Here is a 59,071-nt window from a genome sequence, read left to right as displayed (position 1 = left end):
GGGGAGGCGATGGACGAGACAAGGGGAAACCAGGATCTCACTCATCTCAGCTAACTTAGCCTGGCTTGCACGTGGCACAGGAAGTATTCCAGAGAACACCACCGTGGATGTTCTGCTTCTAAGCTTATCCAGACCCAGCCTGAAAGAGGTACATGGAACCGTAGCCAGGTGGGCCCACCAGCTGCAAGGGGAATGCCAGGGATTTGGCGCATTGTGGATCGGGTGCCAGCCAAGGGAGGTCTTGGCCGACTGATCCCCAGTTGACAAAACTGGCCGTAAATTCAGCTATGACAGCAAAACCAATTTGAGTGGACCCATTTAGGAAGACCTATTTTAATGCATCAGTTTGAGTTTCATATTTCACTTTAAGACTAACTATACACAGTTTTAATAACAAGCCCATGCTTCATTTATTCTATAATATAGAACTTTTATCAGAATACGTGTACCTCTGGTCATTGGTTTCTGACTCATTTCTTTGCGAGTCCTCTTCTGAGCTGGGTTCTTCCTCCTCAACTGTGGCATGTTTGAATGCTGCAATGTTACATCCATTATCATCTGTGGCAGTAAGGATTTTCTCAGCTTGGTATATGTCACTTATGCATGCATTTATCCACACATTTTTTTATGGAGCCTGAAGTGTGTGAGTGCTCGATTTCTTCAAGAGCCTACAGAATATCCATCCATCCATCCATCCATCCATCCATTTTCCAAACCGCTTATCCTATTGGGTCACGGGGGGTCCGGAGCCTATCCCTGAAGCAATGGGCACGAGGCAGGGAACAAGGATGGGGGGCCAGCCCATCGCAGGGCACATTCACACACCGTGTCTTTGGACTGTGGGGGGAAACCGGAGTACCCGGAGGAAACCCCACGACGACATGGGGAGAACATGCAAACTCCACACACATGTGACCCAGGCGGAGACTTGAACCCGGGTGTGAGGCAACAGTGCTAACCACTGCACCACCATGCCGCCCCCACTACAGAATATGTTCAGCTTTATTCTTCACAGAAGTAACGTGCATTTGCAGACAGAAATGTCACTGTCAGTCCTAGTTTTCTCCAGATATCAAGAACTATGGACACCCACCAAACTGCATTTAATTGGCTTCAGAATTTGTGGTTCTTTTGTTTACACTGTTTATCAATTAGATTATTTATTTCTGTTTTCTTGGGAACAGAACATTTCTTATCCGTTTTCTCCATCATCCAAACAAAACCATCCTCTATAGTTCTGACTGGTAGATCTGGGCTTCCAGCCCATCTGGCTATAGCCTCATTATTCTACTGCTCTTTCGAGCCACTTTTGTCACTTCAGACCACAGGACCTCTGTGATATTTTGTTGTGATGGTTTCTGTTGGACTGCACTTAGTGTTGCCGTGTCTGTCGATATATTTGCTATCTACTGAGGCACAATAACTAAGAGTAACAGCTATGTCATTTGATTATTCAAATTGATAGCTCCCTGTGTAACGTGCTAGTAGCTGGGGATGTCACGATACCAGAATGTTTGTATTCAATACCAATATCACTGAACTTTGATGAGACTTGGTAACCTGTTCAATATCATGTCAAAAACAGAAATCTCAAGAATTGGCTTTTAATTATAAGTACCACCGTTATTAAAGTGAACAATATTCTGCCTTTTCTGTAGTACAATATAAAATAAACACTAAAGATTAAAATAGTGGTGTATTTGTCAAGTAGTTGTCATTTAAGTAAACTAGCGTTAAGAATCTGTTTCTGTGTCGGCCGTGTCTCCCATGGCATATACAGTAACAGGAATCACGCCAGACCATTTCAAAAGAATTTCGCGAGTTTTTGTCATAGAAACGTTAAAAAACACCCCCGGCAATAACAAAATCCGGTGTGTCTGCTTTTTTCGTTAATGAGCACATTTCCCCACTTCCATGCTGAAATTCTTCAACACTCAACTTTGCCAGACATGACTTCTGCTGTTTTTCTTTTCATCATCTGTTGAAGCTGTGCTATATAATCACCACTGTAAGCCATATTTATATCTTACTCACGTTTTTCACACATATTAATGTGCCGTATATTAATTTGTGGTTGCGCAAGAGTGCAGTACCGACCTTACTACCGGAGTATTGACTCTTGTGACATCCCAACTAGCAGCACCTAAAATAAACCGATGCACTTGACTCAACATTAGCAGGGTGAATGAGAGCCATAGGTACGATATTGGCATTGGGCAAGTCGCCACCCAGATAACATTACATACCTTGGCATGAATCTCAAGATGGCGCCCCTCTGGATGCCTCTTCAGGTTTGTGGTTTTCTTTCCCGTGAGTTTCATTCCACATGGCTTACACTGGGTTTTATTTTCATCAGTTGGTCCGTATGTGTGATAATTTTTTTTCGCCGGAGAGTCATGTTGGCTGACATAGCGGAGCAGAGTGATGATCTCCTGATGGCGCCCAAATTAGTGTTATCCAATTACAAGCGTGCATACAAGTTTTTAAAATTGAACCACTGCATTCATGCCCGTTATTTGTTGGTGGACCATGTCATGTGTAGAGCTGTGCAAAGGACTTCACATTGCACATTGTCCAGTTGTGTGTCTGTAACATTTTTACATCTTTGTTGGTTTATTTTTTGTCATGAATGCTTATAAAAATATTCGTCTTATAGGCGTTTTTTAGTTTTTGTTCCATTTTCATCACAGAATAAAATGTCCTTGACGAGTATTTTTTTGTCTTAGTTTTAATAACAAAATTAACACTGCTGAACACCACCATTTACTCATCATACTGAGCTGCACACTGCCCCAGTGCCTGCTGCAGGTCACAGTCTGATGAGGCCAACAAGACCGCATCATCTGCAAAAAGCAATGATGTGATCCTAAGGTCACCGAACCCCCTCCACCCCATGGCTGTGCCTTGAAATTCTGTCCATAAAAGTTATAATCAGAATCAGTGGCAAAGGGCAGCCCTGGTAGAGTCTAACTTAAGTAAGTCTCACTGCTGGCATTGCGAAACAAGCTCTTACTTCAGTAATACAGGGACTGGGTGGCCTGTAACAACAAACCCCGTACCCCATAGTCCTGAAGCACCCTTCGCAGGACCCCTAGAGGGACATGGTCCACAGAAAACATGCAGATTGGTTGGGCAAACTCCTACAAATCCTCTAGTATCCTGGTGAGAGTGAAGGCTGGCCTAGCGTTCAATGACCAGGATGGAATCTGCATTGTTCCTCCTGAATCTGAAGTTCGATCAACGGATGGCCCCTCCTCTCCAGTACCCTGGCATAGACTTTCCTGAGGGGTGTAGTCCCCCTGAAGGTGGAACTCATCTTTTGGTCCATTTTCTTAAAGATTGGGACTACCACCCCAGTCTGCCAGTCCAAAGGGCAGACAAGGCATGCAGTGCTGACAAGGCATGTTAGCTAAGATAGTCCAACAACATCAAGAGCTGTCAGAAACTCGGGGGGGGGGGGATCTCATACAGTAGTTTTTTGACTACTTCAGTGACCTCAGCCCTGGTGATGGGTCAGTCCACCTCTGAGCCTTTCAGCTGTAATTCCTTCAAGTAAGGTTTTTCAGTGAGATTCAGGAGGTCCTCAAAATATTCCTTCCACTGCATCTTCCATGACCTTGCTAAATTCCTCCCACGCCATAGTGTTTGCTTTTGCAGCCATGAAAGTTGCATTCCACTTAGCCTGTCTCCTTCTTCAGCCTGACAGCTCCCTTTACCGCTGGTGTCCACCACCAGGTTTGGGAATTGCAGCTGTGACAGGCACCAACAACCTTACAACCATGGCTCCACAATGCTACCTTCCTCAGCAATAGAGGCCCAGAACATCGTCGATTCAAGCTCAATGTCTCCAGCCTCCCTTGAGATGCAAGAAAAGTTTTGCCGGAGGAGGAGGTTGAAGATCTCTGGGACAGGGGCCTCTGCCAGATGCTCCCAGAACACCCTCACTATGCGTTTGGGTCTAACCAGTCTATTCAGCATTTCCCCCGCCATCTGATCCAACTGACCACCAATGAATGAAGCAAACGTACAGTGTATTGAGTGCAGGAAACACTTATTGGTAATCATACATATGCATGGGGACCTTTGTCTAAGGAAGGCTGTTGTAGCTCATCTGCCTCAAGGCTCGATGTGTTGTGCATTCAGAGATGATTGTCTGCTTGCCACAGTTGTACAGAGAGGTTATGCGAGTTATGGTAGGCATTCTGTCAGCTCGTGTCAGTCTGCCCATTCCATTCTCCTCTGACCTCTGTCATTAACACAGCATTTCATTCTGCAGAACTGCCACTCACTGTATGTTCTTTGGTTTTTTCCAATGTTCTGAGTAAACTCTAGAGGCTTGAAAACCCCATGAGTCCAGTAGTTACAGAAAATCTCAAACCAGGCTTTCTGGCAGCAACAATCATACCGTGGTCAAAATGGTAGAGATGACACTTTTTTCCCATTCTGGTGTTTGATGTGAACATTAACAAAGCCCTGCGCTGTATTTGCATGATTTTATGCATCGTGCTGCTGCCAAATGATTAGTTGTTTAGATAAGTGCATGAATAAGCAGTGTACAGGTGCGGGCTTTGAACCACCAACACTCTGATCACAGGCACAGTAGCTTAACCTGCTGAGCCACAAACCACCCGCTGAAATAGTACACCACTCTCCATGTTAGGGAAGATGAAGCTGAAATTTCGGTCAGAAAGAACAACCTTAAGGCAAAGCCCAGAAACAATGAATTGTGCTCAGAACATTCCAGCTCTGTGGAGTACTGCAGAGCATCTGTAACTTGAGCCTCAGTTTGAAGAAGGTGCAGGTACTGTGGAAACATCTCGTGTAGTGCCTTTACTGTATGTCCCAGTGCTCCATCTGATTACAGATCAGTGGCACTGACTGCACATAACATGAAGACCTTTAAGAGACCTGGAGTTACTCTGCCCCCTGGTTATATCATCATTTCATCCACCTCAGTTCCCTAATGTGGTCCCAGATTAGTGTGGATAATGCCATCATCTGCCTGCTACATTGTATCTGCTCCCATTTGGACAGGCCAGGAGGTACTGTAAGGACTAATGTTGTTGAGGCCTTCAAAACCATTGAGCCAGTCGTGCTTGGGAGTAAACTGTCAGCCATGAAAGTGGAAGCTCCCCTGGAAGTCTGGATCACATCTGACCGGATATCTGCAGTACGTTCTTCTTCAGGATAGCGTGTCTGAGCAGCATCGGAGCTCCTCAGGGGACAGTCGTGCCTCTGGTTTTCTTCACCCTGTACAACACTGACTATGAGCTAAACACGGAGTCTTGCCATATGCAGAAATTTTCTGCAGGAGTCGGTTGTATCAGGCATGGGGACAAGATGGAGTACAGAAGGGGGGAGCACAACTTTGTTGACTGATGTGCCAGGAACCACCAACAACTGAACATTGGGAAGACGAAAGAGTTGGTAGTGAGCAGGAGGACATCAAGGTCTCCAGTTACTTCCCTGTCCATTTGGGGCGATGTGGTAGAGACTGTACAGGACTATAAATACCTGGGTGTTCACCTTAACAGCAAACTGGACTGGTCAAAAGCTGCACTGCCCTCTACAAGAAGGGCCAGAGCAGGTTATCTTTCCTACGAGGGCTCAAGTTCATCAGACTCTGCAACACAATGCTGCAGATTTTCTACGAGTCAATGGTGGCCAGCACCTTTTTCTGCACCATAGTGTCACGGGGCAGCAGGGTGAAGGTGGCAGATGCCAACAGACTCAACAAATGATAAGAAGGGCTACTGATACTTGGTGAAGAGGAGGATGCTGTCCAGACTCGATTATGGACAATTTCGTCACCTGCTTCATAGTGTTGTGGTTTGACAGAAGAGCACTTTCAGCTGCAGTCTGATCAACATAAAAAGCACTACAGAACGCCTGTAGAAATCAATCCTTCCAGCGGACACAATTGTTACATCAATCAACCAGGACATGCAATAATATCTACAGTAGTACCTTCATATTTATCAATATCTATTTATTATCCTTCAAGTTCAATATTTACCATACATACTATAATAATCACCAACCTAGTTCTTTATCATCTCTAGATGTCATGTCTATTTTTATACAAAGATTGTTGCATGTGGTTCTGTGTACTGTCTCTTTTTGTGTTGCGTGATTGTATAATGAGCAGTCTAACAAAAAAATCCATCAGGATAATAAAAGTATTCTCATTCAGTTTGATTCTGATTCATTTATTGAGATCAAAGGGGTTCTTAGCACATTGCCTTATAAGAACCAGAGTCACCTCAAGCCAATCAATTCACAGCATATAATCAGTTGATTATAAAAAAGTGGAGGGTCATATAGTGAACTTGAAGATGGTAACCATCAGAAGACTAAAGTAATGTCTTCTGTGACATATAATGTCCATCCATCCATCCATCCATCCATCCATCTTCAACTGTTTATCCAGTCCAACTCTCATAAATCACAAGGCCTCAAACCATGGTCCAAGCTAAAGGATCTTAGATGTTATATACATGAGACTAAGGCTTGCTGCAGTCATGTGGTAAAACTAAAGGGAATATTTGAAATAAAAGAATTGACAGAGGTGATGTTGTATGTATATATGTATGAAGATATGCTGTGCTGCCTATGTGGAAATCCAGAATGCTTCCTAAGATAAGCCCTGTAGTGCAATTTTGTAGAAGCAGACTAAATGCTGAGCAGAGGCAGAGGCACCATCTAGTTTAAGGTCTGTCGATTTGGTGTGTAGCTTTATGGGTGCAGGTTAATATATCGAGAGGTTCCACTGTTAAATACAGTTAAGTACCTAAATAAGAATCCTTCACTGAAATGGGGACAAATAAATAGGTCAATTTAGGAAACAGGAACTGGTGACACAATAGGAACTGGTGACCAAAAAACCAAAACAGGATTAGGATGGAGAAAATCAAGTGTTAAAGAACAGGAAAAAAATCATTTGAATATGATTACAAGCATCTAAAAGGTTCTCTTGACAAATCTTGCTTGTTGTGCCTAATACGGGAATTTGAGCTCGAGAAGGTATCTAATTCGGCACTGACTTTCCTTATAAATGAGATATTCGCTGTTGTGAAAGGAACTCTTTTTAAACTCTGGCTGGTCCCGAGGTGCACCCTGAGGAACCGTCACACTCTTGCCATCAAGGGTGATACAGATGTCCTTGGAGGCATCTGGAATGTAGAAGAATCTTCATGAAGTTCATGAACAGATTACTCATTTATTTGTAAAATGGGTCACATGTCTTATGCTAATTTGTTCTTATATAAATTAAAATGGAATGAAAAATACCCATCTGACTGTGTTTTCAGGATCTGAATATAAACAACTTCAGTTGAACTTCAGATCAGCACAAGTGCAACTATATTAGAGTAACCTAGATTTGGAAAATGTCCTCTGTGAGAACCAGAATTTGGATGCATGTGCCAATAATATGTGATGTAATTATAATACCTCAGGATCAATGATAATCTGACAATGTCTTCAGTAAAGAGAGTAGAGCTTTCACTGCAAGCCAACTGAGCTAGTGCAGTTAGAAAAAGTGATCTGAAATGCATTTTTTTTTACTTGCGATCACTTTTTTGTACACGCCAACACTTTTTTGTACATCAACTTCATCTCAATGGCTATATGACCAATTGGGCATGCAAGCTTCATTTTCAGCCTTGCACACTGCCAGAGCCATCCTGGACCACATACCTGGCTCCATTCTTCCACGAGCCACCACGCTGTCATATCTAGCGGGGGGGCATGTGAGACTGGGGTTATCTTGCTGGATGGTGTGCTCCCTCCCCAGGCACACCTCATTAAGGAACATCACTCCAGTGCCTCTGGAAGGTCGCACTTGGGCAGAAACACCACAGCTGTCAGTTACTTAAACACTTCAAAAAATGGAAAACGCACAGCAGCTTACTCTGCTCACCGTAGCACGCAGACTTTCTGTTCTCCGATGCAAAGTAGAGCCCCCTGCCGACGCGCCCCCCGGACTGGGGCATAATCCGCAGGCCGCTTTTCAGGATGGCTGCCACCACGGCCACGTTGGTGCCGTGCCATAGGAGGCGCCGGTTCCCCAGCGCATCGTGTTCTTGGAAGCGCTCCGCCTCAATAAGGCAGCACATTGCATGACATCAATAAAGACAGAATCTCTGGTCTTATACTCATATCAAGCATAATACAGACATTCTGTACCTCCTAAGGCTCATTTCCACAAAATGCCGCATTCAGTAATAATAATCTTTTTCATTACCTCCTTGTCTCTGTCTACTTTCCAGACATCAATCAGTTGTAATTGGTTTGATTCGCCTGTTGACGTCAAGTACTTTTCAATCATCTGAAAAGAATAGTACATGTCTATTAATTTTTATACAAAGTCCTTCCCGATCGGTGACAGATCCTGGCAAGGACAGCTGCCCAAGATGGCATCTTCTGAGGAGGTGCTGACTCTTCCCAATACAATTGTCCCAAAGTGCAAGAAGATTCAATTACTGATATACAATAGTGTGAGACAACAATAGTAGAAATCAACAGTGAAAGAAAAACACTGTACAGTTTGAAAGTCATTTAAAAGAAATAAAATAATGCATTTTGGTACCTTATATTCATTGCTATCTTTTCCCAGTAGACTGAGGTTGCAGTTGAGTGACAAATAATTCTGGTCAGCTGGGTGAGGGACATCCTCTACTGCCTCTTCTTTGGCTTTCTCAGTCTCAGCCTTGAGACCCTGAGCAATTTCAATATCTGCCAAAACCTACAGGATGTAAAATAAGGGATAAAATGTCTGTTTTCTGAAATAGTGACGTGATAGATATTGAAACTGTAGAAGCAGTCCTAAGAATGACTGCAGGCACACTGAATAATACATCCACCCAACAATGCTAACGTTCTATCTCACCAACAGCATTTCTTTCTTCTTCTCCAAAACGTCAGAGGTATCGATGGCAGGAGGCTTCTGTCGGCCAAAGTTGTGTGGGATGATTGTATAGAACTTTGAGGACAGCTCTTCCATGACAGTCTTCCTGCTCTTTTTCTTCAAGGCCTCTTCCAGCTCTTCCAGAACCTCAAACCCTTTGGCAATCTGTGCTTTGCTCAGCTTCCCAAGAGGCATCTTCTTTATGTCTGTGAACCAGGGCCGATCAGCGTGCTTTATCAATGCCCTTGTTAATTCACAAACACGACAAAACAGAGTATACGATATACTATGAATTCAGAACTTATATTTTTGCCAGCTCTGTTAAAATTTCAAGGACAGAAAACAAAATATTACACAGCACACAAATTCCATTTGATTATTACTAGTGATGGGGATGAAACAAGGTATATCAAGTCTAATTCAAGATCAAGACTGTGGAGATCAAGCCCAGAAAAAAACTAAGTGTGTGTGTGCCTAGCGATGGCACCCTGCCCTGGATTATTCCCTGTCTTGTGCCCAAAGCTTCCAGGATAATATCTAGACCCACTGTCATAGAAAATGGATAGAAGGATGGATGGATGGATGGATGGATGGACGGATGGACCGACGGTCACACTTCGGTATCACAGAATTACTAGTATTTACTCGCACCCCTGTGACTCCTGTGCTTCAATAATACCAGATATGGGATGGATAAAATAGCGGGAACAGAAAGCACATTAATATAAAAAAATATTATGTAGATCAGCGCCACCCTGTGTCGTCAGAGCAGCATCAGTCCTTCTCAGAGTAAGGCCATACATGTCCTAAATTGTGTGTAATGCATCTTTCTTCTATACATTCTTCTATACACTTCTATACAGTATACAAGCCTCTAGAACTATGAGGATTGAAGATGGAAATATACTTCACACTAAGTTCAAAGAAGTTTGGATCTGGTAAATGGGCAGATCATAGAAAACATCTGATTTCATCCTTGTATTAATGAAACCACTCCTGAATTTGATTTGCCATGTGTACAGAAGCATCAAGAGGAAATTGTATTGTTTGCTTATAAAGTTTGTATTTTGTACCATATAATGACCTGGTTCTGAAAAATGTTCCTTATTTATTTGTGTTGTGTGGGATCAAGTGAACTTCTTTACTTTTATTGTCTTTTATTAGGGCACTAGAATTGATAATGTTCATCTATGCATATGAATTTGGGCTGTTCATTACAGAGTCTCAGGGGCATGGAGCCTCATCTGGCATTAGAGGACTCAAGACAGAGGTACAGCCGGAATCGGATGCCAATCTATCGCAGGGCACAAAGTTTGGGGGAAAACATCTGAATGTACAATACTGCGCAAAAATTTTAGACAATCAGAAGAAATGTTTAAAGCTATTTATCTGGGTATACTTACTATAGTAAGTGTACTTTTGTTCAGAAAAAAAAATGAAAAAAAGTAGTGTAATCCCCAATCTGACCTGACTTTATAAAAACTAATAAGAGTTTCTTCTGTTCTCCAAAAGGTAAATGATATCTAGTTGGAGGGCGAGATGAACACCGCTTCAGTTCCCAAATCTCTCCTCAGGGGCATTTATTTATTAAATTTCACTGCCAACTCACTTAATTCATTAATTTAACTAGTTAAAAAAGTCAATGAGATATTGATTAGGTACATGAGGTATGCTAGGGGTCAAGTCAAAGATTCCTTGGTGTAATGCATGGTCGCTGAAAATACTGGGGTGATTTTAGCAGAAGTTTTGAAAAGGCTAAGCTAACACACTCTGAGAGGCATAACAGCATAGTTTTACACCAACATGAAGATCATTAAAATATCATTTTCTTTTGCTGCAGAAGACTTCTGTATATTACTGTATATCACATTCTGATTATTTACAGCTCAATAAAATGAGTGGCACAGACTCAACACATACAGTATGAACGGGAAGATGTCCATCTCAAGCTTAGATTCCATCGAATGAATGAAGTAATAAGTAGACATACACACCTAGGTTCATGCACTCCATAGCTTCTGTGAACATGTCATTGCTGAAGATCAGCTCAATGAGTCTCTGCGTGGACTTGTCCAAGGTACATGGTAGAATGTTCTTCTTGACCCTTCCACCGGCCTCATCCACCACGTCCATCTACAAGAGGTACATGGACAGCATCACTACACAATGCTGCACCATGTGTTTTTTGTACAGGTGTGACAGGAAGGCCTACATGTGTAAGTCACTATAAAGGGGAGTTCCACTGAAACCCACTTATCTAGCTAATCATACTTCCCTTTTTTGGATATTTAATCTGCAAGGACACGACAGAAAGACAGTCCTGTGTCTTGAACTGATATATTTATTTTTTCCTTCCCTGCATTGTATATTATAGGCAGTGCTGGAGAACTTCATAACATTTGGTAATAATATAGATATGCACTCTAAAGGTTCATGGGAAACTGTTAAAATGAAAAACCTCTAAATCATCAATATTACTATTCCCTATTTTATTACTATTTTAAACCTGCAGTACATGTTTTCAGCTACAGTCAGGTCCATAAATATTGGGACATCGACACAATTATAATCTTTTTGGCTCTATACACCACCTCAATGGATTTGAAATGGAATGAATAAGTTGTGCTTTAACTGCAGACTTTCAGCTTTAATTTGAAGGTATTTACATACAAATCAGGTGAACGGTGTAGGAATTACAGCAGTTTGTATATCTGCCACCCACTTTTTAAGGGACCAAACAATCCATTGTGGTGGTGTATAGAGCCAAAAAGATTAGAATTGTGTCGATGTCCCAATATTTATGGACCTGACTGTATAGACATCAAAGACACTCAAAAATAAATATGGTGTATTTGTTAAGAGTTATGGGGCTAATTACAGAGATGAGTTCTGGATACATGCACCCCCCAGCGGGCAGTGGTGGCTTAATGGTTAGGGAAGTGCTTTTGTAATTGGAAGGTTGCTGGTTTGAATCCCAGACTGGCAAGGTACCATCCCCATGCACTGCTCCCCGGGCGCTGAATTATTTGCCCTTTGCTATATCACATATAGGTTAAATGCAGAGGACACATTATGTTGTCGTGTGCTGTGGTCTGACAATTAACTACTTCACCCATCAGCTTGAAATTTGTAGGGCACTGTAACACAGGTAACACTGTTTGTACATGCTTGATGACATCTGGTGATGATCCAAAGGCAGCATTACATCACATTTGGGTAAAATTCACACGAGAGTAACTACAACAATATTTCTACAGTTACACTGTACATGAGAGATTTCTCACCTTCACCTCCGCATCCTGGTCTCCATCCACTTCAATAAGTGTGTATTTCCCTGGGTGAGAGACAAACGTTGCCCTATCACCCCACTTGTTTTTTGTCTTGTCTTTAAACTTCTTCTCAAACATTTCAATTGCTTTTTCAGGACTGGAGAAACCACCGAAAGCTAAGGAGGCGCCGACCTCTCCCTAAAGGGACACGAAGAGAAATCTCAAGCCACTGATCAGAATCAGTGCTCAGTCTTACAGGTTTACAAACGCGATAGCCTCCAAACACAATGCACTCCCAGGGTGTCACATTTAAAATGAGCTGAAGTGGATGAATGTTGAGTGGACTTACCACTCTGCCCCACCTTGTCCAACAATAGAATTCTCTATTTCCCGTTTGCAAAACTTGAATAACATAAAATTTGTTGTTGTTCTGGCCAATGTTGGTTTGATTGAGCATGCAGTCATAGTCTTCATAAACCTGGTGGGTGGAGAAAAATATTAAACCTAACCCACAAAAATCAAATGCAATACAGCGTGACTTCTGTTTGTCACTCTATTGCCATCATTCCATCTACCCACCCATTTTTTTAACTAATTAACTAATACAAACAAAAAGTCTCTGAACAGCATATGTAACAAAACGAGACAGTGATTCATAATACTGTACATGCTTTTTGACTGCTTTTAGTCAATGTGAAGTTGGGTGTCGATGATATAAATGAAAGATATTTAAATTTATCATCAAACTTATGTTACAAGAAACTGAGATAGGTGTGCCAGATCGTATGTCTGTAAGCAATGGACACATATCGAATACCGCACAGGTAAGGAATGTGAACCCGCAACAATGTTCCCTGTGAGCCACCAGCGTTAGTATTACGATGATGATTATGAAAGTCATCACATCATCAGATAACACACAGCTTAAACTATTATCCATAATTTATTCAGACACACTAAAACAATGTGTGGTGGATTCATTTGGACAAATCAAAGCACATATTAACATCACTTACATATATTTATTTAGATCAGGGACGGATTATGGGTTGTGTGGGCCCCTGGGCAAAACGTTTGCGAGGCCCCCTCCCGTGTATTTACTTTTATTTAGCGAAAGTTTTTTCCCAGAGCAATGGACTTGTGAGGCAAATAGCACATTACAAACATGCGTGCTTTCAAAGAGTTGAGTAGGCATAAGTGCAGCTAGGCTGAGCTTCCAATAAATTGCCTTATGTTTCTGGACTATCCTTTAATAATTTGTTTGTCATTAATCAACATGGGTTTTGGAATTAAACCACATTCTGGATTATTATTGTTTGGAGAGTGGGCTGTGTTATAAAAGGACTCAAACTCAATTCAAAGGCCTGGGGATGAATTCAAACCTACAACCACACGATGGTGGTGAGACACAAACTGTAACATGACATTCACTAACATAAATATGGAGAAATGACACTGTGAGTAAAAACTCCAATAAAATGCAATATGCCATATACACACATATTCCTCAAAAGCTACAAACATGTAGCTAAAAAGCAGTAAACAGATAGACACATCAGTTTCTTAGAGTGATAAAAAGCAATGATTGATTATTTGATTTACTGATTGATGAAATGATTGATTTTTGCAGGAATATTGTGGACCAGTGGACTAACCTGGGCAGACATGTGCTCACGTTCAAAATGCATGTCAGCCTTTCTCTGGCTCTTCTCCTGCGGTGCTGCTGCCATTAAGGCCTCTTTGGCCGTCCTAAAAGCATCCTTTGGTGCGCTGGACTCCCCCTTCACCTTCTTTCCACCAGCTTTTGTGGCTGAAGCTGCCTTTCTCTTTGGAGCCATTTTGGAGTTCTTCTCCTTGTGAAACTACACACAATATCTATTATTGTTAATATATATCCACCAGCCTTATTTCTAAAATGTTGCTTTAAAAAAGGTTCATTATAAAATAATTCCAACCAGTGTTAATTTTGACAGCAAATTTTTATTTAGTTTTAGTCTTTTGACTAAAATGTAACTTACTTTTAGTCATAATTTAGTCATCTAAATTATTTTAGCTTGTCTAGTTTTAGTTGAGTAAATATCATAAGATTACAGTCGACTAAAACTACAGTTGATTTAGTCGACTAAAATTAAAAGTGCAAAGTGTAATGTTTAAAGTTTCCCTTCGATTTCTTAAAGTCATTATGCTCACCAAGATGAAATGAAACCAATGTTAAGGAATGGTGTTAAGGTCTGACTGTGCAGTACACAAATACATAGATTTCATTCTTATTTGAAACGCAAACATATGTTTATTTATCCGGAAACTGAGTACTGTAAAATCAGTAGTGCCATTAGTGCAAAAATAAAATCACTTCAGAGAAAAAGTGCATAGGCTATAATGCCACTAGGCCTGCTCTCTTGCCCGTCTCTGGCAAACATATTCGTCTCGTTTTTATTTGTTGACGAAAGTGTCAATACACTTTGTCATAGTCTTAGGCCTCGCGAAATGATTTTTATTTAGTTATCCTCTCGCTTTAGTCTGGAAATATTAAAGGTCGTTGACGATAATTATGACGAAATTTTTTCGTTAACGAAATTAACACTGATTCTAACAAAGGTTATAGTGATCTTGTAATCAGATTAAAATCCCAGAATCAGATGATGTCTGTGTTCTTTAGAAACTTATGGAATCTTTTACTTAATTTAATACTGTATAAACTTAATTTATCATTGGAGACTGTTATATTCTATAGCGACTACTGTACCCATTATATATTTTTTTGTAGTTTCCAATATCAATTATTTACAGTGCAGATATGACGCCACAAACAATACAAGACGTTGTAGTATACGGAAGCCAATGACTACAGTAGATCTGCTCTCCTTCCGTCTTACGTCAAAACTTCCAGTCTTCTAGAAACCTTACATACAACGATATCCCTGGTGTAATACACCATTCAAACGGATTGGTAAAAGGCTATTGGTACAACAGCTTCAAAATAAACGCAGTGAAACCTATGTTTATATTTCGCTTTATTCTTCCTGATTGAAATGACAGCTAGATGAAACTGGCTAATAATGGGATTGGCTAATAATAATAATTGAAAAAAAAAACCCGACGGTAAAAAAGACATACAAGCAACAAATCAAAGGTAATATTCTTGAGAAGAGATTGATAATGCATTTAATTACCTTAAGTCCGTAGAATCAATGACTTCAGAAAACTGCCACTGTAGCAGTGCGCAATTACTAAGTTGAAATCATGTGTGTGTTGTCATCGCTGTCACTGTCCCTACCCCGTTTGCAGCGCGCATGTGCAGCATTTTCGCGCATGCACCACAATGTATTTCATGTCCCAGTACCATTTACTTTGATTGGGGATAAGCGTCTGTTTCCATTTCGGTTAGTGGGACGTCCTTAAGTTAATTCACAACTAACTAAGCAAACCACAAACTGTAAATGCCGCCACATTCAGGGTTGCTAGCTTTGGTCAGCTGGCCGGAGTGAGATTTTTAATTCGAGACGAGTCTGCACACACATTTACAAGTACGTAACAGTTTTATAATTGTAAATAGCGTGTAGGGTGTGTAAACTACCCCAACGCTTTTAATGTAACCAATTTGGGCTTTATAATGGAATAATATAGATTTGCCGTAAGATTCCTTGCGTGGGAGTCTGAAATACACTGTATACACAGAATCTCTGCCTGCGTTTTTTATTCATTCATTTATCCCCCCGCCCCATCTATCATAACCGCTTGTCCCGTTCGCAGTTCAGTTCTTACGCAACATAACTGACACAGTTTATTGATACAGACGATATATTTTATAGGTAGGCATTTACACTGTAGCAAATAAAATAAACAAATACACAGTAAAATTGCACATGGAGGAGAGTATAACTGTTATTTGAAGATTTGATGCCCCAGCCTACTCCAGCATTTAACTTCGATTAGCTGTTGTTGTCTTATTAGTTATCTTACACTTTTCGTGTTTTTTATGATAATTAATTAACTGAGCATTTAGCAAGACATACTAGTTTATGTATTATAATACACCATAATAATAACAACGATAACAAAAATAATAAAGTAGTTATGCAAAATGGATGGAAGTGTAATTAAGTCATTCTCTGTGGAACTTAAATTTCCGCCGTATGTTTCTCCGTTTTAACTCTTGAAACACACACTTCCGGTTTAGAGTCGTCTCACCCAATCATATTCCAACAATTATAGTTTCCGGCTGAGCGTTCAATAGAAATATTCCATTCGTTAAGAAGGTGGGCTTCCAGTGCCTACGCATACATTTTTACAGCGTATTAGAATCATTTATCCCGTGTGGGCGTGGATAGAACTTCGCACGTGGGAACGGTTGCTTATGAGAGAAGCACATCCTGATTCAGTTAGTGTAATGAGAATTCGGTAGGAATACTAAACCGAGATATCTAAATATTATTTGAAGTGGTATAATACAGTATGTCGTCTTTCTTTATTAAAAAAAAAGGTAACACCAAAGTTTCTCGAACAGATGAAGAGTCTGGCAGGAAAAGAAAGGTGGGTTCGAATGTTCAACGTTGCATGTTGCTTTGGTGAATGTCGTGTTTTTCATGTAGCTTTTCGCCGCATGTCGAACCACGTTTAGATATGAAGTTTGACAGGAACATCTTTAGATTTTTAACTAATTGTCAGCCGAAGTTCACAGTGCTGGTGCTTTCAGGGTGATGGCGATGCTAAAATTAAAGGAACCCTGAGGAAAGTTAAATCCAGAAGGCTGAACGAAGAAATCTCAAGTGATTCGGAAACAGAAAGGTAAGCTGATACCAAACAGCTTTCTTCCTTTATCAAAGAAGGCATTTTTTTCTTAAATGTAGTCTTTATCGCGTGTTAATTTTATTGTTTTTTTTAGTCCACAAGTCAGTAGGAAAAAAGACGTTGAGGAGGAACGGTTCGATGAGACCGCTCAGGAAAAGAAGCTCCGTCTGGCCAAACTTTACCTCGACCAACTACGGGAAGAGGGTGAGCAAACATGTGGAATGACTTTGCATTTCTGCCATACAGTATGTTTATTTGGTGTGGTATCGCGAAAATTAAGACAGCAATTTATGCACAGCAACAACACGTGACTTTCAGGTGGAAAGTCTCATATTAAAGGTTACTTTGCAGAAGTAATACAAAAATAGTCTGTTTCCATTTATTAAACTAAACCTGTTCTCGAACAGCCCTATAACAAAACATTTTATTTTTCAGAGGACAAGGCAGCTGAAGACAAGTCTTATGAGGCAGCTGTGATTGCTGGAAGACTTCAGGAGGAAGTGGTAATTTCCATCACTATGCAGTCCTTACGAGAGAAACATCTATCACTTTTAAATTGCTCATGCACAACATAAGTTATGTCATTCCTTTCCTTTAGCTTGAACAGAAAGGAAAACTTCAGCGGTTCGTTGCAAGAAATGTAAGTCCTACGAAGTTTGCTTATATGTATATGGTTTTTTTGATGTTCTTGTAGGGAAGACCGTTAATTGCTTTTTGTGATGTTTTGCAGTACCTGGTTCCAGATCCTGCTGACTTTCGTCTTTTGAGAGGCCATAAGCTTCCGGTTACCTGCCTGGTTATTTCACCAGATGACAAGTTCATCTTCTCTGCAGCCAAGGACTGTTCAATTATCAAATGTCAGTGACTGTCAAGCAAAGTGCTTTCTTTTCTGCCTTGATTTTGGAGATGTAGTTACAGACACTTTAATATCCCTGAATATTCCTAGGTGCTTTATTATAGAGGCTTGTAGAGTATTGTACTTGAGTGCTTGTTGCTTAGTTAAAATGGCCTCTGTTTAGAATTAGAATTCTTGGCTATTCAATTTGTGCTTTTGTTAATACAGGGGATGTAGTGAGTGGTCAGAAATTACACACCATACCTGGAGGAAGGAAGGGGACTGAGGATCGCCATGTGGGCCATACTGCTCACATCCTCTGCATGGCAATATCGTCCGATGGCAAATACCTGGTGAGGCTGCACACTTACCTCAGTGTTAGACTCCTCTAGACAAGATGGCAGACACTAATAAAAACACTTCAAACTGCAGCTGAAACCAGTAAATGCACTGGCACATTTGTAATACTTTGCCTGCAAGTTTGAAATCTGCACAGGAAGTTGGAGTGTAATACAGTACATATTAAAAAAATTAAGAAATTTTGCAAGGAATTCAATTCAGTCATTTCATATGTAAATATTTTTGCAGGCTACTGGTGACATGAATAAGCTGATCATGATTTGGGATGGAGCGACATGTAAACACCTCCAGAAGTTAACAGGGCACAGAGATGCTGTTTCGGTGAGCTTTCAGACTGGTCTTTTGTTTGCGATCTAGAGTTTAGCAGCCTGTTTGATGGCTTTTGCCTGTGTTTTATGTCCAGGGACTCTCCTTCAGGAAGGGCACTCATGACTTGTATAGTGCATCTAAGGACCGAGCAATCAAGGTGTGGAATGTGGATGAAAATGCATATGTAGAAACGCTGTAAGTATCATCATGTTAGAAAAGTCCTTGAAGCAGCGTGTTTACCATTCTAATTCGATTGTCTGACCCCCATACTATATAAAAAAAACTGGCTGTGAGTCTGCATCAGCAAAGAGTGATCTAAGTTTCCCTCTTCAGTTTTGGTCACCAGGATGCGATCATGGGCTTGGACAGCCTGAGCCGGGAGCGGTGCGTTACGGCGGGGGGCCGAGATGGCACTGTCCGGGTGTGGAAGATCACAGAGGAGTCGCAGCTCGTGTTCCACGGCCATGAGTGCGTGAGAGTGTCAGTCTGAGAGTTACAGCCGCTTCTTCTATGTGAAGAGTGAAGCAAAGGGCTGGTGTCGTCACACCTGGACTAAAAGCGCTGTCTGATAAACAGTAACATTCCTTCTGTTGCTAAACATACCTTAACACTGTGGCTGTTTACTTCTTGTATATTAATGTAGATGCATTATATAATAACACTGCATTATGTAATAACTCTACAAAATGTAACAAATTTATAGGCTATTAATTTTATATTGCAACCTTACTGATGATGTTATCACTCAATTTGTTACATAATGCTGCGTTGTTACATAATGCTGCGTTATTACACAATGTATTGTTACAAGATGCTAGATGAAGGCTGGGAGTCAGACTCTTTCTGAGGTCTGGCCTCGCCAGCTGTGCAATCTAAAGGTGCAGGTCTGGTACTTAACACGTAACCATTAGTATGAAGTCCTTTTGTTATAGAGTCTGTCTTTATGTGGATTTGGGATTTTTTTATTTTTTGCAAAATCTGTGTCCATCTCTGATTCTCTTGTATTGTGCATGATTAACCGTTTCAAATTACAGTCACAGTGAAAGGATTTTCCCTTGATCTTTATCACATATATGCATTCCATTACCGCTCAACCGTAGGCTGAGCTGCAACATGTTTTAATAAATCCCCTTGGTTATTTAGTCCTGCTACAGGAAACTGCCTCTCAGCATTGTCTCTGTTGAGGGAGCTCATTTATGGACATTGGCTGGCCTCAGGTTGAAATCCACGTACTCTGGTTTCTGCTTAATCACACTTCTTCTGTGGTCTGTGTGCTATTATTGTTAACATTTTAAAATAATAATTTAAAACCTTTTTTATGCTTTAGAGGTTCCATTGACTGCATCCAACTCGTAAATGAAGAACATATGATAACAGGAGCAGATGATGGGTAAGCACGATCACTGAGTGCATGTGGTGGTGGTGGTAATTATGGTTGTGCTGGGGATGATGGGTAAGCTGCATGCGCACATGCTCCCTGCCTTTCATTCATGATGATGATCAGCTGCACTGGGACTGATGGCTGGCCTCCTTCCCCAGGTCTTTGGCCTTATGGAGCGTCAACAAGAAAAAGCCACTATGTACAGTGAAGCAGGTGCATGGTGTGCATGGAGACAGTGGCCTGGAGCAGCCCCATTGGATCTGTGCTGTGGCTGCTCTACACAACACGGATTTGGTGGCCTCGGGTACGAGCCGGACTACTGCTCTTGGAGTGGCACGCTGTTCCACTTGTTCGTTTATTAATTTCTGCACCGTCATGGTTTTTAAATCCATAAAATCTGTAGTGATTGGATCTGGAAGTGAGGCCAGCCCAGTAAGCGTTTCCAGTACATCTGAGGGCAGCCTGGATATTTAGGGTCAGACAGGAGGATTTAGGTATTAAATCTAATCTCACCGAGGTGAGGCTGTGCTGCAGTCCAGCACAAAATAGCTGCATTCAGACTCCTTTGAGTCTCACTGATACTGATTTGTGAACAGTAATCTGTAATTGGTTTAGTATTTTTTCTGAATGACTCTTCTACATGAAACATGGTCTTATTTGCTGGATCATGAGGATATCACTGTATGCATGTTGCTGTCTGATCTGGAGACGTGTCAGACTGGCTGCAGATCAGTTTCTGCCGCTGTGGGCTTGAGCGTGGTGGCTAACCATGCTGTAATTGCGCAGGTTCCCATGATTCCCAGGTGCGACTGTGGCAGTGTGGCGACGGCTACCGTAGCCTGCAGGCTCTCTTCAGCGTCCCTGTGGTAGGCCTCTCACTCACTCACTCACTCACTCATCAGCCCTGCTATCTGGTACGAGAGGCTTTCTCCATGGAATAGATCAGGTGTTGTCCTTCCAATTAGGTGCTGTTAAGGTGTGATAAGAACACTTTATCATCATCCAGTACAGTGACAGAGGTGCCTGGATCCTCGCCAGAGAGCATAAGACCTAACTTAGGGGGTCTGTCTTAGGCAGGATGCTAGTCTATCACTGGGAACATAAATTCATGTGCTGTAGGCGATTTAGAGATCAAATTTGATTGTCCAGAGAGGGGACAGGTGCATGGGGGAAACAAACAGCAGAGCAGCAGGATAAATTAATAATATATGAGGAATAAGTAGGTCATGTAATATGGGGACGAGGAGGTAACGCTTGAACTAAGTGGAATACAGGAGGTAATCTATACGACTGAAAAAGAAGCCAAACTCCCCACGCACAGCAGGTTTGTTGCCGACTCGAAGCCTCAACCCTGCGGATGTGCTGTGATAGGGCTGCCCACTGAGCCTCAAGATACATAAATGCGCTAAATGCCAAGCCTTTGCAGTACAATGCCAGGCTGTGTGAGATCCCAGCAGAGCCCTGCTGAGAACAGAACAGGGGGGAGTAAATGTTTGCACACGATGTTCAGTCTGCCGTCTTTCATCTGGCAGGAAGGTTTCGTGAACAGTCTGAAATTTTCAAACTCTGGAAATTTCCTGGTGGCTGGAGTTGGGCAGGAACACAGGTAAATATGTGACTTTCTATTTACTGTGTGCGAGAAATACCAGCATTAAGTTACTACAATGGAGGGAAGGCAGAGGTGGCAGTGAGTGAATGATTTTCTTTGTCATTATCAAATAGATTAAATGACATGTTAGGATGGATGGATGAATTTTTTTTTCCATGCATCTAGTTGCTCTGAGTATCAGTAATTTGGGCCTGAATGGTGGAGACATGCAAAAAATTTTTTAAATATGCACTTCAGAAGACATTTTGACAGAGAAGAGATTTGCTGTTATCCATCTCTGACAAACCTGTACACAGTATAATAATTTGTTGTATGAAATTAGCAGTAGATCTGTAAGTAATTCTTGCTGCATTGTGGTCGATAGCTTACTGATATTTTACATTGTAATACCACCCATCCCACAGAGATTTAACATTTATAATGCCCTTCTTTGAGAAACATGTGGCACTTGTAGTCAATTGTATGCTACTGGAAGATTGGACAGTAGGTGGCAGTGTCACCTGAGCTTTTTCTCTGGAGGGAAACGGCAGCCTACACAAAATGGATTTAAGGAATGGTTTGTATTTTTCTACTTTCTTTCGGAGACTGTTAACAAGCTCTCTGTGTGACAGGCTGGGCAGATGGTGGAGAATTAAGGAAGCGAAGAATGGAATCTATATTATTCCACTGAAGAAACAAGACTCAGGCAAATGATGGGAAAAACATGTATGAATATAAAAGCTTCAGCAGGCTGACATGTTAACTGTATACTTTTTATTGATTAAATAACTTGAATCGCTATAATTTGTGCTGTGCATCTGTTTCATATACACACTGATGCTGATGAGGAAAAACATTATGACCACCCCCACTTGAAGCAAAGAATGTTGTCTAGCTAGTGAAAAGGTGGCCTATCGAGATTTGGGATATATTAGACAGTTGGCTAACCTTCGGTACGCTTAGTCGATATGTTGAATACAGAAATAGGCAGAGATGAAGATCTAAGTGACTTTGACAAGGGTCAAATCATAGATGGATGACAGGGTCAGGCTTGTGAGGTTCTCATGGTCAGCCATGGTGGTCCGAGGAAAAGGAAAACCTCGATCCGCAGACAGGGTCTTGGGCAGCCAGGATTAATCGATGTGGGATGTGAACGAAGGCTGTCCCATGTGGTACAAACCATAAATTTGATGATGATTATGGGATAATCTGTCAAGCCGCAGGACATTGATCCCTGTTGTGTATGGGACTGTAGCCGTAGCCCAGTCAGAGTCTCCATGTTCCGACACAAAAGCATCAGGACTGAACCTTTGACTAATTAAGGTCACCTGGACCGATAACTGACGAGTTCAATTGACGGCCATATAGTGTCATACACGGCAAGGGTTCATCCATCCATTTTCCAAACCACTTATCCTTCTGGGTCACGGGGAGTCTGGAGCCTATGGGTACGAGGCAGGGAACAACCCAAGATGGGGGACCAGCCCATCACTGGGCACACTCACGCACCATTCTCCCACCGTTTAGTAACTCCAATTAGCCTCAGCATGTCTTTGGACTGTGGGGGGAAACCAGAGGAACATGCAAACTCCACACACATATAACTCAGGCGGAGACTCGAACCCAGGTCCCAGAGGTGTGAGGCAACAGTGCTAACCACTGCGCAAGAGTGGTTATTTATAATAACATCCACCCTATGACACAGGCTTAGCCATGTTTGCAGTGACCATAAAATATTACCAAAGGAGGTTCATCCCAGCCCATCTACAGACTTGTGAGCAAGGCTTTATGACCTGCCTTAATCCTGTGATCGAGATTATCTGCTATTTGGCAACAGGAGCCCCCCTGTTGGTTGGTACCACACAGGATAGCCCTAATAAATTGATTTCTAGAAATAAATAGCGGCTGTTAAGGAAACATGATGTAAATTTTTTATTATATGTTTATTTAGTGAAATGTAATGACAAAATGTCTTTGTGTACTGCGATAAGTATAGGTACTTGCTCGTTAAAGAAAACTCTAGTTTCCAGTGCAACATAAACTGATTCTAATTTATTTTAAACCAAGATAGTATAAATATTAAAAGGTCAGACAGCTGTAATTTTAATATAATTAAAAACACATTTTATTTACATAAGAAAGCACAAACTAGTTCACCAAAATCTACATTAAAACATTTTCCTTGATACATTGTAAAGCTTTACTGACTCAAATAAAATGGTTTCTATGTAGAAGTAGGTGTATATTGAAATTTGTTTTGTTATAGCTACTGGTCAGAGAATGGGACAATAGAGCATTGTATTCACAGCACTTGAAGACAACAAAATGAGACTTCCTATACCTGCGACACTTGGCATTATCCTAATTATTGTTATCTAACTATCAAGTGTAAGTAATCAGTGTATTTGGGAGGTGGGACAGGTGCCCGTTTCTCACAAGGAGGATGTTGTGGAGTCCAGCACCTCTCGACCGTTACACACCGTCGGCACGAAGTTGGAGCCAGAGGCTGCAAATGGAGGATTTTTGGTTAAACATCCTGAGTGACTCCTATAGCTGCTGCCATTGCATTTACATTTGTTTCATGTAGCAGATGCGTTTGTCGAAAGTGACGTACAAATGAAGCCAACAGCGCATTACAAACACACATGCTGTCAGGGAGTCAACTAGGCATAAATGCGGCTTGGCTGAGCTTCCAACGAATGCCCAGGTGCAAGTGCAAGAAGCTTTGGAAGAAGAGCTACAAAATGTCTTCCAATCAAAGCAAGAATCTATTAAAACAGCTATTCAATGACCAGAAAGTGCAACATTAGAATGTTCAGATTCAGTTCACTTTTATGGAAAATAAATACCTGATGTCAGTATTTATGTTTCAAATCTAAAAGAAAGTAATGCTGTAATTTGTGTACATAGGGCCCTGAGTCAGCATTGCTGGGCTGGTCGCACAGTGTTATGGGATGAAATGGATTGAGGTGAAATTAATATATTACAATTCTAAAGCAGAATACACATCATTTAATTCCAAAGAGGTGAATTCTTCCTTTATGAAAAAAACACTTTATTTGCAATTCTGCACTGGATTATTATTCCAGAAGCCAGTATCCAGCCAATTAATAAACTTGAATGAATGATCTCATTTTAATAGCCTTAGAATTTGCAAACTGTGTTTGAAAATCCAGAATTATGCCACTGATCTTTAAAAGTTAGTAGTGGCTCGTGTAACTATGAGCCTATATTGCATAAAGTCATGGAAAATGGATGTTGGTGGATGTTGCCTCTTGCTGATGAGTGAACAGGACCATAGCACAGTAACCCTGCTGACGAGGAACTACGTACTTTGGGAGTGGCTGGACGGGGGGCCTGTGGTTACGCTGAAGCGAGCGGTCGGTGCTCTCAGCGTGGTCACGTTCTTCTGAGGCTGGAAGAGGATGATGTGTGTCTTGGGGGCGAAGAGGCAGCCCAGGACCACAGAACCGCTGAGGCTAACTGAGATGCACATTGTGGTGGTCTGTACCTGGGGGGGAGGGGGGGCACCAAAAAGGGGATGTGTCACAAACTCATTCTAAACTACAGACAAGGAAACATACAACTGCAGCAAAAAGTAGGAATGACCTGAGATGAGCTGGACTACAACATCATTACTTTCCCAAAAACTGAACAGGTCGTTCATGCCAGAAATGATCAGTAATGAATGATCGATTGAATGAATGACCATTAATGAAGCGGAGTTGCTTGTGCTGCAGCTATGCGATGCCGGCACTTGTGCCTTTGTGTGGCATGTGTTTGCGGTGTACTGTGACTGCTACACCTTCGAAAAGTCAAAAAACTAATAACTATTACTGGTCAACAAACACTTGAGGACAAATTATGCTCATTAAACTGTAGTTAAAAGCAGGCATATTACATATTCTTGTTGCAGCTCTGAAATATGTTGCTCTTAATGGGTAAACAACTCAGCTGACCTTGACAGCACAGATGTCAGCGCTGTACCTTTCATGTTCAAGAATATTTTGGGCTTTAACAATTGTTAATATGCAAAATGATGGTTAATAATTAATGCATCCGGTTTATATGATTTGATTCTGTTTCATAATACCATCCAGACCTGTGGGAATAAAATAATTTTGATTGTATCATATTTGATAGAAGGAAAATGCAAATGCTACTACCATTCACAACAGAGAAATTGAATTCAGAACTGATTGTGGTAATTCCTATAGTGCACGAGCTGATTTTAATACGTGTTTAATTATTTAGCCTGTGATACAAGTATCTGAGTGAAAACAGGAAGAAGCAGGACTTCTAAGGTGATAATGTGAGGCCCTTCCTTCAAAAGAAGAGGAAGGAAATGGTGACAAATGTGATTTTTGAGTTCAATAGCTACTTTGCATAGTCATAAATGTTGAATACAGACGCTCATCCACTTACGAGTGAGATACGTTCCGAATGGCTGTTCGTAACTTGAAATGTTCGTAAGTCGTTATTCGACATCATTTTAAGGGTAAACGGAAGTACAAAGAGCTAGGATGCTGGGAGTTCGCACGCTACGCTGCTGCGCGGCGGGAGTAGCGGTCAGAAGCCATACTATGTGGAATTGGTGCGCGGAATTTTTTTTTTGATGTTGCGGACAGGAAACGGGAGGCCAAGGAACACAATTTGGACTTTCCTCTTTGTTCGTATGTCTGAAAGTTCGTAAATAGAGGAGCGTTTGTAATGTGTTCTTTGTTTAGCGAAGACAACGTAAGCCTGTAACGCTATACTGTAGATGGATGGATTCATTATGTGTGCTGATATACATTTATAAAGATTGATCATTACTAACGTAATATTAAGCATTTCATTAATCTGTACAGCAAGTCTCCCTTGTGAGTTTTAAACATGATTCTTCCAATAGCGCCACCCCATACAATCATTAAAAACAGATTTTATTGCATAGGTAACTGCTTGCCCCAGGACACTAAAATATGTTTTGAAATTTCAAAGCGATTTTGTGACAACCTTAGGTTGACAGACAAAATGCTAAAGGCTGCAGCGTGAGTAACATCATTGCTATTATGAAGGCCTCAGGCGGCCGGACACAAAGCATCATCTGGCACATGTAGGCCGAGTCCGTCATCGTCGTCGCCACTGGGACACAGCTGCCTTTCAGCCTCTGACATTAGTTTACACTCCGTTCCACACAGCAGCACATTCCTATAGTCTTGATCAAGGCCCAAGGTGGGCCACAGCCCATTTGGTGCCCCTAGGCAAGCTTCCCAGCCAGGGCAATTGCCCTTTATTCCACTTATCTGTATGTCTCGTCTGGATCCAGAGGATTAGGGTTATGGTTAGGGTTACTGTTAGGGGGTTATGGTTATGGTTAGGGTTACTGTTAGGGGGCTATGGTTATGGTTAGGGTTACTGTTAGGGGTTTTTGGTTATGGTTACTGTTAGGGGGCTATGGTTAGGGTTACTGTTAGGGGGTTATGGTTAGGGTTACTGTTAGGGGGTTATGGTTATGGTTAGGGTTACTGTTAGGGGGTTATGGTTAGGGTTACTGTTAGGGGGTTATGGTTAGGGTTACTGTTAGGGGGTTATGGTTAGAGTTACTGTTAGGGGGTTATGGTTAGGGTTACTGTTAGGGGGTTATGGTTAGAGTTACTGTTAGGGGGTTATGGTTAGGGTTACTGTTAGGGGGTTATGGTTAGGGTTACTGTTAAGGGGTTATGGTTAGGGTTACTGTTAAGCGGTTATGGTTATGGTTAGGGTTACTGTTAGGCGGTTATGGTTATGGTTAGGGTTACTGTTAGGGTTACACACTTTACTCTGCAGTTTACTCTCCACTCCTTATGAATGTTTTTCCCCAGAGCCAAGCTTAACATGTCACAATAAGAAGATTATTACATTAAGTATTGAGTCTGTCACAGGTACATCGTTGGTATGAGTGTTATACCACCTACATGAAAGTATTGTTTTTATGTGTATTTTTAATTTTATATAAGCTGTCAGTCGATCGAATAGTCTTCCTACTAAATAATTACCATGCATCTTAAAAATCTGGTCTTGAGATCTAGTCACAAGTAACCCAAAAGGATGTCAATAAAAGATGCATTTCAATGTGATCCTTTGGTCTGAATCATCTCTTTGTTCTTCAGTGCAGCAGATTTTTCACTGACATAAAAGCGAGTTGCTCCTTTTATCTGCCTTAAAGAAAGATGATGCAAAAAGTTTGCTTTTATCTGTCAGATTTGCATGTAAAACCGAGATCTGCCAAAAAGCCAAACGACTTCAGTATCACTTCTTTGTCAGAACAGTTCATGCTGATATGGAGAAACAGAAGTGGCAGGCAGGTTTCTACAGTACATACGTCTTTTAATGAAGTATGTCTTCAGTGCTGAGATATTCCATACAGATCAGGGCTGCCAACTCTCACACATCTGACGTGACACTCACGCTTTCAAACTCTCACACTCATGCAAGAAATCTTGCAGCAAATTATTGTATTATAAACCTAGTTTGGGTAGTTTGCAAATCCTACAGACTACTTACAAGGTAATAAAACTGTTACATATATGTATACGTGTGCATGTGTGTGCAGAATTGAAAATCTCATTCTACTCATCTGACCGAAGTTGGCAACCCTGGTACAGACGTAGGCGTAAGTTGCTCACCCTGTAGTCACTGGCGGTGACATAGAATATGGGCTGGAAGGCCAGCCAGATGATGCAGGTGGTGTACATGGTGAAGCCGATGAACTTGGCCTCATTGAAGTTCTCTGGGCACTTCCTGGTCTTGAAGGCGTAGACGGTGCAGAGCACGATGAGCAGGCAGTCGTAGGTGAGGGACAGAAGCATGCTGGAGTCCTTGCTGTTGCACTTCAGGATGACGATGTCCCGCCGATCCGGCTTCACCTCCTTGCGAACATCCGGCACCTCCACCAGCAGCCAGAGCAGCAGCGCCACCAGCTGGCAGGAGATGAGTGCCGAGCAGATGGCCACCTGCGAGGCGGGGCTGATGAAGCGCGGCCTCTGGGCGCCGTCCCGCACGCCGCCGAAGATGCGAGCGATGCGGTTGGTCTTGGTGAGCAGGGCGGAGTAGCAGATGGCGAATGAGGTGCCCAGGCCCAAGCGGCGGAGGGCGCACACGGTGGCGGACGGCTTGGCCACGTACACGAAGGTCACGCTGTAGCACATGAGCACGCCCAGCAGCAGGATGTAGGAGAGCTCGCGGCCGCTCGCCTTCACCAACGGCGTGTCGATATGCTTTGCAAATACGCCGATCACAAAGAGCGTGCAGATTATGCCGAGACAAGCGATGGTGACGGGCCCCACGGCCCAGGCGTCCCCCCACTGGATGTACTCCTCCGGCAGCTCATAGCAGCCTGTCAGGTTCTCCAGGGGCCACTGGCCTAACATGCAGTCCGTGCAGTGGAACTCGTCCAGTAGGTACTGGTGTGCCTGGCAAGGAATGCAGATCCAGCAGCACACGTCCCCTGGCTGCATGCTCTTTACCTCATTCTTCCTGCAGGGGTCGCTGCACTGTGATGTTGGAGGTGCCTGTTGGTCCCACAGGATGTGACTTGTATTCAGCACCAGGTCCTGTGCCCAGTGACCCACTTTGGTGTAGACGTATTTTCCGTCGTCCCCGTGATAATGGAATATGTTGTAGCGGCCAAGGCTGTCCCCGTTGGCATCGAAGCTGACAACATTCTCTGTGTCTGCTGGACGGAACGGCGCTTCAGAGAGTGAGAAAGCAAGAGAATGGTCAGGTCATAAAAATGTACTAGATATCACTGTTACACCAAGTTCAAAATGTATGCCAGGTGTTTTATAAGTCTCTTTTTAGAATCACCATCCTCTGCCAAAGATTTTTTCCCCCTTTGGATCAATGAATTTATGTCTCATCTTATCTGTTATCTTTTATTTCATAGTCTATTAGTATCTGAATAAGACTGAAGGTAGTATAGGGAACAGGTGCAAAAAATGTATTCTTCTTGGGTTTAGACCTCCTGCGTTACAGGGTTCTCCCTTTGAAACACAGCACCACTCTTGCATGTCTCTCTCTCTCATCTCAGGCTGCTGTGCAATGCATCCTGTTTGTGATGGGCTTATGAAATATATTATAAAATGAATGAGCATAAGAGAAGATGTTGATCTCCCCCTTAAAGGTGTGATTCCCATTAATGCCACATAACACATTTGCAAGAATACCCTCTCCTTATATTTCTCCATTTATTTATTGAATATTTATAAATTATCTTATATAGATAATTGTGTATCTGATACTGCAGGGCTTACAATTGCAAATATCACCATCACTACTCATTTGCAAAATATAACAACAGAAAAGAACCTCAGCTAAATAATTCATACTGAAATAATTTGCCAATCATGGGCTTTCCTTTTTCAAAATAATCTGTTCTAATAGAGAACACAGATGCTTCGTAAAGTGTCAGGAGAATATTGGAACAACTTTAACCCTGCTATTCCTCCCATTACAGCTGTCGACACATTCTGGGAACATGACGTTTTTTTGCTCACCATCAAACCTGGTTTTCAAGACATAGTCCTTGTACAGTCTCTTTCCTGTGCCTGGCTTCATGGCATCACAGATCTTGGTGGAGTTGGGACACGCTGCCAGCCTCATGTTGTGCAGAGCGTGGGCCATGGCATAAACAGCATTAATCACGAACATAATTTTGGACTCTTGCTCAAAACTGCCATCGCTCAGGGAATACTGCCCGCAGCTGACCTCCTGAAGACTGCACTGGAAGCGATGTTCCCAGAATTCTCGGAACCAGGGGTTGCGTGTATTGTTGTATGGGTCCAGCTTGGTGAAGTACTGGGTGAACTCCTTGATGGGGTAAGAGGCCAGCTCGATAGTGAAGGCCCCGTTGGCCACCGGCTCGCTCCCCCGCACCACGCTCTCCTGCGCCCCCCAGCCGTCACTGGCCACCCAGATGAAGGTGGCGTTCATGCGGGCGGCTGCCACCAGCAGCTCCCGCGCGTCCTCGCTCCGTGTGAACAGGATCACCACCTTGGCGTTGGATTTCTGCTGCAGGGAGCGGATGACTGCATCGTAGCTCCAGCGGCTCATCGAGCGGCTGACCTTGGCGGACGTGGCGATGCAGATGTGGCGAACCCGGGCCTCCTGCTGGAAGGCATCGATGCCGGTCTCTCCATAATCCCCCTCCGAGGCTACGGTGGATACGTAGGTCCAGTTGAAGTAGCGGAGAATCTCTGCCATGGCCTTTGCCTGGTAGAAGTCTGGTGGGACGGTGCGGGCAAAGTAGTCATAACGTGTCTTATCGCTCAGCTTGGCGCTGGTGGAGGCATAGCTGATCTGAGGGATTTGGAACAGACGGAGTAGATTGGCTACCTGTAATATAAGGATTTGGGTCAGGAGCCAGGAGAGATAAGCTAGAGCAGATGTGTGCAATAACAGCAATAAAATGCAGCAATATCATTATAGGAAGCACCAATTAAATTAAAAGCTATGAGGGTGGAGAAACATCACAGCTTCTGTTTATACTTTTGTGGTTTGGAAAGACGTATATTCACAGTTCTACTGGAGGCATTTCATTACATTCAGTGAATACCATTCACCTGCCATCACTAATACAACCTGCGGCATCTGAGGAGATTTAGGGTCACTCCAGTGATCCTAAAGACCTTCTACTCAGCTGCTGTGGAGAGCATCATGACCATGAATATTACGGTATGGTTTGGGAACTGTTCTCTAAAGGACCGCAAAGCCCTGCAGAGGTTGATCAGAGCATTGTGTCAGATCTCCTCTGCCCTCCCTGCAAGACACCTACAAAAAACACTGCAGATCCAGAGGAACTAAGATAATTAAGGACTCCTTACACCCCGCAAACTGTCTGTTCCGCAGGCTGAGCTCAGGCAGACGGTTCTGCTGCCTACTGTCCAGGACAGAGAGGCTCAGGAAGAGTTTTTCCCCCCAGGCCACAAGGCTTCTCAATTCAAACTAATTCTGGTCCTTCTGTACGCTTATTTATACTGGAATTCACTGCACATATTCACATTACTGCACAAATACCTTTAGTTTGCACATCATCTCGCCAGTGCACTATATTTTAGATTGTATATTTTGATTGTTTATTTGATTTGATAGATTGTATTTATATATTGTGTTTTTTACTTTACTTTTTACCTTTTTTTTATTTTATTTTTGCAAAGCCAAATAGGGTGATGCAGGAATTCATTTCACTGCAAGTCGTCACTGTATGTGACGAATAAACATCTTCAATCAAACAGATACTTTGTTTTGGAAGCGTAAGCTATTGGCATGGCCTCCCAGGTTCTTAAGCCAAGCCATAATTGGTGAAGCCATCAGCCTCTGACCTTTGACCACTGACCCTCACCACTTCCACTTTGTAATAGTAAATGTTGTCATAAATCATAAACCCAATATTTGCCCTACCTTAACAATCACAGTTCAGGTACTGATGCATCGCAAACCCGCAAAATAATAGCATGTTTCTTCTGAGCTGCTTCTTCCTGCTTTCAGAGAAGCACAACATCAGCATTCACAGGATGACTCAGAATGGTCTCCAAACCTTTAAAATCAGTTTTTTTTGTTATTCCTGGGAAATAATGATCCCTTCCTGCAGAAGTGCTGGTATACTTTTAATGTCACCCACATGTGGTTAGTTTGGGTAGATTAGTTCACTATGGAAACCGAAACCATGTGCGGTGTAACACTGTGAATTGAAATTGTCCATCGTGTCAATGTAACTAACCCTCATCCTTCAAAAAAATCTGGACCCAGCATATTAATTGAACTGCCTTAGCAGTAGCCATGGACCATCTTGTGTTCCTACATCAAAATGCACCATTAAAATCATTTACAATAACTCGTCCATTTCTCATATGAGGCATTCTCTCTTATCTTGTATTGTTATTTGAACAGTCGATGACATCACTTTCATATGTTACCATAGAAACCAGTAAGATTCATTTGGAAAGTGAGTAGTTACTATTAGAGGTTATTCCCCCTGTGACTGCTTCGTGTCTGATTTTTTTATTTATTTTTTTTTGTGCTGCAAAGAACAACATTTTTTTGTACTTTATTATGTTTTACACAACCCTGGAAAAAAGGAAAATGTTACATTTTAAAACATTTTTCCATACTCCTTGGGATAATATGTTAAAAGCAGTGATAAGACATGGATAGGCATTTTACATTTTCCTGTCTAATGACAGAATTCCAAAAAATGCAAAGAAACATAAGCATTGCACAGAACTGGCCGATGTACATAGGAATGCTATAGCAAACAGACTGCTGTATTAGTGCCCCAAACAAAAGCTCACCCCTGGGCACCCCATCCATCCATCCATTATCTACCACTTACAGTATCCGGGCTCGGATCCTGGAGGCAGCATTCTAACCAGGGATGTCCAGACCTCCATCTCCCCAGCCACCTCCTTCTATGAAGGCGTTTCCAGGCCAGCTGAGAGATATAATCTGTCCAGTGTGCCCTGGGGGCTCCTCCTGGTTGGATATGCCCAAAACACCTCTAGAGGGGGCTGTCCCAGAGGCATCCTAGATAGATGCCCAAACCATTTCAACTGGCTCAAATGCAGAGGAGCAGTATCTCTACCTCAAGTCCCTCCTGAATATCTGAGCTTCTCGCCCTATCTCAAAGGCCGAGCCTAAACTCATTTCTGCCCCTTGTATCCACAATCTCATTCTTTTGGTCACTACCCAGAACTTGTAACCATGAGGGTAGGAATGTAGATCGACCAGGAAACCAATAGCTTTGCCTTCTGGCTCAGCTCTTTCTTTACCACGAGGGAATGGTTCTCCGCTGGAGATCCACACATCCAGATCCACGTGCATATCCACATCCTTTCAACCATGAAGTCGCTTGTAGGACCACATTCTTAGTCCAGAGAGACATCTCCATCTTTCAAACAATATCCAGCACAGGCTTGAGCTGAAGGATTCATATTTTTATCATTCCATTTCCATGTCTTAGCTGTTCACATTTGTTTTTACACTTCATTGACCTCAAAGCAAATAGAACAATGAAGTTTTTTAAAACTGGTGTGTTAGTGCACACACCATTGTGGAGCTAAAACCCCACTGCCAAACAGGGTGTGTGGTTATTGAACTACTCAGAACAGTCTGGAGATTTTCAGTACTAGCGAAGTAGACTGAGGTGTCTCTGAAAAGGCTGTGGATAAACCGCACTTCATTGTAGAGGGGAGCATTTCATATTTAATCATTGAAAAACTGGCTGTTGGTCTTTGACCTCTAAACCTTCAATCACATGGCCATGCTCATGATGACTGATCACCCCCCACCCCATGTGTGAACATACAAAGACATAGAGACACCTACAGAGACATTTGTGTAAAGACACAAATACATAAAAACACAAAGAAATGTGTGTATATATTCAGTGCTGGGCATTTCAGGTTCAGAAACTATAAATCCAGACCGACATATTGTTTCTACCAACCAGTTGAGCATAAAGAGTCACAGTCAGAGTTTTCACCTGGTTGGTAGAAACAAAATCTTGGTCTGGATTTGTAGTTTCTGGACATGAAATGTCCAACACTGCACATGCAAAGATATAGAGACCCATAGAAAGACGTATGCAGGTACAAGGACATAAAGACACACGCGGAGGTACATGTGTACGGATGCAAAGACAAAGAGACACACAGGGATATGTGTGCACTTTCAAAGACAGAGATACACGAAGAGAGAAGTGCCAGCAGAATTGTTGACTCAGTATGTGATGTAGCTGTGCACAGGCTCCAAGCTTCCACAGACAGGCTCTGCATTGGATAACTTGTTACTGAAAATAGATGGATGGAATTTTACTATGTCCACACAATATGTTTTATTCACTGTCTTGAATTTAAAGTCAGAAAATACCTACGCATTCTTCTGTGATATTCTGCCAATGAACTGAAGTATTAATGAGGGAGAAAGGTTAAATATAATTTAATAAAGTTACTTTCTTGGATAAGCAAGCTGATAAATGCTGCATGGCCTCCATACCTGGATAGAGACGTCACTGTAGGAGCCACCAATGACTCCAGAGATGGCTAGGGGTAAGTCGTCATGAATGGCGTAGGAACCGTCAGGGCAGATGTACTCTGTCTCGTCCACCTTGGTGAGAGAGGCACGGACAAACTCCAGGGACTGCTCCAGTGCATACGTGTCCTTGGAGCAGGAGTCCAGGATGTGGGCACCTAGCCTGAGGCCTGGCAGGATGCGCTCATCATGGTTAATCTCATCCAATGCCAGCAGCATGGCCTCCAGCCTCTGGATGCCACGCTGCTCGTTAACTGTGCCACAGTCCTCCGTTCCTTCACCCTTGTGGTGCACGGGGAAGAGGCCCCCAATCACCAAATCACCCTCGACCAAGATCTCCCGCTTGGCACCTGTGCTGTAGCTGGATGTAGCCAGAGTCTGTGGGACCAGTAGCAGGAGGAACGGCAGCAGAAGAGAGGAGGGAATCCACACTTTGAGCCAGAGGCAGGCAGAAGTCATGGCCATGGCAGAGACAGGTCACGTTAGTCCTCGGTTTTGGACTGGAGCAAAGATGGGCTCATTTAAATCATCATAATGTTCTGTTCCAACTTTAGGTATTTTGTTTCAGCTGCAAGGATCTACAGAAAAAAACAGAGGAGGTGTCAAACCTGATTTTAAAATACATAAGGACCATACTTTACACTAATGTGCACAGACCAGCAGATACCTTGTGGGTGCGGTATGGCTCAGTAGGTTAGGGTGCCGTGCATGGGACTGAAAGTTGCCAGTTCAGCTTCCAGGCTCAGCAGAATGATGTCACCGTAGGGGTCTGAGAAAGGTCCTAAACCTACAGTTGCTCCAGGGATTTGCCGACCCTGCTCTCACAAAAATGTGTCGCTTTGGATAAAAGAGTAACAAAAAAAATATATATTTTATTATTCATATATCTTAAGAGTTTTTCTAATTTTCCTTTGTTGCAGTTTTTTAGTCATTTTCACAATATCATGTCTACTGAATCAAAACTCTGGGCTGGGACTTTAGTCACTGACTCACAACTCGACTCAGACTCAAGTCATCTTATGACTTGTGACTTGACTCGGCAAAACTGATGGAAAGACTTGGACTCGACTTGCACTTGAGGGCAGATGACTTGTGACTTGCACCCGACTTGGACCCTATGACTTGAAAAAGCTTGAGGTCATAGCCCCCCCTCTGGATACCATAACATTAATTTTATAATTTCGTTGTATATTAATTCTCTGCTGTCTGCATTTTCATTTGGCTGAATGCAAGGTCTCCTGAGATCCTGCACATACGGACGTAAAAACTGTGTGAGGACAAGCATGACAAAGTGGATACAGTACCCTCCTTTCAACCTATCTTTGCTTATGTACAACATACTGTGGTGAATTTTTTGCCGCAACAAGTATTAATCACTAAAAAGAAATAAAAATAAAAAAAGGTATAGATAGGGACACAAGTTGCATAGCTAACAACTTGACTCGGACTTGAATCACAAATTTGATGACCCGACACCAGAAATGATGGAAAGACTTGGACTCGAGGCCACATGACTTGAGACTTGACTCAGACTTGCAAGGTTTTAACTTGAGACTTGACCAATGACTGACTTGTTCCCATTCCTGGAAAACACACCTGAATACATCAATTAACCTGTGGTGCAAAGTGCACAACTACCGAAACATTTCATACTCCATCACCCAAAAGTGATTCATGCTGCCATAACTATAGCATATGCTCTCTTCAAAAAGAGTGTGGTGTCACTCATTGTATAATCAACTAAAAACACAAACAAATCGAAGCATCACAAAATACATACGTGTTTCCATGTCCCCTATTTTTGCAGAGTGGTGCCTTGTAAATTAAAAGTAACATATACAGTCACAAAGCGGTAACAGTGGAAATATCTCTTCAGCATCAACTACCTCATTATATACATGCACAATCTGATGCAAATTTGACCACTTTTGTAGAGATGCAAAATGCAAACTAAAAAACTGAATAATCAGTCTTATTTCCAGTGCATGTATAGCTTAATTTCTGTCAAAATGCAGCATATTTCCATCTACAGTGATCAAAATTTTGTCTGGTTTTGAGCTGAAAGTTAGCTGTTTTAGTCGGTATCTAAATGTCTGAGAAATTTGCTGAAAAATGTGTTCAAAATGTGACGGAGAGGGATATTCATAAATTTTGGAAGAAGTAGTGGTTGAATACATTTTGTATCAAAGCAACTTTGCTGTTTTTTTTTTATATACTGTAATGCAGAGCTTTGTGTGACACTGGTGTCTTTGGCTATATCCAAGTCCGCTCTGAAGGTACGGAGCCCCCTACCGTCAGGTGGCTGAGCCTGAACACTAGATGGCAGACAAATGAGCGGAGGATGCTTCATACTCCTGGTTCACTGCTCAACAGCATTAACACGGCAGGAGTTATTTTCACAGAGAACACTGCAGTTCTAGCTGCTCTGAGCACAAACTTATCGTCTTCCCACACTCAGCTGGGCGAGAAGCCGGGACAAGTATATTAATTCATAAAGGCTAAAAATTTTCTATTCCACTAAAACTTTTCACTGTCTGCCTTACTTTTCCACTTTGAAAAAACCATTTGATTATGAAATGAAAAAGTAATCTGTGTGAAACCTGCTCTGGTGTGCTGGCTGCTGTATAGACACAATGTATGTCAGACTAACAAAGCACTTTCAATCTGGTGATAAAGCTTTTCATCCTACCTAATCCAAAATATCACCAATTTACAGCTTCTTCTAAGTGAAACATTTTGGTTATCGGTTCAGAAACAAGGAGAATGATTTACTGAGCACTCTCCCAATCGCAATCTCCTAACCCCACTTTGCACAATAACCTGGCAAAACCTCTCTTCAATATACAGTATACCAACTAAACAGTGTTTCTCTCCAATTTCACTGTACACTGGATTGGACACAAGTTTACCTTCAGGGGCCCAGGCAAAAAGTAGCAACAGGCAGTCCCCAGGATACAAATGAAATCCGTTACCTAAGTCTGTCTTTAAGTCAAATTTGTAGGTAAGTGGGAACAGGTGCGTATGGGTTTTACTTATTGTCAGTCAGATGTTTGTATTAGTATATATTTTACCTCTCTATGCATATAGAACTCGTACAAAACACTTCCAAGTACACCAGAACTTCTTAAAATTAGTAATACAGTACATACTAATATTAATAATTCAGTAATAATAAAACAACTGTAACTGTACTGTACCTCCAGTCTGTTGTAATATTGTCTTGAAAATGTACAAATGCTGATGGTTGCATTGTGTCGGCAATGTTTATTAGGCAAAAGTGGCATAATGAAAACAATTCCGTTAAATACTTCATGGAGTCCTGCCGATGAACCACTGAAGCTGCAAAATGTTTTCATGAATATCCCAAAATAGTGTGTGCGTCTGTTTTTATGAACCATAGTATTTAATTCGAATTTTTTAATATAATTTATTTTATGGCTGGGGCGGCATGGTGGTGCAGTGGTTAGCACTGTCGCCTCACACCTCTGGGACCCGGGTTCGAGTCTCCGCCTGGGTCACATGTGTGCGGAGTTTGCATGTTCTCCCCATGTCGTCGTGGGGTTTCCTCCGGGTACTCCGGTTTCCCCCCACAGTCCAAAAACATGCTGAGGCTAATTGGAGTTGCTGAATTGCCCGTAGGTGTGCATGTGTGAGTGAATGGTGTGTGAGTGTGCCCTGCGATGGGCTGGCCCCCCATCCTGGGTTGTTCCCTGCCTCGTGCCCATTGATTCCGGGATAGGCTCCGGACCCCCCGCGACCCAATAGGATAAGCGGTTTGGAAAATGGATGGATGGATGGATTTTATGGCTGTTCGTAAGTCGGATGTACTTAACTCGAAGACTGCCTGTATATGCAATATATGGAGAGAAGTATTGGGGCATACCTCTTATTCATTGAATTTCATTGAGACCCCTTGGCACATGTATAAAATCATGCACTCAGCCTTACAAACGTTTGTGAAAGAGCAGGTCATTCTGAAGAGCTCAGTGAAAGCAAGTTTGTGAAATTTCTTCCTTGCTAGATATTCCACAGTAAATTGTAAGTGGTATTATTGCAAAGTGGAAGGGTTTAGGAGCAACAGAAATTCAGCCAGAAATGGCAGACCATGTAAAGTAACAGACTGGGGTCACTGAGGGCTGAGACACATAGTGTGTAAAGATTACCGATGAAGCATTAGTATTATTGACTCAATAACTGCAGAGTTCCAAACTTCCTCTGGCATTTACCGCAGCACAAAAACTTTTGTCCATGAGCTTCATAGAATAGGCTTCCATGGCTGAGCATGCAAGCCTCATATCATCAATCATATCATGCAATGCCAAGCATCAGATTGAGTAGTGTGAAGGACCCTGCTACTGGATTCTGAAGCAGTGGAAACATGTTCTGTGGAGTGAATGATCACACTTCTGTCTGGCAGTTTATGGATGAGTCTGGCTTTGAAGATTACCTACTTGACTACATTGTTCCAGCTGTAAAGTTTGGTGGAGGAGGGAAAATGGTATGGGGTTGTTTTTCAGGGTTTGGGCTTGGCCCCTTAGTTCCAGTGAAGGGAACTCTTAATGCGTCAGCATCCCAGGACATTTTGGACAATTCTATGCTTCCAACATGGTGGGAACAGTTTGGAGAAGGCCATTTTCTGATCCAGCATGACTGTACCCCAGTGTACAAAGCATGATTCATAAAGACATGGTTGGTGAGTTTGTTGTGGAAGAACTTGATAAGCTGGAATGGGGATTGTGAGCCAGGCCTTCATGTCCAACATCAGTGCCTGACCTCTCAAATGCTCTTCTGGATGAATGGGCAAAAAATTCCCACAGACACCCTCCAAAATGTTGTGGACAGCCTTCCCAGAAGAGTGGCGGCTGTTATAGATGTAATTTCTACATATTGATGCCTGTACATTTAGAATGGGATGATACAAAAGTTCCTATAAGTGTAATGGCCAAGTGTCCTGATACTTCTGCCAGTAGAGTGTTTTCTGCCAGTAGAGTGTTTTCTGCCAGTAGAGTGTTCCCAATGTCTGATTAGGTCTACAGAACTGTAAAAGATCCAGCTGACAAGTAAGCATTCCTAGCCACTGTAAACACCATATGATATAAATACCATAAAATTAATGTATTTGGACTGTGATGGGCTGGCCCCCCATCCTGGGTTGTTCCCTGCCTCATGCCCATTGCTTCCGGGATAGGCTCTGGACCCCCCGCGAACCAGTAGGATAAGCGGTTTGGAAAATGGATAGATGGATAATGTATTTGGATATTTTAAGTTTAGTCTGATTAATGTTCCTTAGTTACAGTTGACCCTGTATATTGAATATCTTGGTAGCAGAAGTACATCAGTTGTACTGCACTCCATGCACTCCCCCTAGAGGGGAGAGCCCCAAGCACTGTACTCCATACACTCCCTCCAGTGAGGAGAGCCCCAAGCACTGTACTCCATACACTCCCTCCAGTGAGGAGAGTCCCAAGCACTGTACTCCACACACTCCCTCCAGTGAGGAGAGCCCCAAGCACTGTACTCCATACACTCCCTCCAGAGAGGATATCCCCAAAGGCAGTAATCCATATACACATTTATATTGCCCACAATACACTAACTAGATATTGTAATTTTACTATATACAGTATTGTGCATTGACTTATATTTGCTATCTCAGGTTAATCTTTCAAAATATACATTTAAGTAATTTATGCTAAATATACTATACTAATTATAATGAAATATATTTTTGAAACTATATTAAACACAATTAAATCTTTTGAAAACAATAATCGTTATATTTTAAACTGATGTCTTGATAAGCATGGTATATTTGCTGAGGTGGTAAATCCTGGTTTGAGACAGACGATAAGTGGATGATGTTACGGCAGATTTTCGCTGCAGATGCGAGCCCAACACCTGCACGCCAACACTGGTATTTCCGTTTTCAACACGCGTTACTTATTTGCTGACGTGATGCTTGTGATGGAAATGTCAAAGGAAGTAAGGCGATTCCCTATGTTTCTAAGACGAAATGTGTTAAAGAAAGATATTTCTTTTAATGTTTACTAACAAGATGCTTTCCTGTCGCATGTGTATACAGGGTGAGAAACTGTTAGTTGTGGTTCTTGGGGGGGAGGCGCTACAAGTGCAACAAGAATGCATAGTCTGGAAAGCATGTGAAAGAGATTGACTCTGTGATAACACTCTAGAAGAACTGAACGCATATACAATAACACCCCCTTCGCATTCGCAAATCATACTTGGCCAAACCTAACCTCTATACTCGTAACAGTGCTGGGCTGAACGATGACAGAAAACGTCTATTTATTACCAATTTCTAAACAAACAGTACTGTACTGTATGACCCACACTTTGCGTGTCAAATTGCTTTGTCATTTCCTATCAAAACCGTGTTATACAATATAGCTTACAAACCATCAAAATTATGCCCGTTGTATACAAAATAGTATTGTATGCAGAGGGAGCGCTACGTACGTTTTGGAAATTTAAATGTAACGGAAAGATTTAAAATGCGAGATTCCAAGGTCTGAAAGACGGCTATCAAGGAAGTGATGCTGGTTGCCGAGGCAATGTGCCCAAGCCAAGACTTCTAATATCACATATATAGTGTACACTTACACTTAATCATTAAATTATGTATTACTAATATTTTTATTTTAATATGATTTTAAGTATTGTTTTTACGCATTTGCGAGTTTCTGCCATCTTTCTGAAAGCTCCAAAACACTTACCAGATTGTTCACCCGAAACCGCGGATGTTAAATGAGCAAATCTATAAGTAGTGTCACATTACGTTATTAGAAATATGTGCATGTTGAAGGTCACATGTCTTGTTATTTTGAGCTATAAATAATTAGACGGGCAAAGAGCAGGCGTTGTACAAACACTGCAAGGAACGTGTTTTTGTGCGACAGGCCCCTCTTCAGAGCAAAGAATTCCAAATAAGTTTAGCTGTTTCATTAGACCTGGTCAAAGAATTGCCAGGACATGCTCCATGTTCAGGCAGGTTTTCACTGTGCAAAAGAATGCATACCCAATGCCTGCACTGTGTTTCCAGCTTAATATGCACTATATTGCCAAAAATATTGGGATACCTGCTTTGACACGTACATGAATTTTAATGACACCCCATTCTTAATGCATAGGCTTTAACATGGAGATGGCCCACCCTTTGCAGCTATAACAGCTTCAACTCTTGGCTTTCCACAAGGAGTGTGTTTATGGGAATTTTTGACCATTCTTCCAGGAGAGCATTTGTGAGGTCAGGCACTGACGTTGGACAAGAATATAAGAGGGGTAACTTTTCACAATTATGCACGTTTGTGACTCGGCTAAACTGGGCACCAGATATAAGAAACAGCTCACAACAGAAGTATAGCAATAAGCCTTTATTACCAGGATTCCACAATTCAGTGTCCCTGCCCCAATAAGTAAGTAGAGCACCCAGGCAGCACCGCAACCCCCCACACAATGATCTCCGCACAGCAATCTCTAAAACACTCGGTAGAATATTTCACAATCAGCTAAAGCTAGAGTTCTAGAGTGCTAGAGTTCACACATGTACAATAAAAGGGCCTGGGCAGCTCACATCAACACAAGGGCCATGAACACCAGAATAACATGTGGTTCCTCCTAAATAACACATAAATACAAAAAAAATCAAGTAATATCAAACAATATTAATTACATTAACTAGTCGGGTGAAGACAACACAATCCCCCGAAAACAAAACCCACAACATAAATAATACCCCAGCTTCTAGAAGGAATCACAAACCTTTCATGTGGCGCCTGGAGTCCACGCCGCTGCCACCGACCGCTAACTTCCCAACCCAGCGCACCCCGCCAATACTCGCCTTATGTCCCACAACGCAATAATCTCCCCAAGATACGCGCCCTCGCATATGGCAGCTGCAGCATGGATTCCAAGCAACAACGAGCATAGGGGGGGCCCCCCGCCTTCCTCCTTCGCTGACATTTTATATCGTCCATACTTCCGCCTCACAGGTGTTTCCTGTTAACCCTTAACACCATAAAAATCCCCGCCTACAGAAGGCCTGGCTCACAGTCTCCTCTCTAATTCATCCCAAAGGTGTTCCATCGGGTTGAGGTCAGGGCTCTATGCAGGCCAGTCAGGTTCCTCCACACCAGACTCACTCATGCTTGTCCTTATGGACCTTGCTTTGTGTACTGGTGCACAGTCATGTTGGAACAGGAAGGGGCCGTCCCTAAACTGTTCCCACAAAGTTGGGAGCATGAAATTGCCCAAAATGGCTTCGAATGCTGCAGCGTTAAGAGTTCCAAGGCCAACCCCTGAAAAACAGCCCCACACCATAACGCCCCCACCACCAAACTTTACAATTGGCACAATGCAATCAGGCAAGTACCGTTCTCCTGGCAATCCCCAAACCCAGACTCGTCCATCGAATTTCCAGACAGAGAAGCGTGATTTGTAATATTGCAATAAAGGAAAAAATGTGATTTGTCACTCCAAAGAACATGTCTCCACTCCACTAGAGTCCAGTGCATGGCCGTTGCCGCCATTAAATCTGAGGGGGACGTGTCCCCCTTACATTTCGCAATTATTCCTCTGGTCCCCGCCACATTTAACATAAAATATTAGTTTCATGCCAGTGTGTCCCCCCCACATTCAAAATACTTCTGACGCCCCTGGTCCAGTGGCAGCGTGCTTTACATCGCTTGTCAAGGGCTTGGGTAGTTCTGGCGCGAGGGCATGGCACAGTGTAGGCAGGAACAGAATGTGGACGACCCACTGGCAAACCCCAGGAATACAGGGGTTTAATTAAACAAAACGGAACACTACAAAATAAATGGAGCACGAGGGGTAAAAACTAAAAAGGGGAAAGAAAGATTTATTTCAAAAGGTCCGGGCAACAAGGAGCAGGCAGGCAACAAATAACACACAGGGTAACCGCGAAGACATGGAAAAACACCTTATGAGCTACAAGAAATACTACACTGACAAACATCAACATTGCTAACATACATCAATGACTCCAGGGGCCTGTACTACGGAGCGGGGTTACTGGCTTATTGGGGTAACTTGTCAGATTTAAGGTACATTGTAAGTGAACGAATATGAAGTCCATTTAAATTGTGGTACCTTAAATCTGACAAGTTACCCCGATAAGCCAGTAACCCCGATTTGTAGTACAGGCCACTGGAGGAACGGAACAGAAGAGGTTAACAAGGATAATACAGGACAGGTGAAAACAATTAGCCAATCGGGGAGGGTGCAAGACAACGAGCAATCAGTGTAGAATACACAAGGGCAGGTACAAGACAGGTGGAACTAATAATTAACTGAAGGAACTCAGAAACTAAACACTTGGAAAATAGCGGAAGCAGGTAAAACAGAACCAAGGCAAAGCAGAAAACCCAAACTGAAAAACAATCCACAGAATGGCAGGGACTAGAGAACAGATACAAATAAAACACAAGGGAACAAAATCTACCAAAACAGAGGAGATGGGATTTGAACATAAGACATGAGAAATTTACAGATTGCCGCATACTCAGCTGATTGAGCCATGTGCCCATCTGGGGAGCAGGGGGAAGCCCACTAAAGACTGACAGGGAAGACAGGATGGCCAGCGACACCTGCTGGCCAAACAGGGAGAAGGCAAAAGACTCAAACAAATAGGTGCTGACCCTGATGCTACTGCATTCAACTCTTTGCATTACACTTGGTGATGTAAGGCTTGGATACAGCTGTCCTTCCATGGACACCCATTCCATTAAGTTCTCTACACACTCTTCTTGAGCTAATTCAAAGGCCACACCAAGGTTGGAGGTCTGTAGCTGTTGACTCTGCAGACAGTTGGTGACTTCTGCACACTGTGCGCCTCAGCATGCGTTGTCCCCGCTCTGTGATTTTATGTGACCTACCACTTTGTGGCTGAGTTGCTGTTGTTCCCAATTGCTTCCACTTTGCTATAATACCACTAACAGTTGACTGTGGAATATTTAATAGCGAGGAAATTTCACGAATGGACTTATTACACAGGTGGCATCCTATCACGGTACCATGCTTGAATTCACTGAGCTCCTGAGAGCGACCAAGTCTTTCACAAATACTTGCAGGAGCAGTCTGCATGCCTAAGTGCTTGATTTTATACACCTGTGGCTATGGAAGTGATTGGAACACCAGAATTCAATGATTTGGAGGGGTGTCCCAATACTTTTTGGCAATATAGTGTACATTGCTAATTTGCTGAGGTGATGCTCCATATTCAAGCGGATTTTCGCTGGGCAGACAGATGCGTCCCCAGCGCCTGCAGATTTTCTAGCCGTCCAATGAGGGACTCAGAAAGTGGGACTATGAACTTTAGGTATGCTTCCAAGGAGCCATTTCTTGTAAACTCTGGATGTTTTTATATGATATTATATTACTATATTTATTGCATTATAAATATAGATCAATGAATAGAATCACAACCAGCAGAGAAATTTGACTTTCGGTGATGAATTTGTAATTGCAAATGAAGATTGTCTGTTGCTCTAAGTCCCGAATGTCATAGAAACGTCAGGAGCCAGTACTGGATAAGTGCATATGAAAGAAGGATGTGTGGATGAAGGATGGCTTCACGGATGTTATCTTTAATGTCGTGTACATCATTTGTGTGTAAGGTGTCTACCATGACCTTTCTCTCTGATCCTGGCTCAATCAGTGGACCTTACGCAGTGAAGACGTTCCGGTAACCATGGTAACCTTGCCAGTGGGATGGACTGGCAGCAGGCAGGCAGTCCCTTCGTGAACTCTGCTGCATCCTAGTATGCTGGGGTGAATGCGAGGAGACTCACACATTCAGCTTGGCTCCGATAGTTATGAAAGGCTGTTTGTACGCTGGGTTTCTTCATCAACTGACCAAATTGATCCTCTAAGCCCTAAGCAGGGAAGGTTCAACCTATTTGCAGATTTTTTTCCTTGTGGACAGAATTACATGCAACACCACAGCAGCATCTCTCAACAGCAATAATAAAAATTCTCCATTTCAGTCCCAGACCACTATTATCATCCTGTGATGTCTCGCATTAGCGTTACATCCTCTACGGTTTCTTTCTTTTGGGAAAATTTTGTGTAAATTACATAATTACATTCCAGAACAGAAGGAAATATAACAGGTCAGGTTCCCTTTCTTGGATTTGATAGATTTTGTTAGCAATCACTTTTAGTCAAAAGACCAATAACCTTAAACTACCTACAAGTCCTAGTAACTGCTCCCTCAGAACTTAATAACTTATCTACCCATACAAGCCACAGACAAGAGATACACTTTATAAAGGTACACTCTATGTGCCTCATTGAACATGAACAGTCACAGAACATGCACATGAAATAACCTGTCACGGTAGTAGTGATAGAGGTGGTGGTTAAAATGAAACTACAATGCATATGATATCTGATATGGCTCCATACCCATTATCTAAAATGTTGTCAATATAATAATTATATATTTATATTTAATTGAATTATCCCGCGACCTACTAGGATAAGCGGTTTGGAAAATGGATGGATGGATGGATGAATTATAATGCAGTGAAAAAATAATTTTATTTTTAAATGTATTTCACCTTCATTTTTGCTGTATATCTTTTTATATTTTCATAAACATGCCTCAGAATTAACAGGGATTTATGTTTTTCTTGAACAGATGAACACATGAATACACTCAAGCCGTGGTCACAAATGATGTGGGCATGAATAAACAAACGAATGCACTCAAACTGCAGTCACTGATGATGTCGACATGAACAGATGAACACGCGAATGCATTCGAACTGCGGTCACAAATGGTTTGGACATGAATAGATGAACCCATGAATGCACTCTAACCACATGCAGTCAGTGATGATGTCGACATAAATATATGAACACATGATTGCACTGAAACCACAGTCACAGAAGATGTGAGCTTGAATAGATAAACACACAAATGCACTCACACCATGCACCGTCGTGGATGAAATGAACACAAAGTATTTGAATGAATGTTCTTTTACATTTACTGACTCATCTTCGTAAAAATAAAATGACATTACTCCACCCTTCTTAACAATATAATATAATTGATGTTTTATGTTCCAATATTATATTTATGGATTACTATGTTCCATATTAATCTATGAAAAATTTTTAATTAAATAAATAAAATCCTTTTAATAAATGGGATTAAGATTTTAAAAATGCTTAGAAAAAGTTTAGCCAAAGTAATTAGTTGTGAATTGTAGGTAATAAATGGTTAATGAATTTAAGTAAGACTTTTAATTACTGTCTCTAAATTTTCTCCTATTTGTGTTTTTATTTCTGTGATGATGTCACAAATATCTCTGATAGTTTCATTGTTTGTGTATTACTGTACATTTCCAGGTGTTACTGTGCTTAGTAAAGCAATGTCACTCCCCAGCACGGTTAACTCCTGTACAACTTTTCTGCATTTCTAAATGTAACATTTTCGTATTCCGTGCCGTGTCTGAAAAACAACCTTTCAGACAGTAAATGAATTGTCTGTAAACGTATTCTACGTCTACGAAAACATTTGATTTCTGATCTGCATAATATGTCTGTATCGTGTCCATGGTTACAAAGAGATAAATGTAGGTATTTGTAGAATAAACCGTAAAGAACATCTGCTGCTAACAATAAGAAGGGAACCCTGAACCCGTCACAATAAAAACAAACGCTTACTACAATCGAATTATCAGTAGGTTTTATTTGCGCATATAAATTGGTTGTAAGTAATAAAATTGTACATGCATTGAGGCATGCATATTCATTTTCATGGCTAGTTTTGAATAAACTTCAACCTTATCAATGAAACCAATCAAATTATTAATTATTAAGCTCCATTATATGTGTGCCAGTTTGTTATTTATCCAGTTTCAGTTTATTAATTTTTAAAATCACTATTATTGTATTTTTTTTCTAAAGATTCATGTTTAGTTTATCAATGCTGTAAAGACATGGGTTTAGTGATCCGGCAGAATGCATATAATGCATCAAATTAAACACAAGAAATATCCGCTTACCCATTTAGTCCGACGCTATGCTTCGCTTTGAGATTATTCCAAACCTTGGTTTCCTGTTTCAAAATTCATTTGGTGAAGTTTGAGCCTCCAGAAGATGCGATGTAGGACTATATACCTGTCCTTGGTGCTGAAATCGACTTGACCGACTTGACCGAGAGAACAAAAGATTCCTTCAGTTTAAATATAATTGTAACTGGCTCTCCGTTAAAGTATTTTAAACGGAAACGTTCAGGTATCTGATGTACAACATGCAAGCGGTAGTAAGCGTGTCACTAAAACAACAGCGTACTGCGATTAAATAAATAGGAAGACCTCGCTTGCTTTTCTGTTCCGTTATATATTTGCCATTAGTTTCTTATCTTCTTAATGTCGATTTTCCTGAAAAATGTGCAAATCCTTGTGACAGGTGGCAGAAAAGTAGCGCTTCTGGCGGCTGGATGTCTTTTATCGGTGCACAGTCCGATCACTCACACAATCACCCTGCTCCGTGTATTTCTTAGCGCAAGAGATTTTAAAAGCAGGAGTGCATAAGTTATTTAAAAATTGCAGTCGCTGTCAGGTTTCACTCTTGCCGTCATATGACTAAAATGCAATCAAGTTAATCAAGTTTACTTCAATCTTTTTTCCATCCAAAACAATCTTTTAATTAAAAACCAATTAATCAGCAATGGCACACATTTCAGAGATCTGCACAGAACAAGAAGGGACACGTGCTATGAAAACTTGCTAAGTCGAACTCCAGAGATTCCAGAGCAGCAGTAATGCTATGATGACGCCTTTCTATTTCTGGTACAAGACTTGGCTTGGCCAGTTTGCTCAGGGAAAGGACGTGGCGGCTCCCGTTTGGGTTATCTGTCAGCTGGGGAGCAGACACTCAAATAAACATCTGATCTGAACTATACCCATTTTCACCTCCAAAATGTGAGACATCAAATCCCTTAAGATGTGCGGACTTCAAGAATTAATTATTGATAACATCTACGTAACTCCCTCGACCATTTGAGTCCACGCGTTACTTTAACTTGTCGGGAAATGATGGAATCAGCAGGCGACCTAGCAAGTGCAATACACGTAGGGTATTGTAAATGTGTTAGGATTCATCTGTCTTAAACATAACCTAAGGAGTGTCATCCGTCTTAATAAATTGTTGCTCCGTTTGAGTAATATTAAAAAGCGATATTAAACGCAATTTACCGTACAATACACTGGCGGTACTAATTTGGTTGTTTCAAAGGATAACGCCCCATTCTAATAAATAGGTAAAATATGCAGAATATTTAAGTATAAATAGCCTACAGAAATATGTGCATTTGTGACGTGCTGAAAACGCGCATGAACATATACGTTTTACGTTAAAACATGGAGTCTAAAACTTAAGTCGATTATTATATCATGTTATATTATATTATATCACTCTTTTACAAAAGAGCTTATATTGTATACATATTTATGTAATTTAATAGATTAGCTCTGCCAATAAAATGTGCAAAACAGTGATCTGTCCAAATTGACACCAAGAAATATTCTTCAAATGTCATGTGAATTGAAATATATTTGTAGTGGTTCCTTTCATTGTTTCATTAATTGTGCCGAGAAGTCTGTGGAGACAAAGGAAAACGACTTTTTCCAAATAAACCATCAAGTGTATGACCTCCTAAAATAGTGTCTCTGTCTGGAGAGAGATTGTGAGCCTCCTGGCTCTTTAACTTTAGTTGAAAGGAACTGATAATACAGTACAGGGATCATATTATTATCCTCATATTATGCATACAAACAGACATGGACAAATTTACTGGTACCCTCCCATCCATCCATTGTCCAAACTGCTTATCCTTCAGGGTTGCAAGGGGTTGAGAGCCTATCCTGGAAGCTATAGGCATGAGGCAGGGAACAACTGGGGGGCCAGCCCATCGCAGGGCACACTCACACACCATTCACTCTAACATGCTCTCCTATGGGAAATTTAGCAAGTCCAATTAGCATCAGCATGTTTTTGGACTGTGGGGGGAAACCGGAGTACCCGGAGGAAACCCCACGACGACATGGGGAGAACATGCAAACTCCACACACATGTAACCCAGGCGGAGACTCGAACCTGGGTCCCAGATGTGTGAGGCAACAGTGCTAACCACTGCACCACCATGCCACCCCGGTACCCTTCTGTGAAAAACAAACAAAAAAAAAAAAACAGAACTATCTCTGAAATAACTTGAGACTGACAAAATTTTAATGACATGCCTTACTGCTTATTCCATATTTAAGCAAACTGCTCAAGCAAGTTTGAAGGGTGACATTTCCACTCTGCAATTTTCAGATCTTTCTATACAGTACCTGCTCAATAGGATTAAGATCTGGGCTCATGGAGGGCCATTTACTGTAAGAATAGTACAATGTTTTTTTCTCAGCCATTCTTGAGTGCTTTTAGCTGTATGTTTTGGGTCATTATCCTGCTGGAGGACCCATGAGGCTGAGCTTTCTGACACTGGACAGTATATTTCGCTCCAGGCTGCCTTGGTAGTTTTGAGACTTAATTGTGCTCTGCACAGATTCAAGATTCCCCATGTGAGATGCAGCAAAGCAGCCCCAAAACAAAACTGAGCCCCTCCATGTTTCGCAGTAGGTATGGTGGTCTTTTCTTTTTTCCTTCTGTAAACATAGAGCTGGTGTGACTGGCCAAAAAGGTCCACTTTTGTCTCATCAGTCCAAAGGAAATTCTTCCAGAAACTTTGAGGCTTGCCAACATGCATTTTGGTGAATTTCACTGACTTTTTTTTCTGTCAATAATGGAGCCCACCTTGGTCTTCATCCATGGAGCCCATTATTGTTCAAAATGCAATGGATGGTGCGATCAGACAGTGACATACCATAACCTTGGAGCTCAGTTTGAATGGCTGTGCATACTTTCCTTGGCTCTTTTTCTACCATCCCCACTATCGTTTTGATCAACTTTGGGTTGCATTTCCTGTTGTGTCTGCATCCCGGGAGGTTGGCTACAGTCCTATGAACCTTATACTTTTTAATAATATTGGCAACTGTGGTCACAGGGACATGAAGCTGCTTGGAGATGGTTTTATAGCCTTTACCTTTAGCATGGTTATCTATAATCTTCTTCCTGAGCTCCTCAGACAGCTCTCTCCTTTGCTTTCTCTGGTCCATGTTCAGTGTGGTGACATAATGATACCCAACAACACAGTAGCGTGTTCTTTCCCTTTAAATAGGCTGAATGGCCAATGAAAAACTTGCAGGCAGCCCTGATACTAATTAAGGTTAAACACTTAGCTTGAAACATGACTATATATAAATAGAAGATAAATAGTCTTTTTAGGAGTACCAACAAATCTGTCCATACTATTTTAGCATATTTTTGTAAAATAAACAAGAATTTCTTTTCACAACTTTATTGTTTTATTCTATCACATACTATAGACATGCAGGTATACATTAGACAGTTGCTTTTACGTGAATCACTTTTCAGGAGAAATAAAGCATCGTGTCAATGAACTGTAAGGGTACCAACAAATTTGTCCACGCCTGTACGTCTGTATGTATGTATGTACAGTATGTATGTATGTATATAAGCATGACAGTAATACCAGTATACAGTATATGTATATGGAAATGAAGTATCCAACTTTGCCCTTATAAATCTTCCCTTCATGTTGCCCTTATAAATCTTCTTCATTTTCCACTATAAGTGTTGTTCCATCAATATATAAGAGATATTTTGGTCTTTTGTCAGTTGTCAGTCTCTTGTCTTCTTCCAACAGTGCTTCTTTCTTTGTACTTTCAGGGTGATAGCATGCAACCTTGACTCCTTAGCATTTAGGTTGATGTAGGAAGAAGGATGCATCGTCTTCTTTGCCAGTCTGCAATGAGTTGTCACGGTGCCAAACACAAAGGAGGCAGGAGCAGGCGTAAGGGCAAACAATAAGGGCTTTATGAAAAAAAAACAGAAACAGGGCAAACCAAACAGTCCACGTGAGGTCAAATGAAAGATACAACTAGCTAAAGGGAAGGCAGTGAAGCACGCACTACAATGATATCATTGACCAGACTGGGGAGCCCAGAACTGGGAGGCACTCTTATACACAACTAACGAGGGAATAGACGAGAGGCAGCTAGAGTGACCCACACGAGGGTTAAAACGAGAGACAAGACAAATGCAGGAATAAGTCAGTCTCTCCATATTCCATCCTGACTGTACATTTTTGACAAGTCTAGTGATTTGTCATAAATAATGTGAGATGGTTGGGTGTCAGTGCAATTGCTACATTTATAGAGGTCTTCTGCATATACTGACCATTATAATGAATTATTAATGTATTTATAACGCATTGTAGCTGAAAGTATTCATAATGCATAATAAACATGGCTATAATGTGTTATGTCTTTTTCTAAATATGTATAGCTGTGTTTATATACTTTATCAATGCATTACAAGGCGTTATGAAAGTATCTGTAATGCAGTTATATGCCTGCTTAAAGTAAAGTGTCACCCATGTTCTTTATGCCTTTATTTGATTTTTGTTCTGTCAGTCATTATTTTCCCATTCGATGCATCGCCAGGGCTGGAATTTCTACAGCCCTCGTTTCTCCGTGTTTGTTTTCTTCTTGACCTTTCAGATGTTATTATCCTGGTCTTTGTCTTTCCAGGTAGTTTTCTGAGATCTGTGATTCAGTATTTTCAAGGTGTCTTTTCCACTGGGTCTTCAGTCAGTCAGTTTCTATGGTTCTTTCATTATTTTTCTCACATTCCTCTTTGATGATTGTTGAATTTCTTTCACAGTTCATCTGGTTCTTGGTCAAGCTTCTTCAGTAAGTTTATGATGTCTTTCTTGAAGACAATGGGTAAATTCGTCAGGTCATTTCTTGGAAGTCAGATGGCCTTGTTATTCCTTTTCAACTTTATTTGGAGCTTACATATAGTTCCTGGTCTATTCTGCAGTCTGCTTTAGGCTGTCTCTGGTATCTGAATCGAGAATGTATTGATTTCTGTGAATTCATATCGTGTGTAAACCCAGAAGCTGATTAGTTATTGTACAGCTTTTTTTCTATTTCCACATCCATACAACTGTATTTCCCACCTTCTACTTTCCAGTTTTGCCATTTCAGTCTCCAGTACTATCTTAGTAGTGTATGTACTGGCAATTTCAGCCTGAAGCTGAACATAAAACTTCAAATTCTTCTTCGTTCACATCCGTTGTTGTGTCACGACGCCTGAAGAACTGTCATATTGCAAGGGCTCTCACAATTAAACTGATATCTGTCAGTAGTTTACAGTATCATATGGGACCTGAGGGGTCCATCTTCCAGCACTATATTGACATTTTTTCTCGTGCATCCTTCCAGAAGGTTTTCGTGGTAAGCTAAGGAAGTTTACCAATTTAAATTTTTTAATTTAAACAGTTTAAAATAGTTTTCAACACTTTAATCATTTTCTATAGACAGTGTCTTATAATAACTTAAAAACTCCAGGCAACACAGCTTTCAAATTCCTTTAATCATTCAAGTCTTCTCATCCCAACAAGGTACCAGGTGTATGAAGGTTAATCTTGAAAGTCTTTTGTGTGTGTGAAATGGATAACACGTGACAATATCTATATTACATCTAATCTTTATTCACATTCTAATTTTTTGCTCTTATATAGGTGGATGTCGGAAGACAAAAGCACTGTTGATGAATAATTCTGCTTAAAGATGCACAAATCTTACACTCATAACAAAATTAAAATAACCCACAGTAGAAATTTGAGTATAACTTTTTTACCAAAAGGATTTTGAACTGTTGTGTCGGTTCATGTTAGAATACAGGTAATGGCCTCATATAAAACATACTTTTTGATGATTTTACAAGTCTACTGGTACATAATACACAACACATCATATCAGGAGATGAACAGTACTACTCATTTCCACAGGAATTCGTTATGAAGGCAAAGACCCCCGTGTAGCCTATGAGAAGGGTAGGACCTTTATTGCCTGCCATTATTATTCATATTGTTCCCTTTATAATTGATGTGTGAAAGTAAGAAAGAAATTCAACCACAAGCATGTCATTGCTGTTCAGTAAAGTTTCATTTACAATCAATATTCCAGGCCGTTTCTATGTGTTAACTTGTAACTGTCACACCGAGAGGGAGATGCACAGCCCACAAAAGCATCTTGGTGGTCGAAACCCCTCGTGGGGACATTTATTAAACAGGAGGAATAAAGACAGAAGCACGGACAAGTAACACTGACAGACCCGAAGACTGCAGTACTAAGGGGCACTTAAATACAAAGGATACAAGCAATAAACAGGAGACAGATGTAGGCAAAAATAAGAGGTAAGGTAACAGGAGGGGCAAGGTGCATATGATGGGCACGGCGGGTAGGATGTGACAGTATCCACCCCCCTCCCCCAAATGTGTGCCCTCTGGGCAAGCAGGGTGGGCTGGGAAGGTGACAAAGGGACCAAACAACAGGACCAACACAAGGGGCAAGAACAGCAGACAAGACAGGATACAACGTAGACGGCATCTTGGGACTGGACTGGGCAGCACCCGGGGTTCCGGGGACTGTCAGGGACATCAGTAGGCAGGAACCGGAGGTGGACACGACACCTGTGAAAGAGGAACAAGGACAGGGGCAGGCACAAGGACTAGTTGTAGGGCCGAAGGGATATGCAACCCCCTTCTGGCATGTAGCTAAGTAGGAGTCTGAGAAGCTCCCTCCAGAAAATGAGGGATCTGGCCAGCTTGATCGCTGAGTATGCCCACTCCTTCCTCTATGGGAGAGGGACGTTCAGCTTGCCCGGCACCTGAGGCCCCCTGGTAGCTGAGGCTTATCCAGGGGTTCGACCAGGGCAATCCGAGTATCCAGTAGGGATGAGTGGGGGGCAATTATTTGACAGGAGGACTAAAGACAGAAGTGCAGACAAGTAATACTGACAGATCTGAAGACTGCAATATTAAGCGATACAAAGGATGCACGCAGTATACAGGACAGCTGAACACAGTTAAGGGGCTGGAACAGGAAGTAAGGCAAACCAATACTGAGTGGGGCTTGTTACAGCCGCGCCATGGAGGAAAATAAGAGGGGCAAGGTGGACATGAGGGGCACTATGGGTAGGATGTGACAGTAACCAACAGAACAGCTTTCAGTCCCTCAACTGTGTTTTCCACATGACAGATTGTTTTACTGACAGTCGAAATAGAGTCCTTTGTATTTTGTTTCTACACTTATAGGTAGACACAACCGTAAATTTCATACTAAAGCAAAACTGAGTACTATTTCAACAGAACTCACACTTAATGAAATGAATGAAGCATTTTTTATGTACCGGGAATAATTGTAATGGCTTGTTCAACACAATAGTGAGAAGAAGAAATACCCAGATGATAAATATCAAGTGATATATTTTTGCATTTGATTATATTAGGAAGAATAATGTGAGGATAGACCTAGCAGACTAATTGTTCCAGCATCTGTCAGGATTGGTCCAGGTCCTGTCCCATTCTGTTCTTCATTTCCTTAAGTTCTCTGCTTTCCCCTTAGGACAAGCCGATGTTGCTGGTCTGGCCTAGTGTTCCCAGTCTAGTCAATGTCTTGGTATTCTCCCAGTGTCAAAGTCTTATATTGTAGTTCTTTGTTTAGCCAGCCAGTGTTGCCGGCTGTCCCATCCTGCTTCTTATGTTCCCATAGGTTTAGCCCCAGTCACAGTCCCCATAGTCCTGCCTGTTCCCCAGGCTGCAGTGTAGCTGAAGGGGTTGAGCAAGTAGCTGATAGCTATTTAGGCCTTTACCACTATGAGTTTGAGGCTGAAAGGAAACCTTGTGTGTAAATCATGTTCCTTGTGTTTCTGCACTCTTTCTGTACTCTGGTTAGGTCCTTGTCCTTAATGTCATTGTTCTTGGTAAACCTATCTATACTTCAGTTCAATATTTTCCCCTGTGATTAGTTTGCATCTCCCGGTCGTTGTGACCAGGGGTAGACGGGCAGGCAGGAAGTGGGGAAGGACGAGGCAGGTAGGCAGAATGCAGGAAGACGGGGTATTTAGGGAAGACAGGGCAGACGGCTATGGACATCAATGACGGATCTGGGGAAACTAACTCGGACATAGACTAAATACATAAGACAAGCCGAAATAGCAAGAAACGGGCGATCACAATCGGGGAAGTGTGGATGATCAGGGGGCGTGGCACACACGAGGAAGGGACGCGCAGGTCATGACACTGGTGTCTTAACCCCTAGTTTAGGATAATTGTTAAGGACTCACCCCTGTCTCTTGTCTATGCCTTTTATTGGTGTATATATACCCCTGTCTATTCCCTGTTCCCTTGATGACTATTGACTGTGTTTGATGTTAGATGGTACCCGCTGAAAATACTGTGTCTGTATAAGTACTCTGCTGTAGCGATGGGCCGATGAGGCTTTATGAAGCTTTTGGACTTTCCCCATAAGGTTCCAGAACGTATTTTGAGTCTTTGAACCTTTTTTCAAACATAGAGAGACCCCTAGTGGGTTTTGGCAATGCTGTGAACAATCTGAGAATGGAGTCTATATGCGTTCACATCAAATGAATAATGTGACTGGTATGACAGCAGCGTCTGACTGTGTTGTGCTAAATATAATCGTATAAAAATACTATTTTTCATTTGGTTTACTTATATTTATTTTCAGTCATAATGTATTTACAGTGAAATATAGTGAAGGATCTGGGATGACCTCACTTGTTGCTAAATTGTTGGCAATTAGGTGCTGTAATACGTGTGACTGTTTTCACTTGCTCGGATTTTGATGGGAGTTTTTAAACTGGGGAGATGGGGGATTGAGAGAAAGAATGAGGCGTTGCCGCATTGGAGTGTAGCTTGATAGTCTCATTGGGGCAGTGAAGATATTTAGCTGAGGATGTGTTATTGCCGTATGTCAGATGTTTGGAGCAATGCACACCTGGCCAGTACAATAAAGATAAATAATACGAATATAATCATTTACATTTATTCATTTGGCTGATGCTTTTATCCAAACAAGGGACTGGAAACCCAGCCTCCCCCGTGGCAGGAGAGAATTGGCCCATTGAAGCAAAGGAACTATCCATCCATCCATTTTCCAAACCGCTTATCCTACTGGGTCGCAGGGGGTCCGAAGGGGGGCGGCCCATCGCAGAGCAGCAAAGGAACTAATATTATTATTATTATTATTATTAATAATGAAAACTAATTTCGCATTTTGTCATATCAATATTTATTCACCTTCCCGGGAGACATCAACTCAAACTATTTCCAAACATTTGAGGATCGCCTCTTGCCATTTCCAGAGCCACCTTCCATAACGAATCAGAAGGTGCTGTATGTAATACAAACTGTATAGCAATCAGCCTATCCAACTGCAAAACGTCCCCACGATGTCCAAAGGTTTCATCTCACTTGTACAAAAGTTTCGAAGAGCCATCAGGATTCTAAACCTCAGCACACCACAGGATGAATCGGACGTCATCGGTCACGTGACATTGCAGAACCAAAGTAAGCTCCGACTGTTTATTCCAAGTCTTTTTTATTTTGCGAGTTACTCACTTGTTCTTGTTTAGATCCATCAGAGTCTCCTTTGCTCCTAAGTGAGCTGAGTTTGAAATAAAATTCCCTAACCTTGAAAACTGCATTGGGGACTGTTATACAGGCCTAGACATAACAGAGTTTCAGTTCATCTTTATCCTCTCAGGAACTGAACATTGCTGTGGATCCCTCATGTTTTTATACTTTAAAGATTAAGATGGGCATGGTGGCTCACTGGCCGGGTACTGCAACGTCAGCTACTGCCCATGGCTCTGTGTGTACGAATCCTGCATGTTCTGAACTTGGGATTCATCCCGTTTATCCAGTGTCCTCCCACCATCCAAAAACATTTGGATTTAAATTATCTGGTTGCCTGATGTATTTCTGAGAGCACTACCACCAGTCATTGTCCTCACGTCCACCACTGTGCTTCTAGGAATAGGACGTCACTGAAATGCTTCTCATCTGAAAGTACTATGCAGGAGCACGAGCCTTGTGATTGACTGGGCAGCTGCCTCACCTCACTCTTGAAATAAGAGCGGATCTGAAGCATTTTCTGTACATTAATATTTATAACACGCCAAGCATCCCTGCCATCAATGCATCATCACCAAAACAGTAACACTGAAAAGTCTGTGTCAGCTGAATTCATCATTGGCTGATTTTTCTCAGCTTAAACTATAAACCTTATGGTTCATGGCACTTGGCATCTCAAGAATATTTCCTCTGCTGTGGCTACAGCAATACATAATTATTAGCATTTTGGAGCAGCTTTTCAGGCAGCAAATGTTTGCAACTCAGAACAATAGATGTAAATATCCAGCCAATATCGTGGTTAGTTTTTTCGTCACCCTGTCCTGAATTTATTATTACATTAAAAAAAAAAGAAAAATTAGTAGCAATAAAGAAATCTTTTCCCTATGCTGTAACACTTCTTCCTGTTACATTGTATATGGAATATATTGATCTACCACTGTGAAAAATGGGCCTATTTTAAGCATAAAACGCTAGTTCCTACTTCAGTACAAAGACATTGTGCTCTCAGACGCAGGTGCCACTTTTCTTTAGTAAATGTCCATCAATCACTCAATGCTCAGAGGTCTTTAGTGCCATTGTTGAGAAAGTGAGAAAAAACAGCAGCGGAATGGACTGAGCAACAGAAAAAGTGAACAGGAAAGGCAAAGATCCACGACAGTGCTAAATGCTACAAGGACTATGCTAACTGATCCAGCCTCATTTAGCTAAACATATGCCTCAGTTTTTAGTAGGTGCCATGAAGTTAATGTGGACTCCATTATAAATTTCTTACTTGATTATCTATTTAATAATGACCTGCCATCTCGCATCTCTATACGTAATGAAGAGAATTCATTTTATTTCACTAAACTGTTGGGTAGCATAGAATAATCAAGCTGGCATCGTAAGCGTAACCAAAGGAATTATTTTACAGATACTCCATTATACGCTTTCAAACTGAGTTTACAGTAAAAACTGTATGTGTGTAAATATGTACTATGAGTTTATACATGCTGGACCTGATTAAGGTGCTCCAGTGGGCAGCAGTGCCCCTCACACTTCCATGGTTAGGGGTTAGAATCCCATCTCACCTGCTCTGTGTGGGTGAGGTTTGCATGTTCAGTTAGTTGTGTATCCTCTAGTTTCCTCCCATAGTCCAAAGACACGCAGATAGGCTGACTGGTGGCTCTACATTAGCAGTAGTGCGTGGATGTGCTCTGTGATGGACTGACATCCATGTGGGTGCACCCAAGCCATGTGCCTTATACAGTGTGGAATAGACTCCATGCCCCCTGGCAATCCAAATCAGGATAAGCAGCTAGAACATGGATGGATGGACCTAATTAAGCTATTGACCTCTTCTCAGGAGAACAAGAGAATAACCAGCAACCTTAAATACATTTCCAGCACTTTAACCTGGTATGAGTTATACAGTGGTGTGTGATTCTTCCTGAATGAGCCTCTGAAGGCAGAAGACAGAAC

The 59,071-nt window shown here is 41.8% G+C and overlaps 3 protein-coding genes across 5 annotated transcripts; 1 reads left to right on the top strand and 2 right to left on the bottom strand.

Annotated features, from left to right (window-relative positions):
• Positions 1-6,193: 6,193 nt before the first annotated feature.
• Positions 6,194-15,463, bottom strand: parp3 (poly (ADP-ribose) polymerase family, member 3). Its single transcript, XM_049023317.1, has 11 exons — positions 15,351-15,463; positions 13,833-14,039; positions 12,527-12,655; positions 12,193-12,375; positions 10,903-11,041; positions 8,891-9,114; positions 8,591-8,746; positions 8,246-8,329; positions 7,922-8,099; positions 7,699-7,842; positions 6,194-7,172 (listed from the first exon to the last, which is right to left on the bottom strand). Exons 2-11 carry the CDS (start codon positions 14,013-14,015, stop codon positions 6,997-6,999), a joined length of 1,596 nt encoding a protein of 531 aa, XP_048879274.1. The 5' UTR covers positions 14,016-14,039; positions 15,351-15,463; the 3' UTR covers positions 6,194-6,996.
• A 990-nt stretch (positions 15,464-16,453) lies between these two features.
• rrp9 (ribosomal RNA processing 9, U3 small nucleolar RNA binding protein) lies at positions 16,454-22,245 on the top strand. 2 transcript variants are annotated; one of them, XR_007399455.1, is made up of 15 exons: positions 16,454-16,710; positions 16,874-16,965; positions 17,063-17,172; positions 17,404-17,471; positions 17,567-17,608; positions 17,699-17,825; positions 18,032-18,156; positions 18,392-18,484; positions 18,567-18,667; positions 18,806-18,940; positions 19,800-19,862; positions 20,012-20,157; positions 20,640-20,719; positions 21,390-21,459; positions 22,074-22,245. XR_007399455.1 is itself a non-coding variant. In XM_049023869.1 (15 exons), exons 1-15 carry the CDS (start codon positions 16,633-16,635, stop codon positions 22,153-22,155), a joined length of 1,416 nt encoding a protein of 471 aa, XP_048879826.1. In that variant the 5' UTR covers positions 16,454-16,632; the 3' UTR covers positions 22,156-22,245. The 2 variants fall into 2 exon arrangements, 1 of the variants encoding a protein (XP_048879826.1); XM_049023869.1 differs by having other exon boundaries at positions 21,386-21,459.
• Positions 22,246-23,569: 1,324 nt separating this feature from the next.
• Positions 23,570-48,309, bottom strand: grm2a (glutamate receptor, metabotropic 2a). 2 transcript variants are annotated; one of them, XM_049024011.1, is made up of 7 exons: positions 47,541-48,309; positions 35,156-35,325; positions 34,453-35,066; positions 29,958-30,795; positions 28,089-29,152; positions 24,775-24,952; positions 23,570-23,947 (listed from the first exon to the last, which is right to left on the bottom strand). In XM_049024011.1, the coding sequence occupies exons 3-7, from the start codon at positions 34,951-34,953 to the stop codon at positions 23,874-23,876; spliced, it is 2,655 nt and encodes an 884-aa protein (XP_048879968.1). In that variant the 5' UTR covers positions 34,954-35,066; positions 35,156-35,325; positions 47,541-48,309; the 3' UTR covers positions 23,570-23,873. The 2 variants fall into 2 exon arrangements, with proteins under 2 accessions (XP_048879968.1, XP_048879969.1); XM_049024012.1 differs by lacking the exons at positions 34,453-35,066; positions 35,156-35,325.
• Positions 48,310-59,071: the final 10,762 nt, after the last annotated feature.

The sequence above is a fragment of the Brienomyrus brachyistius genome, chromosome 8, assembly GCF_023856365.1.
Source record: "Brienomyrus brachyistius isolate T26 chromosome 8, BBRACH_0.4, whole genome shotgun sequence".
Lineage (NCBI taxonomy): Eukaryota > Metazoa > Chordata > Actinopteri > Osteoglossiformes > Mormyridae > Brienomyrus > Brienomyrus brachyistius.
Note: the sequence above shows the minus strand (reverse complement) of the source record. Positions and strands in the feature narration are given on the sequence as shown.

What these genes read in the sequence shown, in the direction of transcription:
- parp3 (XM_049023317.1), bottom strand. Translation starts at nt 14,015, where the DNA reads ATGGCTCCAAAGAGAAAGGCAGCTTCAGCCACAAAAGCTGGTGGAAAG. An exon ending in ACCAGGATGCGGAGGTGAAG is followed by an intron (nt 11,042 to 12,192) that starts GTGAGAAATCTC and finishes TACCTCTTGTAG; the next exon opens with ATGGACGTGGTGGATGAGGC. An exon ending in TCGTGGAAGAATGGAGCCAG is followed by an intron (nt 7,173 to 7,698) that starts GTATGTGGTCCA and finishes TCTACATTCCAG; the next exon opens with ATGCCTCCAAGGACATCTGT.
- rrp9 (XM_049023869.1), top strand. Translation starts at nt 16,633, where the DNA reads ATGTCGTCTTTCTTTATTAAAAAAAAAGGTAACACCAAAGTTTCTCGA. An exon ending in AGTCTGGCAGGAAAAGAAAG is followed by an intron (nt 16,711 to 16,873) that starts GTGGGTTCGAAT and finishes TGGTGCTTTCAG; the next exon opens with GGTGATGGCGATGCTAAAAT. An exon ending in AGTGATTCGGAAACAGAAAG is followed by an intron (nt 16,966 to 17,062) that starts GTAAGCTGATAC and finishes TGTTTTTTTTAG; the next exon opens with TCCACAAGTCAGTAGGAAAA.
- grm2a (XM_049024011.1), bottom strand. Translation starts at nt 34,953, where the DNA reads ATGGCCATGACTTCTGCCTGCCTCTGGCTCAAAGTGTGGATTCCCTCC. An exon ending in ACAGTGACGTCTCTATCCAG is followed by an intron (nt 30,796 to 34,452) that starts GTATGGAGGCCA and finishes CTTATATTACAG; the next exon opens with GTAGCCAATCTACTCCGTCT. An exon ending in CCCGTCCAGCCACTCCCAAA is followed by an intron (nt 23,948 to 24,774) that starts GTACGTAGTTCC and finishes CTCCATTTGCAG; the next exon opens with CCTCTGGCTCCAACTTCGTG.